This window comes from Gossypium hirsutum, chromosome A05 (assembly GCF_007990345.1).
Source record: "Gossypium hirsutum isolate 1008001.06 chromosome A05, Gossypium_hirsutum_v2.1, whole genome shotgun sequence".
Taxonomy (NCBI): domain Eukaryota; kingdom Viridiplantae; phylum Streptophyta; class Magnoliopsida; order Malvales; family Malvaceae; genus Gossypium; species Gossypium hirsutum.
This window is the reverse complement of record NC_053428.1, coordinates 77,556,997-77,629,085: the sequence shown is the minus strand read 5'-3', so window position 1 is coordinate 77,629,085 and position 72,089 is coordinate 77,556,997. Positions and strand designations below refer to the sequence as shown.

General features: G+C 35.8%; 1 protein-coding gene across 1 annotated transcript; it reads left to right on the top strand.

Moving 5' to 3' along the window:
- Positions 1-26,790: 26,790 nt before the first annotated feature.
- LOC107957322 (UPF0613 protein PB24D3.06c) lies at positions 26,791-31,588 on the top strand. Its single transcript, XM_016892826.2, has 9 exons — positions 26,791-27,235; positions 28,285-28,361; positions 28,898-29,003; positions 29,752-29,844; positions 29,961-30,026; positions 30,286-30,428; positions 30,733-30,841; positions 30,986-31,050; positions 31,324-31,588. The coding sequence occupies exons 1-9, from the start codon at positions 27,014-27,016 to the stop codon at positions 31,469-31,471; spliced, it is 1,029 nt and encodes a 342-aa protein (XP_016748315.2). The 5' UTR covers positions 26,791-27,013; the 3' UTR covers positions 31,472-31,588.
- Positions 31,589-72,089: the final 40,501 nt, after the last annotated feature.

The following is a 72,089-nucleotide window of genomic DNA, read 5'->3' as shown; positions in this document are numbered from 1 at the left end:
AAGGGGTGAAAAGAACAAAGTTTTGTCCATCTTTGTTCATCATAGCCGAAAGTTAGAGAAAAGAAAGGAGGGGAGAAAGCTCTTGAATGTTTGGTCACTTGGGGAAGAAAATTGAAGGTAAGTTCATGGTAGTTTGCTTCTATCTTGATGTTCATGAGTTCTTCTTGATTCTACCTTAACTCTTGAAGCATATTTTGGTTTTTAGTTGTGTTGTGAGCATTTAGTCATGAATTAAAATGAAGGAAATGGTTGTTGTTTCATGTTCTTTTGATGAAAAATGGAAGATAGGTGAAGTTGAGCCAAACAAATGAGCATGCATGTGCCTTAGATGCTAAGGGGAAAAATCAGCTAACATGTTGTGCTTTAAAATGATGAAATAGAGATTCTTCTTAAGTAAAATCATAGATATGTGATGATTGATTGGTGATATACATGTTTAAATAACAAGCATGCAAGTTAGGTGTGAAAGATTGATTTGGTAATAAATCTGCTTGAGACAGCAGCAGTAATGTGACTTTGGAAAATCACCATAAATTGTGGGAGATGAGTTAGAAGCTGCATAAATTATGTAATTAAAGCTTAATGAGTCTAGTTTCTAATGGAATAAACGAGAACATATTTTGAATTCTGTACAATGAGAAATTTGATTCGTAATGAAGAGTGGTCAGATTAGTCAAACAGTGAAACATGGGAAACTTTAAGAAAAATCTGGTATTGATTGGCCATACCAAAAATTCTGAAAATTTTATGGATAGAAGATATATGAGTCTATTTTCAGGAAAAATTAACAGCACTTGATTTGGAGTTTCGTAGCTCCAGTTATAAATAACTTAGTGACTGTTGCTCAGGAAGACAGCTTGCAGTGAAATTATGATTATATGGTAAACATTGACAAAAATTTGTTAATGAGTTGCTTATTGTTTTCTTATAAGCTTACTATGATCTGTAGGTGTGGTTGGCCGAATATTGTAAGGGGTTAATACGTAGTTTGTATTTGAATATTTATATTAACGTGTTAGTAATCCAATTGTAGGCGGTTCGTGTGTGGATCTCGTCAGCATATCGTCGCAAACAGATGTGTAACTAACACCCTCTTATAGACTAGATCGGCACAAGCCGAAAAGCTGAAATGCCAAAAAGTTGGTATTTTGAGATCTTGCGAGTGTGTGAATGCTCATGAGATTAATAGTTTGATGTATATGGTAAATTAAAGTGATAAGACTGCAAATTGCGCGATTCTGTGCATTTCGATATTTTTGGGCTTAATGGGCCAAAAACGGGATAATGGGCCAACAGGCCCAAATTGGTAAGAAAACGCAGTAAGTGTTTCTGATCATGCGTAAATGGCTATGTTATGTATGAAAACCTTAAGAATAGTTAAATTACTTGAATACCCCTATGTATGCAAAATTACCATTATACCCCTAGGGTTACTTTTGACTGAAAAGCATGACGATCTGATTCTATATGATGTATGCCATGATTATATATCTGTTGCATGGGGACATGGGTTATATTATGGAGGGAGCGTCCTGGTGGCTATGCCACAATTATCTGATCTGGTGGCTCTGCCACATATATCTGTTCTGGTAGCTATGCCACGATTATCTGATCTGGTGGCTCTGTCACATATATCTGTTCTGGTGGCTCTGCCACAATATCTGTATCTGGTGACTTCGTCACAATATCTGGCAGCCTCGCTGCGGTTTCTGTGGTGTGTAGCGGTTGGGTGGGTCGAGTAGTCTCCCCACATGCTGTAAGGCTGGTACGGGGGTGTTATGGATGAATCTGGGTTGGGTTTCTGCATAAACATGTAATATGTGTTCTGTTCTGTTATGGGCCTATGGGCTTTATTCTGAATTCCTGTTCTGGGCTAAGGCCAACTTATTCTGTTTCTGTGGGTTGAGCTGATTTAGACTATGGTTGGGTTATTTTACACACTGAGTTTCCCCAAACTCACCCCTTTTATTTTCATCCACGCAGGTAATCCCGAACCATAGTGGGCTTGGAGCTGTAAGGGAATTCGGAGTGGCCACCCGTTCTGAAAGTTTGATTTCTTTTGGTGAACTGGACATCCTTTTAATTACGTTTGAGGTTTTGGGCTTTTAAATGTAATAAGGCTGCTTATTTATTTTTGATGGTTTTTATATGTTTTATTAAGATAGGTAATATTTATATTTAACTGTTGAAATTGGATAGCTTTAGGGCGCGTTTTCAAAAACAGTAATTGATTTCAAAATAATACGAAAACAAGCAAAGCTTCCTCAATGAAGATATTTTCCAAAATTAATCACTTTTCCTAAAAAGGACTTAATCAAATCGGTTTTCTAGAAATATACATGACGTTAAGGTATGGCAATGGCAGTTTGCATGTCTAGGATTGGATCCGAAGGGAGTTTGGTACTTAAGCAGTCCGATGGACTCACCTCCTCTTTTCCGGTTTCCTACCTGGTGCACAGCTTCCATTCACTTTAACCTATAATGAAATCATCTTTTAAAGCACTCAGTAAGTTTTCTTTCTGGATCGGAAATGTTTTGAATGCTTCGATGTGGCATGTCAGATCCGGCCATAACGTCTGGGCTGGGTAAGGGGTGTTACAACAATTATAATTTTAATCATATAAACACATATAAAATTAAGCCTATCAATCATACAAACTTACCTATATTCACAAAAATGATGAAATAGGTCGATTAGTTGAGTACTTTGTTTTTCCCTCGATCTAGATCCGAATTTCACTTTTCTTGATCTATATGTAATAAAATTTAGCTTATTTAATAATATTTCTATTCAATTTAGTCCAAAACACTCATTAAAGTATATTTACACTTTTACCCCAAGATTTCACAACTTTTATAATTTAGTCCTTATTTCATAAAATCACAAATTCATGCAATTTAATACCAACCCATGCTAGCCGAATTTTCCTAGTACACATATCAGCCCATATTTTTCATTTATTCCACAATTTACCCATAAACTTTTCATATTTCTCAATTAAATCCTTAATTTGCATTTTCACTAAAAATCACTTAACAGAACTTGTATAACTATCATCAAACATTCACAATCTATTATCAATCATTAAAATACATGCTTATTCATCAATGGAAACATCCTAAATCTTTAAAATTTTGCAAAATAGTCCTTGGGCTAGCTAGAGTAAGCTGCAACGATCTCAAAAACATAGAAAACATTAAAAACCGAGTCAAAATCACTTCCAATTGAGCTACTAAGTGACTGAACCCTAAAGAGGTTCCATGGCTTATTCTTTTTTTTTTTGTGGTGGAAATGAAGAAAAGATGGTGTTACATTATGTTTTCCATTATTTTACTTAAGTTATTTACAAATTACTATATTAACCTTGTTTAAATAAACATTAAAATCACTTAATATATGGCCATAATAGTCCACTCAAAATTGAAATGGTCTAATTACCACTTAAGGACTCTTACTTTAAGGTTATATAGCTATTTAATACCTTTAGCTATTAGAACATCACTTTTGCACTTTACGCGATTTAGTCCTTTTTACCGAATTGAGAATTCAAACGATAAAATTTCTAAACGAAACTTTCACATAATTTTACTATCATGCTGTAAACATTAAAATAATAATAAAATAATTAATTTGAATTTGAATTTGTGGTTCAAAAACTACTATTCTGATTTGATTAAAAAAGGGCTGTTACAACTCTCTCCATTTAGGAATTTTCGTCCTAAAAAATCTTACCAGAAAAGTGGTTAGCGTACTATTTTCTCATAGCTTCCTCATGTTCCCACGTAGCCTCTTCGACCCCGTGACATTTCCACAACACTTTCACTAAAGCTATGTGTTTATTTCTCAATTCCTTAACCTCTCGAGCTAAAATTCTAATCGGTTCTTCGTTGTAGTCATATAGGGTTGAATTTCAATCTCTGACAGGAAAATTACAGGTGATGGATCGGATCTATACCGGCGTAATATTGACACATGAAACACGTTGTGAATCTTTTCTAATTCTGATCGTAAAGATAGCCGATATGCTACTGGCCCTATTCTTTCTATGATTTCATACGGCCCGATGAATCGCGGACTCAGCTTGCCTTTGCGACCAAATCAAAGAATTTTCTTCCACTGAGATACTTTCAAGAATACTTTCTCGCCGATCTAAAATTCAATGTCTTTTCATTTCAAATCTGCGTACGATTTCTGTCGATCTGAAGCTACTTTCAAACTGTCACGAATTACCTTCACTTTATCTTCAGTCTCTCGGATTAAATCAGCCCCATAATTCTTTTTCTGACTCAGTTCAGTCCAATACAACGGGGTTTGGCATTTGTGACCATACAAAGCTTCATACGGTGCCATCTTTATGCTCAATTGAAAGCTGTTATTATATGCGAATTTGACCAACGACAAATATTTCTCCCAGTTACCTTCAAATTCTAAAACACAACAACGAAGCATATCTTCGAGAATTTGTATCACTCTCTCAGACTTACCGTCGGTTTGCGGATGAAATGCGGTACTAAAGTTCAACTTCGTACCCAGAGCTTCTTGCAATTTCTTCCAAAATCGCGACGTAAACCTCGAATCTCTATCCGATATAATCGAAGTTGGCACCCCGTGCAATCTAACTATCTCGAAAATATACAACTCAGCCAATTTATCAAGTGAATAATCTGTACGTACTAGAATGAAATGTGTTGATTTCGTCAATCATTCAAAGACAACCCAAATAGCATTTTTCTTTTTAGGAGACAGGGGCGAACTCGATATGAAATCCATCGTAACTTTATTCCATTTCCATTTTAGTATCATCACCAGTTGTAGTAATCTCTAAGGCACCTGATGCTCGGCTTTTACTTGTTGACAAACTAAACATCTCGACACAAACTCTGAAATGTCTTGTTTCATGCCCGACCACCAATACAATTGTTTCAAATCATTTTACATTTTAGTACTCCTTGGGTGAACAGATAGACAACCACTGTGTGCTTCGTGTAAAATTTTTTGAATGAGCTTAGAATTCTTTGCTACACAAATTCTATCTTGGAACATTAAACAACCGTCAGATCCGATCTGATAGTCTGAACCACTAATCGACTCACATTGCACTCTTTTAGCTTACAATTCGTTGTCACACATTTGAGCTTCACAAATTTGCTGAAGAAAAACCGGTTTAGCTTTCAACTTTACTAGTATCGAACCATTATCAGACAAGGTTAACTGAGTATTCATCACTCTCAAAGCAAATAATGATTTTCTACTCAAAGCATCTACGACTTTATTCGTTTTCCCGGGATGATAATCAATCACTAACTCATAGTCTTTCAGCAACTCTAGCCATTTTCGTTGTCGCAAATTCAAATCTTTCTGAGTCATTATTTATTTCAAGCTCTTGTGATCAGTAAAGATATGGCACTTCTCGCCATCCAAATGATGTCGCCAAATTTTCAATGCAAATACAATAGTAGCCAACTTTAAATCATGCATCAAATAATTCTTTTCATGATGCTTTAACTGTCTGAAGGCATAAGCTATCACTTTTCCTTCTTGCATCAAAATGCAACCCAAACTGTTCAATGACGCATCGCTAAAAACCACAAACTCTTTACCCGACTCAGGTTGAATCAACACTGGTGCCTCAGTTAAAAATGTTTTCAACTGATAAAACTCTGTTGACATTTTTCAGACCACTCGAACTTCACATCTATTTGTAACAATCTAGTCATCGGTGTAGCAGTCATCGAAAATCCTTTAACAAAACATCGATAGTAGCCAGGTAGTCCTAGCAAACCTCTTATTTTAGATACATTTCTCGGTGGCTTCCAATCAGAAACTGTAGAAATCTTGCTTGGATCAACTCGTATGCCTTCAGTTGAAACAATATGTCCTAAAAATCTGACCTCTCGAAGTCAAAACTCACATTTACTGAATTTGGCGAACATTTGCTTATCTCACAAGGTTTGTAGCACAATTATCAAATGCTCGGAATGCTCAGACTCATCTCGTAAATAGATCAGAATGTCGTCAATGAACACAATAACAAATCTGTCTAAATATGGTCTAAAAATTTGGTTCATCAAATCCATAAAAATGGCAGGAGCATTAGTTAATCCAAAAAGCATAACAAGAAATTCATAATGCCCGTACCTTGTTCTGAATGCAACTTTCAGCACATCTGAATCCTTAACTCGCAACTGATAGTAGCCAGTTCCCAAATCAAGCTTCGAAAATACTGTTGCCTCTTTCAACTGATCAAATAAATTATCTATTCTCGGCAACGGATACTTTTTCTTTATCGTAACCTTATTAAGCTAATGATAATCAATACGCATTCTCATTGATCCCTCTTTCTTTTTTACGAACAATACTGGCGCACCCCAGGGCGAAAAACTAGGTCGTGCAAAACCATTATCCATTAATTCTTGCAACTGAGCTTTCAACTCTTTCAACTCTGTTAGAGCCATTCTAAACGGAGCTATAGATATCAGTGATGTTCCTAGTACTAACTCAATAGCAAACTCAACCTCTCTGATCGGTGGCAACCTAGGTAACTCTTCTAGAAATACATTCGGATACTCACAGACTATTGGTACTGATTCAATTTTCGATTCAGACATTTTTGTATCTAGTACATAAGTAAGATAAGCTTCATAACCTTTTCTCACACAGTTTTGAGCTGACATAGATGAAATCACAACAGGCAGTCCACTCGACTCATCTGATTCCATTCGAAGAATTTCACTATTCTGGCATTTCAATTCAATATCTTTTCATCTACAATTTACAACAGCATCATGCAGCATCAACCAATCCATACCCAAAATTACATCGAACTCATCAAATGGTAGTAGCATCAAATTTGCAGGAAAACAGTAACATTGAATCATCAAAGGACAGTTCCTGCAAACTTTATCAACTAGGACATATTTGCCTAAAGGGTTTGATACTTTAATCACAAACTCAGTTGACTTAACAAGAAAATTCTTACTAAACACCTGTAACACCCCTAACCCGTATCCTTCACCGAGATGGGGTTACGAGGTATTACCAGACGAAACACAAATTTTTGAACAATCATATGCATACACTTGCACAACTTTTAAATCAATCAAATTATTACCAACATTCAAGGACTAATCTATATACCACTATTCATTTTTAAATCAAGTAGAACATTTATACATCACATAAAACTCATATAATCTTCATGATTTACTAATGCACAAATCACTATTCATTTGGTCATTTTTCAATGCATCAGCCGAATACAAATATGTTTAACATTTGTCCACTTTTAGCTTTATTCAATCACTATACATGTCTATGTATTTCAAAAAGCCAAACCAATATATCAAACATAATTTGTCTAATATTTTAACATAACATAACCAAATATATATAAACATGCTAATATTACCAATCAAGCATTATAACAAAGATCGTATTTAACTAATTCAAAGATCAGATATTTGGCTAAGTACATAAATATACATATTACTAAAATTTGTGTCATATCAAACTATTTACCAATATAACTCAACTAATGTATAAATATTAAATCTTTACATCATATACTTATATATATAAATATATGCCAAATCTTATTAATTACATATATTTTACATCATAACAAAATACAATGCAAACCTACTTATTTCTTGTCAATTCGGTAGTAATAATAACCATTAAAATCATATAAGTTCTAAATACTTTAAAATAAGCCAAAACATCTCTTGTAAAGCCAATATTCATATAAACATCATTGTCATTTTACTTCATTAATAAACCAAATCAATAATCTCTTCATAAAGACAATTCATACCATATAACATGCACATCGAAATATACTCCAAGCATATTTGGATATAACTGAATATTCTTTATTACTAAATCACATAATAACGCTTTAACTAAACATATCAACCAAATTCACATACATGTTTATCTATGCATGAACTAAAGCCAAATGATTTTAACCACGAATAACATAACAAGCTTAAAACATACTTATGGATATACCATAGCCGATTTAATCAAATCACATCCAAAACCACCAACCATTTTCAATATACAAAATGCACATAAACTTGACTAAAGTTTCACATATTCACATAGCATATTAGCCATTTTCGCATGGCTTAATATATATACATGCTTCAAACTTGACCAAAAACAACCTAGCTTATACATGCCATAAGTTCAAGTGTAAACTTATCAAATACCAACAACGGTCAATAGTGTGATGGACTTTGCTGACGATCCTTAAGCTCGTAACTAATCTCCAAAATCTATAAAATAGAGGCAAATATAAACACACACAGTAAGCTATCATAGCTTAGTAAGTCATAAGCAAATAATCAACTCAATAACATTATCAACTTATTTTAACCAAACCAAGTTATACTATCATAGTTACATATAATATCAAGCTCAACATTCCATATTTAACATATGCTTTCATAAATAATTTTATCTTAACTGATTGTACATATTCATATATACACATTCAAAGTATTATTCAATTTCAATGATATAACATCATTATATGACCGAATGTGTTCACACACATATACATGTACTTATGAACCAAAATACAACGTCACATACATATACATAACCTATAGCCGAATATACTTTGCAAGTGCACATATGTTCACATTAATAACTTATATAATTTATATCACATATCAAATGGCCAACTTACCTTATTTTTGATTAGGTAATCAACTAACTCATACCTGATCGTTTTAGCTCGTTTTACACCTTTGATCACAACTTATCATTGCCCGTTGAACCATTCGGAATTAAATAGGATTCTCGGATAATCACATATATCATACAATGCCAACGTCCCAGACATGGTCTCAAAAGCTATTTCATATCGATGCCACTATCCCAAATAGGGTCTTACACGAATCAAATACGTTGCTGATGTCCCAAACATGGTCTTACTCGTAACCACATATCGATGCCAACGTCCCAGACGTGGTCTTACACGAGAACACATATTAGGAATCCTATGTCATGACATATGTATCCTAGCTATTCTTAAGGTTCTTACAGGGCTTTCGGACATCGTAACTCGATCGAGACAATTTTGTAAACATAATTCCCAAACTTATTTGCATGCGGCCAACATATATATAAGATAACATATTTCATTTCAGCATATAAATCTCATATTTATTCAAAATTAACAACATGTATTTTCTTATAAGTAACACCTTTTACCCGTACTCGAGACCGAGACAAGGTACAAGGCGTTACCAAACACATACTCGGATACCTTTGGAAAATACAGGTTATAAAATTTCATATTAATTTAAAACCGACCAAACAAAATCATAGTGTCCCGATTATGGACCTACAAAGTCCAAAACATACTTTAAAAGTGATTCGGGACTAAACCGAGAACTATAGAAAATTTTAGAAAAATTACTAGGGTTATGCCTCACACGTCCGTGTGGACGCAAAGCACACGCCTGTGTGCTTAGGGACATGCCCGTGTGTCCCACCCGTGTTGAATTATTTAGATTTATTTTTCATTTCGAACCTACAAGGATTTTCACACGGCCAAGTACACGCTCGTGTCCCTGTCCCGTGTCCCTCACACGGCCTAGACACGCCCGTTTCATCGTCCGTGTTCAAAAACCCAGACATTTTGTTTATGACGTCATCATTCATTTTGAGGCACACGGCCAAGGCACACGCCCGTGTGCTAGGTCGTGTCTTCCACACGATTGAGACACACGGCTGTGTCTCTGCTCGTATGTTTACTACCATGAAAACTGACCTAAAATTTTAAGTGTATGGGACGCACGGCCAGGCATCATGCCCATGGGGGCTGACCGTGTGCCACACAGGGCCTAGACACATGCCCCTGTGTCTACCCGCGTGGACTATTTTAAGGCTATTTTCCAAGCCTTTGGTCACCCTCTAACATCCATACTCACTTAGAGACTTCAATGGTATTTAACATGGCCTAATTATACTCTTAAACAACCTTGACATAACTTATTGCATGTTAACATCATCTCATCGGTTTAGTACATGCTCAATTATCCTTTTCATATTTGGGTTTAACATAGCACATTTTACATTTTACACTTACGCCATATTATAACCATATACCATTATATGCTATGTGCACTCTCAAATTATTAGGTTCCATTTCAATCATCCATTCATGATAAGCCTTATCATCGTATCTCATGAAACATTTAAACATAGACATGCTTCACTAGTAGGTTTACAACCTATATCAATATGAGCCATATTTTATGGCCATATACAAAAGAATAAGTATACCATTTAGGCCATACATTGGCTAGCCAAATGACAAATATAACAAAATAACCAAAAATCCTATACATGCCATTAAATGAAATAAAAGTATCTATATACCAAAGCAGAACAAAACGATAATGTGTTGATTCTCCAATTTTCTTCCAATCTTCACGAGTCCACGAGCTCTGTAAGACAGGGAAAAGAGAAGGGGGTAAGCATTTATATGCTTAGTAAGTCCGGATAACTGGAAAGTAAACTTACCAGTTAATTAGCATACAACCATATTTAGGAAATAATTCTATCAAGCATGAAATAGTTTCCCAATCACATGCACTCAATCATCAAGTTAGTCTCATAACAATACATTATGTCATTAATCTTAGATGAGCTCATCAATTCATTATTTCCATTTCTATTTCTCATGTTAATCCCGTTGAATTTCTCAAAAATCTCAATGGATAGCCCAATTACCATCAAGTCATACAAGTGATCTTCTCAAGTTCGCACTCCCATGAACCTTATATCTTACGGCAGGATTACCAGTCCAGTCTAAATCCCCGATAGTATTAACTCATATAGCAATATCCAGATTACCAGTCTAGGCTAAATCCCTTTCAATGACAATTTCTCTCATAAGCTCGAATCTGAATTGCCAATTCCAAGTTAAATTCAGTCCTGAATCAGATTACCCATCCATGCTAAATCCTTAATGCACCCATATTACTCAGGAGGCTCGATCACTCAAAGAACACCCGTCCGGGCTGGATCCTTTCTATTTTGATATCAACAAATTACCCGTCCGAGCTAAATCCTTTTCTGCAACACATGCAGGATCTCATGTCATGTAAGCCATAATTTATCCAGCGGATTTCCCTTTCTATTTCAATCGGGACATTCATCATCTTTCATTTACACAAGTACATTTCATAAATTATCATGCAATAAATATCTAAATTTTTATACATTCAAGAACATGCATGCATATGTATATTAAGAGTTTACTTCAGGTTATACGAACTTACCTGGTAATTGCTTCGGTTTCGTATTTTAGTTATTCCGAAACCTTTTGTTTTGTACAGTTGACCTTCGGAATTGGTTCCTCAAGGTCTATATCAATAAAATTTGACTATTAATACATCACATTTTTTATTTTAGGGTTTAAAACTCACCCCCGGGCAAAATGATCAATTTGCCCCTAACCTTTCATACTTTTACAATTTAGTCCTAAGGCTCATATAATGAAATGCATGAAATTTCTAAGTTACCCAAACCTAGTCGAATAGTTTTCTTGCCGATAGCAGCCCATGTTTTCTTTCATTTCACATTTTTCTACCCATTTTAACAACTTTTACAAAATGGTCCCTTAAGCCATTTTCATGAAAAACTACTTAGTAAAAGTTGTTTACTATCCTTTAAACTCTCATATTCCTTCATAAATCATCAAAACAAAAACATATCATGCATGGGTAAATTTTTGAACATGAACCCTAGCGTGAAATATGGGTAGAAATAGAAAGAGCATGTTACAAGAATCTCAAAAATACAAAGAGCGTTAAAAACGGGGCTAGGGAGCACTTACTGTTAAGCTTGACATGTTGAAAACCCTAGCTATGGAGAGCATGCAAATTTCGGCAGCATGGAGAAGATTAATGACATGATTTTGGCTTATTTTCCCTTTTTTATTCTTTAATTAACCAAATGACCAAAATGCCCTTCATTACTAAACTTCCAAAATTTTCCATGCATGCCCACTTTTGTCCAAAAACTTAGAAATTGGGCAAATTAATCTTTAAGGACCTGTAATTAATAATCCATAGTAATTTCATACAAATTTCTTCTAGAACCCAAGTTTTCTAATTTATTCAATTTGGTCCTTAATTTCCAATTGGACACCTTACACATAGAATTTCTTCATGAAACTTTAACACATGCTTATTTTCATATCCTAGAACTCATAATGATCATAAAATAATTATTTTAACATCAAATTTGTGGTCCCAAAACCACTATTCTGACTAGGCCTTATATTGGGATGTTACATTTCTCCCTCTTAGGGACTTTCGTCCTCGAAATTCTTACCAGTAAACAGGTTCGTATATTGACTTCTCATGGTTTCTCTAGGTTCCAATGTGGCCTCTTCTACTCCGTGTCTATCCCATAAAACTTTCACCAAGGCTATATTTTTGTTCCTCAACTATTTGACTTCCCAAGCCAAAATCTTATTCGGTTCTTCACCATAAGTCATGTCCGGTCCAATTTCAACCTCCGTTGGTGAAATCACATAAGAGGGGTCTGATCTACATCTGTGTAACATAGGCACATGGAAAACATCGTGAATCTTTTCTAATTCAGATGGCAATGCTAAGGGGTAGGCTAACGGTCCAACTTTCTCAGTAATCTTGTAGGGTCCAATAAACCTTGGACTCAATTTGCCTTTTTAAACAAATCTCAAGACCTTTTTCCATGGAGATACCTTCAAGAACACTTTGTCTCCAACTTGAAATTCAATTTCTTTTCTTTTTAAATTAGCATATGAATTTTGCCTATCCGATGTCATTTTCAAACAATCACGTATTACTTTAACCTTTACTTTAGTTTCCTTGATCAAATCAACTCCATGAATCTGGTCTTCTTTAAGTTCTGTCTAATACAATGGTGTCCGGCACTTCCGGCCATACAATGCCTCATAAGGTGCCATTTTTAAACTTGTTTGGAAACTATAGGAAAATTCCACCAATGGTAAATATTTTTTCCCAACTTTCTTAAAGTTCAAGGACGGAACACCTTAGCATGTCCTCGAGAGTCTGAATCGTCCGCTCAGATTGACCATCAGTCTGCGGGTGAAAAGCCGTGCTAAAACTCAACTTTGTATCTAAGGCTTCTTACAGCTTCTTCCAAAATCTCGAAGTGAATCTCGAGTCCCTATTCGAAATAATTGATAATGGTGCCCTGTGTAATATCACAATCTCAGATATGTACAAGTCGGCCAATTTGTCAAAAGAGAAATCTATTCGTACAGGAATAAAATGAGTCGACTTTATTAGTCTATCAACTATAACCCAAATGACATCTTTCTTCTTCAGTGTTAACAGCAATCCTGTCACAAAATCCATAGTAATCCTGTCCCATTTCCATTCGAGAACCATCACGGGCAATAATAAACTTGAAGGTACTGGGTGTTTAGCCTTGACTTGTTGACATATCAAGCATTTCGATACAAATTCGGATATGCCTCTTTTCATGACATTCCACCAGTATATTCTTTTTAAATTATTATACATCTTGGTACTTCCCGAATGAATAGATAAACGGATATCATGCACCTCTTACAAAATTTTCTGAATAAGCTCGTCGTCTTTCGACACACAGATCCTGTCTCTGAGCATCAAGCAATTGTCAGGGCCAATTCGAAAATCTGATTCAGTGCTTGACTCGCATTGAACTCTCTTAACTTACAAGTCATTATCATTGATCTATGCATTGCAAATTTCTTGTAGAAACATTAATCTAGCTCTTAACTTTGCCAAAACTGAACCATCATCTAACAAGGCCAACTGCGTGTTCAAGGCTCTCAAAGCAAACAAGAATTTTTTGCTTAGTGCATCTGCAACCACATTCACCTTTCCTAGGTGGTAGTCAATGATTAGTTCATAATCTTTAATCAGCTCTAACCATCTCTGTTGTCTCAGATTCAATTCTTTTTGAGACATCAAATATTTCAAACTCTTGTGATCTGTGAATATACGGCAAGTTTCACCATCTAAATGGTGTCTTCAAATCTTCAAGGCAAATACAATGGCAGCTAGCTCCAAGTCGTGTGTTGGATAATTTTTCTCGTGTGGCTTTAGTTGCCTCGAAGCATATGCTATTACTTTTCCCTCTTACATAAGCACGCAACCCAGTCCATTTAAGGATGCGTCATTATAGACCACGAATTCCTTTCTTGGCTCAGATTGCACTAAGACTGGAGCTTCGGTCAGTAATGTCTTCAATTTCTCAAAACTCTGCTGACACTTCTCTCACCACTCAAACTTAACATCCTTTTGTAGCAATCTCATCAAAGGAGTCGCAATCATCAAAAACCCTTTTACGAAGTGTCGATAGTAACCGGCTAAGACCAAAAAGCTTCTAACCTTGGTTACGTTCTTCAATGGCTTCTACTCGACAATAGCAGATATCTTCTTCGGATCAACTCGGATGCCATCACCCGAAACAATGTGACCCAAAAATCCTACCTCTCGAAGCCAAAACTCGCTTTTGCTAAACTTAGCATACAATTTCTTGTCTCACAAAGTCTATAAAACAGTCCTCAGATGTTCAGCATGCTCAGACTCATTACGGGAATAGATCAAAACATCGTAAATGAATACCACAATAAACTTGTCCAAGTATGGTCAGAAAAAATGATTCATTAAATCCAAAAACACGGATAGGGCATTCGTTAGACCAAAAGGCATGACCAGAAACTCGAAATGACCATACCTCATCCGGAAAACGATCTTAGGCATGTCCGACTCTTTAACTCACAACTGGTAGTAGCCAGATCTCAGGTCTATCTTAGAAAACATAATGGCTCCCCTCAATTGATCAAAAAGATCATCAATCCTTGGCAACAGATACTTGTTCTTGATAGTTACCTTGTTGAGTTGTTGGTAGTCTATACATAGCCTCATAAAACCATCTTTCTTCTTTACAAATAATACCGAAGCACTCTAAGGCAAAAAACTCGATCTTGTAAAACCTTTATTTGTCAATTCTTGTAGCTGTGCTTTTAACTCTTTCAGTTCAGTTGGTACCATTCTATACGGAGTAATAGAAATAGGAGTAGTTCTAGGCACCAGCTCAATACCAAACTCTACTTCTCTAACGGGAGGTAATCCGGGTAGCTCTTCCGGAAACACATCCGAATACTCGCATACTATCAGTACTGATTCCAATTTCAACTCAGATTCTTTAGTATTCAACACAAAAGCAAGGTAGATTTCATATACTTTTCTTATATACCTTTGAGCCATTATTGAGGTAATCACAACCGGTAGAGTATCCGTCTCGCTTGAATCAATACGGAGAATCTTACCATCTGTGCATTTCAATTCAATATACTTGCTACCATAATTTACAATCACAACATGCACAACTAACCAATCCATGCCAAGTATTACATCAAACTCATCGAATGACAATAACATAAGGTTGGCCAGAAAACAATGACTTCGAATCATCAAGGGACAATTCTTACAAACTTTATCAACTAAGACTGACCTGTCTAGAGGGTTTGACACCTTAATCACAAATTCTATAGGTTCTACAGGCATATTCATACTAGAGATCAATTTCATGCAAATGTATGAATGGGTTGACCCTGGGTCAATTAAGGCAATCACACGAGTATTATAAATAGAAAATGTACCCGTGATGACATAGGAATAGATGCTTCCTCTCAAACGCATATTGCATAAGTTCTTGTCGGGGCTTGAGCCTTTGATTCTGCAGTAGCATCCTTGGAAATAGTTTGATTGCCACTTGCACTTCTGGGATGCCTCGGAGGTCTACCTCGAGAAATAGGAGCATTCGGTTGTGGAGCTAATTCAACCTCTTTATTAGCTCGTTTCGGGCAGTCTCTAAGAAAATGGTCAAGAGACCCACATCTAAAACATGCACCACTCTTCATTCAACGCTCTCCGAAGTGAAATTTGTTACAGCTTTTACACTTCGACTTTTGATCATTTACGCTTCCCACACTAGTTACCATAGGGGAAGAAGACTTTGGGTTATGTTGCTTGGAGCTTTTTGCTCTACTCGAATATCCTACTGATGAAATGGAACGTTCTTAGTGACTTCTCAATTTCTTTGTGGGGAAGGAGTGTGCTCTGCCGCTAGACCTCTTACTCGAAACTCAAGCTTCTCTCTTATCTTGCTTTCTTTCATTATTTAGCTCTTCGGCCTTCTTGGCCCGGTCAGCTAATGCTGTAAATTCTCGTATTTCAAGGATCTCGATCAGTAATTTAATTTCCTCATTCAAGCATTCCTTGAAGCGTTTACACATTTCTGTCTCTGATTGGACCCACTCCGTTGCATACTGTCTTAACTTTACGAATTCCCTTTCGTACTCTGACACAGTCTTATTTCCTTATTTGAGTTCCAGGAACTCCTTTCACTTCGAGTCCAAAAACCTTTGACTGATGTATTTCTTTTTAAACTCAGCTTGGAAGAACTCCCATGTAATGTATTTCTTCGGTACCACTGAGGATACCATCTTCCACCAATGATATGTTGTATCTTTCAGAAGAGATACAGCACACTTCAAGCATTCCTTGGGTGTACATGACAATTCATCGAAAACTTGCATAGTATTCTCAAGCCAGAACTCATCTCGTTTAGCATCATCATCAACCTTAGCTCTAAACTCTTCAACCCCATATTTTCTAAGTTTGTCCACTGGCGCTTTACCAATTCTTGCGGGTGCCATACCCTGTGGCACTTCTCCCTCAGGCCGAGTAGGGGGTGGAGGAGGTCGTGGTATATTGAGACGGTTTTTCAATTAATCCCCAAACCATTCATCCATCATCTCGAAGAAGGCAGCTCTTGCCTCTTCCCAGCCTTCAGACATGGGCCTTCTCTACTATTAGAAACAACTCGTTGTATGGAAGCTGGAGCATGACTCTCGGCTCCCTTGGACTCATCTTGAGCTTGATTGGAAGACATTTGCTATATTCAAATATAATTAAAAATGGTTAGTAGATGTCACACTATCATAACTTATGTAATGGCATGTATAGATACTCAATACATGCTACGTTAGTCCTAGAATCGACTAAACCGTAGCTCTGATATCACTAAATGTAACACCTCTTACCCATACCCGAGACCGGGACAAGGTACGAGGCTTTACCAGACACATATTTGGATACTTTTAGAAAATACAGGTTATAAAATTTCATTCTAATTTAAAACCGACCAAACAACATCATAGTGCCCCGATTATGGATCTACAAGGTCCAAAACATACTTTAAAAGTTATTTGGGACTAAACCGAGAACTATAGAAAATTTTAGAAAAATTACTAGGGTTATGCCTCACACGCCCGTGTGGAGGCAAAGCACACGCCTGTGTGCTTAGGGACACGTCCGTGTGTCCCACCCATGTTGAATTATTTAGATTTATTTTTCATTTCGAACCTACAGGGATTTTCACACGACCAAGCACACACCCGTGCCCCTCACACGGCCTAGACACACTCGTGTTTAAAAACCTGGACATTCTGTTTATGATGTCATCATTCATTTTGAGGCACAAGGCCAAGGCACACGCCCATGTGCTAGGTCGTGTCTGCCACACGGTTGAGACACATGGTTCTGTCTCTACCCGTGTGTTTACTACCATGCAAACTAACCTAAAATTTTAAGTGCAGGGGATACACGGCCAGGCAACACGCCCATAGGGGCTGACCGTGTATCACATACGGCCTAGACACATGCCCATGTGTCTACTTATGTGGACCTTTTTAGGGCTATTTTCCAAGCTTTTGGTCACCCTCTAACATCCATACACACTTAGAGACTTCAACGGTATTTAACATGGCCTAATTATACTCTTAAACAACCTTGACATAACTCATTGCATGTTAACCTCATCTCATCAGTTTAGTACATGCTAAAACATCTTTTTCGTATTAGGGATTAACATAGCACATTTTACATTTTACGCTTATGCCATATTATAACAATATACCATTATATGCTATGTCCACTCTCAAATTATTAGGTTCCATTTCAATCATCCATTCATGATATGCCTCATCATCATATCTCATGAAACATTTAAACATAGACATGCATCACTAGTAGGTTTACAAGCTGCATATTATGAGCCATATCTCATGGCCATATTCAAAAGAATAAGTATACCATTTAGGCAATAAGTATACCATTTAGGCCCTTACATTAGCTAGCCAAATGAAACATATAACAAAATAACCAAAAATCCTATACATACCATTAAACAAAATAAAAGAATTATATACCAAAGCAGAACAAATCGATAGTGTGTTGATTCTCCAACCGTCTTCCAATCTTCATGAGTCCACGAGCTCTGTAAGACAGGAAAAAGAGAAGGGGGGTAAGCATTTATATGCTTAGTAAGTCCGGATAACTGGAAAGTAAATTTATTGGTTAATTAACATACAACCATATTTAGGCAATAATTCCATCAAGCATGAAATAGTTTCCCTATCACATGCACTCAATCATCAAGTTAGTTTCATAACAATACATCATGTCATTAGTCTTAGATGAGCTCATCAATTCATTATTTCCATTTCTATTTCTCATGCTAATCCTGTTGAATTTCTCAAAAATCTCGATGGATAGCCCAATTACCGTCAAGTCATACAAGTGATCTTCTCAAGTTCGTACTCTAGTGAACCTTATATCTTACTGCTAGATTACCAGTCCAGGCTATATCCCCCATAGTATTAACGCATAGAGCAATGTCTAGATTACCATTCCAGGCTAAATCCCTTTCAATGACAATTGCTCTCATAAGCTCGAATCTAAATTGCCAGTCTAGGCTAAATTCAGTCCTCAATCGGATTACCCGTCTGAGCTAAATCCTTAATGCACCCATATTATTCGGGAGGCTCGATCACTCAAGGACCACCAGTCCAGGCTAGATCATTTCTATTTTGTGATCAACAGATTACCCGTCCAGGCTAAATCCTTTTCTACAACACATAGGATCTCATGTCATGTAAGCCATAATTTATCCATCGAATTTCCCTTTCTATTTCAATCGGAACATTCATCATCTTTCATTTACACAAGCACATTTCATGAATTATCATGCAATAAATATTTAAATTTTCATACATTCAAGAACATGCATGTTTAAGGATATTAAGAGTTTACTTCGGGTTCGAACTTATCTGGTAATTGCTTCGGTTTTATATTTCAGCTATTCCGAAACCTTTCGTTTTCTAGGGTCGACCGCTGGAATTAGTTCCTCGGGGTATATATCAATAAAATTTGACTATTAATACATCGTACTTTTCATTTTAGGGTTTAAAACTCACCCCCAGGAAAAATGACCAATTTGCCCCTAACTTTTCACACTTTTACAATTTAGTCCTAAGGCTCATATAATGAAATGCATGAAATTTCTAAGTTACTTAAGCCTAGCCGAATATTTTTCTTGCCTATAGAAGCCCACATTTTTTTTTCATTTCACATTTTTCTACCCATTTACAAAATGGTCCCTTAAGTCATTTCCATGAAAAACTACTTAGTAAAAGTTGTTTACTATCCTTTAATCATCAAAACACAAACATCTCGTGCGTGGGTAAATTTTTGAACATGAACCCTAGCTTACAATATGGGTAGAAATAGAGAGAGCATGTTAAGAGGATCTCAAAAATACGAAGAGCATTAAAACCGGGGCTAGGGAGCACTTACTATTGAGCTTGAAATGTTGAAAAACCTAGCTATGGAGAGCATGCAAATTTTGGTAGCATGGAGAAGTGAATGACATGATTTTTGGCTTATTTTTTCTTTTTATTCTTTAATTAACCAAATGACCAAAATGCCCTTCATTACTAAACTTCCAAAATTTTTCATGCACGTCCATTTTTGTCCAAAAACTTAGAAATTGGGCAAATTACACTTTAAGGATCTCTAATTAATAATCCAACTCAATTTCATACAAATTTCTTCTAAAACCCAAGTTTTGCAATGTATTCAATTTGGTCCTTAATTTCCAATTGGACACCTTACACATAGAATTTCTTCATGAAACTTTAATACATGCTTACTTTCATATCCTATACCTCATAATGATCATAAAATAATTATTTTAACGTTGGATTTGTGGCCCCGAAACCACTATTCCAACTAGGCCCTATATCGGGATGTTACATTATAAACTCACCTCAGACAATGAAAATCGAAATGGGATGAGTAGTCGACAACTTTAGTTTTCCCTCGATCCAAATCTAATTTCTTTGGTTCTTGATCTTGATTGAGCTTGCTAATGGCCGAACCTTTAAACCTTTTGTTTTCTTTTCTTATTTTATTATTTCAGCAAGAACAAGAATATATGAAAGCTTATTTTAATTATGTTTTATTATATCATGTATTATTTACCATTTTACATTAATGTCCTTTATAATTTAATAACCAAAACATATATATCAAGGATACAACCGTCCATCACTAACTCCAATGGTATTGTTGCAACATAAGTATTTCATGAAATAAAGGCAACATCAATTCGGCCCTTTTTAAAATAACCATCTAATTTTCATTTTACGCGATTAAGCCCTTTTATTAAATCGGGCATTCAAACGATAAAATTAAAGCACAAAAATTTCACGGATATAAATTCACACATAATAAAAACAGAAAATAATTTTAAAATAATTTTAAAATATTTTTCTGACTCAGATTCGTGGTCCCATAACCACCGTTCTGATTAGGGTCTAAATCGGGCTGTTGCAACACCAGATTCATACAAATATATGAATGAGTCGATCCAAGATCAATCAATGCAAAAACATTAGTATCATAAAGGGAAAATGTATCGGTGATAACATCGAGTGATGACGCATCTTCATGAGCGCGAATCACATAGGCTCTAGCAGGTGTTCTAGCCTCTGTTCTCACTATAGAATCTCTCGTAGTACCGCGATTACCACTCATACTTCTAGTGTTTCGGGTTGGTCTCCCTCTAGCAGTTGTATTACTTGATCTTGCATTCTGAGATGTATCTTTCTCATTTAACTCAGGACAATTCTAGATAAGGTGATCTTGCAAGCCACATCTGAAACAAGCCTAGTCATTCATCTTACATTCACTAGGATGTCGTCTTCCTTATTGCTGATATTCAGGTCTACTGAACCTATCATTACCAATGCTCACCATTGACGTAGCTTGGGCTTTAGAACTTGAGTGTTTCTTCCCACGACCTCTATTGGAATATCCCACCGAAGCAGTCGAACGGTTATACGAATCTCGTGATTTCTTTGACGATGATTGATATGGTTTGCTCATCAATCTCTTTCTCAAATTTCTAGCCTCGAAATCATTCTTTCTCTTTTCTTTGCCAAGTTCTTAGGCTTTATAGGCTCTATCAACTAGCACCACAAATTCTTTCAACTTTAGAATCCTGACTAGCAATTTGATATCCTCGTTCAACCCATATTTGGATCTCTTGCACATAATGGCCTCAGTTGAAACACATTCCCAAGTATATTTACTGAGTCTCACGAATTCTTGCTCATACTCTGTTACAGACATACAGCCCTATTTCAGCTCCAAAAACTCTTTGCGTTTTTTATCAATGAACCGTTGACTGATATATTTCTTCTTGAACTCAGCTTGAAAAAATTCCCAAGTAACTCTTTCTCTCGGTACCATAGACACCAAAGCATTCCACCATTGATACACAGTGTCCCTCAGAAGCGATATGGCACATTTTAAACACTCTGCCGGCATGCACGAAAGTTTATCAAACACTTGAATTGTATTTTCAAGCCAAAACTCAGCTCTCTTAGGATCATCGTCAACATTAGCTCTAAACTCTTCAGCTCCATGTTTTCGAATCTTATCCACTGGTGGCTTATTCATTTGTAAAAACTCTACACCTTGAGGGGCTACGAGAACCGGTTGGGGATTAGGTGGGGTGGAGGTTGTTGAGCAATCGGATTTGTTCGAACATATTTTGTAAACCACTCACTCATCATCTTGAAGAAAGCTTCTTTAGCCGCTCCTTCCATGCTACTCGATACTGGTCTAGCCTAAGATTCCGCTACCTCATGAACAAAGGTAGGCACATTACTTTTAACATCATCAGCTACAGCTCGACTGTGATCCATTTACTATACGAAAACACATTTTAAACTGTTAGGAGTTATTACACTATCATAGGTTATATATTGCATGTCTAGCTAGACTCTCACATACGCTATCTTAGTCCTAGAATCGACTAAACCATAGCTCTGATACCAATAAATGTAACACCCCTACTAGTATTCAACGTCAAAATAGAGTTACGGAGCATTACTGAACATATTATAAAATTACACATACATTTCACGTACATTATCAAATTTCATATAATCATCAATCAATAACATTCATATCGTCCCTAATACGAGCCTATGAGGCCTAAATTATGCATTCAGAGTGGTTCGGGACTAAACTAGTAACTTTAGAAACTTCTCAAACACTTAGAATTTTTTTTCAAAAAAACAGGGGAAACACGCCCATATGGCCCTACCGTGTGTCTCACACGGCCAAAGACACGCCCGTGTCATAGGCCGTGTGGACATTTGAAATGGAATCACATGGCCATGTCCCAGCCCGTGCTCGACCTAGTGTAACTCTCTGACTTGGGTCACACGACCAACACACACGCCCGTATGGCTAGCCCGTGTGGAGTATATTGACTTGATTTTTAATTCAACACCAGAAGACACATGGCCATGTAACATAACCGTATGTCACACACGGCTGAAACGTGCGCCCGTTCTCTGCCCATGTGGACAAAAATAGGCTATTTACCAAGACATTTCGCCACCCAAATTGCATAAACCTACATCAATCCAAATTTGCACCAAAACATAACATATACAGGAATTCAAACCAACTAAATCAAGGCTAAATCATGCCAACTCAATTCCATTATCCACAATATACACAAGTCACAAAATGGGTCATTACATTATACCAAATTCACATATACAATTAACTAAGTAAACATTTCCAAACATGCATCATAATGCTCAAATTCGCAAGCATATATCTTCTTTAATATCAAACATTTGACATCACCACACCTATAATCCACAAGCATTATATAACCATTAATAGAACTCATAACATAAACCATACATACATATATATATACACAACCAAGCCAACAATTTAAGCCAACATTCATGGCTATACACAAGACTAAACTTTAAACATTTACAAGCCAATTCTAATGGCTAAATTCATCATCAACTTATATACCAAAGTGACCAAAGTTCCTATACATGCCATATATTCCAAAACATAGATTCAAAAGTACCAAAATGATAGCTTGAAAGTGTGATCAAGTCTCCGATGATCCCTGAATTCGAGCTAGCTTTTACATCACTATAAAACACGGTAAAATATATAGAGTAAGCTTTATAGTTTAGTAAGTTCATATGATTAATAAGTATAATTTGCCAATTCATTTACAATTTAAAGAACATAAATATAAGTAATACATTCAACTCAACAATTTGTACATTTCCATAATTCTATGTATCATGTATAAATTCATCAACTTTCACTTACTTTTCATATGAACTTATCAATTATCACTTACTTGCCAAACTTTTCACGTGTACATGAAATGATCCGTATCATTGCTTACGTCCTTATACTATCATTTTTTCCTATTGAACCATTCAGAATAATATTGGATACTTGGGAATCTCGCACCGAAGTGCCACTTAAATAGCCAATGCTATCTCAATCTCATATCACATATATGCTCACTCTCGAGCTATCAACAGGCCTGCTCACACAAGCTGTTAGTCAAGACGTAGATACATGGTGCTACTCACACAAGCTATCAAGTAACTGCAACACATCCTACTATACTCAGCCATTGATAGGACATACAGGACTAGCACCCGGATCACATGATCACAAGAACCCCTAATGACATGTTACTAGTATCCTATCTATTCCTAATGTTCAAACCGGGATTCTCACTGTGTCAATGCTTTGTTGATAGATTCCGCAATGTCGTAATATCACAATTATAATGTTTAAGCATATAAACACATATAACATTAAGCTTATTAATCATACAAACTTACCTCAATTCACAAAAATGATGAAATAGGTCGATTAGTCAAGTACTTTGTTTTTCCCCTGATCTAGATCCGAATTTCTCTTTTCTTGATCTATATGTAACCAAATTTAGCTTATTTAATAATCTTTCTATTCAATTTAATCCAAAACACTCATTAAAGCACATTTACACTTTTGCCCCAAGTATTTCACAACTTTTACAATTTAGTTCTTATTTCATAAAATCACAAATTCATGCAATTTTATACCAACCCATGCTAACTGAACTTTCCTAATACACATATCAGCCCATATTTTTCATTTGTTCCATAATTTACCCACAAGCTTTTCATATTTCTCAATTAAATCCCTAATTTGCATTTTCACTAAAAATCACTTAACAAAACTTGTATAACTATCATCAAACATTCATAATCTATCATCAATCATTAAAATACATGCTTATTCATCAATGGAAACATTCTAAATCTTTAACAGTTATGCAAAATAGTCCTTGGGCTAGCTAGAGTAAGCTGTAACGATCTGAAAAACATAGAAATCATTAAAAACCGAGTTAAAATCACTTACCAATTGAGCTACTAAGTGACCGAACCCTAAAAATCTTCCATGGCTTCTTATTTCTTTGTATTTTCAGTGGAAATGAAGAAAAGATGATGATACATTATGTTTTCCATTATTTTACTTAAGTTATTTACAAATTACTATATTAACCTTGTTTAAATAAACATTAAAATCACTTAATATATATGCCCATAACAGTCTACTGACAATTGAAATGGTTTAATTACCACTTAAGGATAGCTATTTAATACCTTTAGCTATTAGAACATCACTTTTGCACTTTACGTGATTTAATCCTTTTTACTGAATTGAGCATTCAAACGATAAAATTTCTGAACAAAACTTTCACACAATTATACTATCATGCTGTAAATATTAAAATAATATTAAAATAATTAATTCGACTTCGAATTTATGATTCTAAAACCACTATTCTGATTTGACTAAAAACGGGTTGTTACACCCCAATATAACTTTTACTTCCATTAAAATTCTCTATCTATTTCATTTTCCAAAATTTTCTTGAAATTTTTCAGTATTCAATCCTGAAACATTGCCATATGTTATACCAAAATTTTTTGGGAGTTACATCAAGGTAGCAACTAGTAAGTGGGATGCTCATGAGTGCTAAGTCGAAAGGTGTATCCGAGAAGTTCACTAAGCTCATTGCTCGATCTTAGAGGTTAATGTATAACAATTTCCTTTTGAGATTTTTTTATTTTTTATTTTTAGGGTTCCAAGACTTATTTAGCATGCATTTTGTTACTTATTAGCCTATTAAAAATTAACACATGCAACGCTAAGAATTTGACTAATTGAATTAATTTTCAAAATGATTAAGTGTTTACCAATTAAAGTAATTAGAATAATTTTTAATTGGGATAAATATTGAATTTATACATGAACTTTGGTGTAATGTGTAATTTGATACATGAAATTTGATTTGGTATAATTATACACATCAACTTGAATTGTGGTTTATATGTATGTATATATGAAACTTTTATTTTGATTCAGTTTTACACATTCAAATAAATGAATATATTTATTTATTTTTATATTAGATTAATATAATTGTTTATGTATGTAATATATCAACGTAAAATGGTGCTAATTCTGTAACGTTGTTAGTGATCTATGAAATTTAATCAAATTAAGATGTCATGTATGAAATCATACAAAACCAAAATTCATACATGACATTCCACATTATAATAAAGTTCATGTATAATTTTTGATATTTATCTTTTTTTTAATTTGATAAAAATAATTATATATATTTATAATAGGCAAGGATAAAAGTTGTGGGAATGAGATAAAAAAGGTGTTAATTCAATATCTTAATACAAAATCTTTTTATCACTTTAATTATTATTTTTCTTAACATGAAAGCGCCTGCGAAGTTCTATTATAAAAATTAAATTAAATTAATTTTTATACTATTAAATAGATTAATTTTATTATTCTACTATTAAAAAATATTTTAAGATCATTGGAATAGAATTAACATTTTTTATTTAGAATCCGAGCAATACCCATTGACTAAAGTGAGTTCAATCATTTTCGAAATCAAAATTTGATTTACATATTAACTTATGTTGTGAAATAGTATGTGCGTTTGTGTGAATTTTAACTTGATAAAAAAAATTATTTTGATTTGCTTTTTTGATTTTTCAACTTTACAAAAAAATTATTTTAATCCTCAATTTAATTTTTTATCTTTTTAACTGTTGAATTTGTATGGTTTATTAAATCACTTAAAATGGATAAACAAAATTAATGTTTGTTAACTTTATTAACTTAATATATACATTGATTGTCATGTGCATATCATGTAAAAAATTAATTAATTTTTAAAATTAAAAATATTTAAAAAATAACTTTCATAATTTTTAATTTTAAAATTTTAAAAAATTAATTAATTATTAACATGTTATCCACCTAACAATGGACATAAATATTATATTAGCAAAGTTAAACAAGTTAACCTTTTCGTTATTTTGGGAGGATTTAATAAGCAATGTAAATTAAAAAAAAAATTTAAATGTAAAGTTTAAATTTTGTTATACAGTATAAAAAGCTTACAGGTCGAATTACTTGCTGATTAAAGAGTGACGTACTATTAAAATTTAAAAACTTTTATTTATAAAACATGGATTAAATTGTCGAGTTTAAGACTAATTTGCTGTAGTTGATGTTGTAAACAGATCCCATGTATTTTACCTGAAGGAAAAACAGAAAACAGAGATCTTCCTTTTTCTCGTCTTCAGAATCTATAACGAAAATCTTGATGTTGTGCAATTTTAATTTGATTGTTTTCTGAAAAGAAATGAATTCTCTCTCTACATCTGCTTCGTCTAACTCTTCCGCATCTTCTTCCACTTCTTGGTTTTCCGGCATTGTTAGGGGCCGCGTAGACAAGTCCTCTTCCCTAAAGATGGCTGGCAGCTCCTCCTCAGGTGGCGGCCTTGCCTCCAATAACGAAGGACCCATCAAGGGTAAGAACCAGTTCCGTGGTGTGCTCTTCAAGTATGGGCCTAAGTCCATCCAGGTTTGTCCAATTCAACATTTTAATTCCTTTTTCTGGCTTGAATTTGATTTAAAGGTCAGGTTTTCTATTGAAATTGGTGGGATCTTGGTGCTGGGTAGCTTTCAATTGATTCACTCGTATCTAGGGTGAGCTTGAAGATGCTTTTTATTGTTTAATTGTGTTAGTAAGTGATTTTGGATGTTGATTTGTAGGATTATATTATTATCTTTTTTATTATATGCTGATGGTCAATCCTAAGTTTGAGCATAATTTTGTTGTTTTAAAATGATAATTTTAGCTCTAGTGATAAGAGCTACTTGTTTCTTAACATTGAGAAGATTCATAAAGATTTAGAGGTTTGATTTCCCTATATTCATTTTGAGAAAGCATATTCTTATCTATTCTGGTTACTAGTTGCCGTTTATTGAAGCATACCATGTTGCCAATCTCAATGAACTACTATTGAATACATTTAAGATAAATCTTTTGGTCTGGCATTTTTATCCTGTGAATACAGGGCCAATTTGGCCGTCCTGGACTACACTTCAGCACGTTGGTGGTACTTAAAGTGGCTGCAATTTGTTCCATTCATCTTTTAATGGTTAAATTGACTATTGAGCAGCCGTTTTAGATTGCTGCTCATATTTGCAGTCTATAATGGGGAATTAGTTTTATGCCTTCTGAGAACAGTTGTCATTTCTTTGATAGTTTTACTTATCACTTATCTGAACTGTGCATTCAACATGGTTTTTTATGAATTAGATTTTAGTAAAATGTCAAATTGTCTAGATGATGATACTATTTAGCTGGATTTAGCAACTGAATTGAAAGCATCTTATTTGTTTGGCTTCTTGGTAATGTGATAATGTTGGAACAGTACTGACAAGCAGGTATGTTTTGCATGCGTGGTTTGGTTTTCAGATTGTAAGATGAAATTGTACACTGTTGGTTAGTATTGTTGTCTATGGCTCAGATGCCAAGATGATGCCCTCTTATTGGAACTGATGCTTCTGATGGCCTAATTATATTTTGAAATTAGATATTTCTTATATCATCTTTTACCTTTTTAGGTTGCATTCAAAACCGGTGACTATAAGCAACAAGTTATTTTCATTGGTGGGCTGACTGATGGATTTCTAGCAACTGAGTATGTTTTCTGTCCCATTACCTTCATGAAAGAAATGACATATCTGTTTATAGGAATGAAATCAACCATAATGGTGGAGATCACTGCTGTGCACTTTCTTTAGTTACACATTCCATGTTATCAGGGGTTTATATTTCTTTAAAGATGAGCATTTTTATGGTTTCGGTTGCACTGTAGACTAATCTCCATAATGTTAAAAGCCTTAAAATTGTAACTAAATATTTTGTCTTGGCAATTTGAGAAGTGAGATATCCAAGGAATGGTTTTTTTCTTTTTGTAAAGTTCTTTTGTCCATAATCTCTATAAATGTTAAAATCCTTAAAACAAAGTCGTAACTAAATATTTTGTCTTGGCAATTTGAGAAGTGGGATATCCAAAGAATGACTTTTGAGAAGGCACAAACCTTTCTTGCCTGTCTAAAGTATATAAGAGAGATTGAATATGTAAGAAAAATGTTTTTCTATTGCATGGTTGAATACCCAGTGAGTATTTCAATCTTTTGATTCATAAATGTAACCCTTCGTTTTGGTTTTCAGTTACTTGGAACCTCTTGCAATTGCTTTAGATAATGAAAAATGGTCACTTGTTCAACTACTTATGTCATCCTCATACTCTGGATATGGAACCTCCAGCTTGGAACAAGTAAGATGTATTTTCCACGTAGACATTGATGATTCTGCATGAATCTAGGTTTTTTCCTCTTTTTCATTTTGGTTGCATTCATCATAACATGAGTTGGGTAAATCCCTGATCTTGCCATGTTAAATATGTAATTTGCAATGATGCCACTCTGAAAAGAGAGTGTGGGATCTAACTTCTGGTAAACTTCTTGTCTTCCATGGAGATAAGGGCGTAGCTTAGAATGTTTTTCCCTTCAAATCAGTGAAGTGCTTAGCTTTGTTCATTCAAGCTTCTGTAGTATTTCTTAGTAAATTTCACAGGGTCAGTGAGGAAAAATATCCTGTTTTGAGGATCATGCCTTCTTATTGAAGTTATCTAAAATATTGCTCATAGAATTTATCAAGCTATTTCACCTATTTGATTGGACCATCTAAGAATTACTTTAAAAAATGTGGGAAGAATAGTGAGCTAACTAAGTTTGTTGCTTGCTCTCTTGCTTCTTCCCTTCCTTTTGGTTGGTGTTGGAGATAAATATTTTTTTTTGTGTTTCAGAAGTTGGCTATTTGCTACCTGCCAATATTTTCAATAACTTTACCTTCTGTCCAAAATTTTATGGTTTTTTAGCTATTAATATTTTCTTGATTTTACATCTTTTTAGCCATTGAACTTGAAACAAGTATATGTACCCTTGAGTGTTCTTCTATGTTTGTCAAACTTCATGTTATTCTGCTCTCCTTTTTAAGATGTTCTTTCACCATTTTTCTTGAAGGATGCCATGGAGATCGATCAGCTTATTAGTTACTTAATCAACAAAGAAAATTCTGAGGGTGTGGTCCTTCTTGGTCATAGCACTGGCTGTCAGGTAGTCGCTGATTTTGTGTTAAATTTGTTCTGTATCCAAAGTTTGTATGGCTGCTCATCTATGCATTTTTCTGAGGTAATAAGGGTGATTGTTTACTTGTTTGTCCATGAAACTAGGATATTGTGCATTACATGCGCACAAATGCAGCTTGTTCCCGAGCAGTCCGTGCTGCCATTTTGCAGGTAGCTTCTATTCCTTTGATCAACTTGTTTTCTTTATGTATGCTTTATCTGCTGTTCATGTACTTGACTATACAGGAGTGAGAAAGGGAGTTTTTCTAGTCTGTTACCATGATAATTTAAGCAGAAATCCTGCTCTACTTGAAGTGGAGGAACATCTTATTACTGTTTGGAATTTATTTATTTTTTTGTTTGTTGTTCAATTGCGTATGCATTGGTTCTACTTGCTGCTTTAGTCATATTGCCTAATTTGAATTTTTAGGCTCCAGTTAGTGATCGAGAATACAGGGCAACCCTTCCTGAAACAGCTGCCATGATTGACTTGGCTACAAGCATGATAAAGGAAGGTCGGGGTTCAGACTTAATGCCTAAGGAAGCAGATCCATCCCCTATAACTGCCTATAGGTAGGTACACTATCATTGTCTTTCATCTTGAAATGACTGTATGCCTTTATCATTCCTCAATTTATAAAAGCGTCCTCCTTTGTCCAATGAAGTCAATACCTGTCTAGATGTTTATGCTATGTGCAAATATAACAGTAGTGGCATAATAATATATCCAATGATATCAAGAAACTTTTGGATATTTTTACAGGAAACTTGAGGTCACATTAGTCTTCTTGTGATTGATGTCACTCTATGATCCTCCGTTTTAATGCTCTTATGCGACTGCTTTTTCTTCTTTATTGAGAATTCCAATGTCTTGCAGATATAACTCCCTTTGTGCCTACATGGGGGATGATGACATGTTCAGTTCAGACCTTAATGAGCACCAGCTTAGAATGAGACTTGGACACATGTCTAGCACTCCTTGCCAGGTACCATACACCTTTCATATTCGCAGCCTTGGGAGCCAACAACTTTTTATGTCAGTTTGTAGTATATATCTTAGTGTTTTGCTTAATGAGTACGATTCTCAGTGGTATTTCATAGAAAACTTGCATGTGGTTGTTTTCTTCTAGGTTATCTTTTCCATGGATGATGAATATGTGCCAGAGTATGTTGATAAGAAAGCCTTGGTTGAAAGGTGAGACCAGAAACTCTTCCCATTGAAGTTTTCCTGGCAACATTGTGCATTTCCTTAAGCATTGTATTAGATCAGCTCTTTATTGCATCCAACAGTGTGCATTACCTGATCATATGGTCTAGTTGGTTTCTCCGGGAAACAAATGTACATTCAATTCAGCATCCCGTGTTCGTACCCATAATGTCCTTATCGCTTGCATGTCTATGCTATGTGGTCCTAAGAGAGTACATGTGTTTCCTTATCCCCATTGTGCTGATTCGTTAACTCCTACAGATTGTGCAGAGCTATGGGCGGTGCAGAAAAAGTTCAAATAGAGTACGGTAATCACTCCCTCTCTAACCGAGTCCAAGAAGCTGTGCAGGCCGTTATTGATTTTGTTAAAAGAGAAGGACCCAAAGGCTGGGATGACCCATGGAGCTAATGCTCTGATATTCTCTTTGTCCTTTGTTTTTATTTTTTCCCTCTTATTCTCTCCTTCCTGTATCATGCTCAGTGATTTTGATTATTCATAATATATTTAACAAAAGTGTTGGGTGAATTTCATCTGAAAGAAGTTTTATATTTGTATGGATAACGTTGTATTATTTAGAGGCTGGCTTTTATTTAGTCTTAAGTTTCTTACTCCATTCATTGTTGTAATATTTTGAGGCTGATCAACTGAACATACCCAAGAAAAACTACAAGTTTCAAGAAAAAACTTGCTGGAGATCACATGAAGAAATTCTTCTTGCATTTTAGAGACCCGTGTGAACCTTTGGAAAGAGTCACATTTTCTTACTAACTCACTTCTCTCCAAGATGAGTTGGCTAGTAGTATCCTTGTATTACAATTTTTTTGAGATAGCACTTTTCAGCCCATTTAAGTCCACAAATACCTTCATTTATTTATTGGGGAACATGTTTCACCTCCTTAGATTCTAGGCATCATATATAAAGCTCAAATAAACTCTTCCAAAGATATTATGTATTTTTTAACCTTATACTCAATTATTTAATTTATTTATCCAATTAAATAATAGTCCAAAGAAATTAAATTAATTCTAAGTCATTTTTTTCTTCTTCAGAAAATGCATATACTACGAATAGTATTTCATGTAATCTAGTTCTTACACGTCTTTTTCATTCATATGTTCAATTAGTTTTTATTATGCAACTCATTCATTATTTGATGGGCTACTAGATTGACCGATCAGATATATAATTGAGACTTAAATAATTTGTTATTAAGTTTTGACTCTTTGTCTATTAATTACAAAGTTATTTAGTCACGAAGTTAATCCACAAAAACTATCATGATTTATCTCCCCATCATATACAATTATGAAAGCTACTTATATTAAGCTTTTGTCCAATGACCTTGCCATATGTGTGTTTCCCTTATAAGATACCATCCTTTTAGGTTAAATCTATTAACTTAATTTGATCTATTTTATCTCATGGTGACCATTGTATCTTTGTGATGAAAATTATTATTACTTGTAAATAATAATAATTATTCATTCATCTTAAGGAAATGATCCATGACCATGTTCCATTTTCATAATCCATATAATGTTAGTGAGAAGATATTATTTTGTAACGACCCGATTTCCAATTGTGCCGAAAAATGCAATTTTGGAACTCTATTTTCGTAAACTGAGTCCATAAATATAAAATAATAATATTTACGAAGTTAATACAAAAATATATTGAAGTTCAATCAAGTAATTTAGCCGAAAAAGTAGTTAATTAAAGCTTAGAGACTAAATTGAAAAAGTCCAAACACTATTGAGTTTTAATTAAGAAAAGGCTTGGGGACCTAGATAACTATTATTCAATGGATTAAAATGATAAATAACTAATAGTAAGTAATAGATAGTGGATGATGATCTTAGAAACCACTAAGTTTGATCAATATATGATTAAGGTATAATAAACCTTACTTTAGTTAATTAAGATTAATTAATGGCTAAACATGGTATAAATACCAAAGTGTGTGGAGAAAGATGATAATTCATCATCTTTTTCACCATCCACCATTGTTTAGAAGCAAAGAAACCTTCAAATTCCATTGAACATTTGACCATCAATTGTTTAAGGTAATTTAGACCTTTTTCTTGTAATTTTTATAGACTTATGATCATAGAAGCTTGATTTAGCTAGACCATGTGTTAATTTGTTCAATTTTTGAATTTCTAGCAAGTTTTCATTGTTGAGAAGAAATTAAACTTAGATCATGATAAGGACTAAATTGTAAAGCTAAATAAACTTGATAGTTAACTTTGTAACATTAGGGAATAAATTGAATGAATTAAAAACCTTTCATAAAATTATGCAATGAATAGAAAGTATAGAGTCATTAACAAAAGAATGTAAATTAAATTTTGATCCAATGTTAAATAGCAAAAGATATGCATATCTCGAGTACATATGCGTGACTTTGTATTTGAATGTCAATCGAATGAAATTTAATATCGTGTCTTTGTTGAATTATCCTACGTAGCTAAAGATGACGTTGAGTCGTCAAGATTGAAAGGAAAAGTGAGAGTCATTGATGAGAGACGCGAGGATTCGATTTGTACTTTTATTATTCAAGATCAATAAATATAATTGTATGCATATTCATGTTAATTTGCATGATTGAGTATCGAGGTGAGTATATAATTATCATATGAATTGGTTCATTGCAATTGATACTAATATCGAGAAATTGGACTGAATTGAACAAAATAAAAAGTAGCATGATTTAATTGACACATGACATATGATAGGAAAATGGATTGGACTATGCTATGTGGTATTAGTTATATATATGTGAATTGATAATGATGATATGTGAATTGGTTATATAATGTAATCGGAACATTGGTTACCCTATTAGCTGTGGTATTGACATGCCATAGGGTCAAGTATAATGATTTGAAGCCATTGTTTCCCGACAATCGGGGGTGGTAGAATGTACAAATGTTAATAGTCATCGTTGTCGAGCAACTCGGGATGACAGAATATGTGACACCCCTAATTTGACCCTAGTCGGAAAGTGGTTTCGGGACCACAAAACCGAGTCACAAAAATAATTAATTGTTATATTTTATGCTTATTATTTATGAATAAGTATGTGTGAAAATTTCATGCTTTAAATTTTATCATTTGGATGTGAAATAAATAAAAAGGGGCTTATGTGAAAAATCTTGAAAATGTCATAGGTTAATTGGAAGTGGCTAAAAATTGCATGGTTTGAAGCATGAGGGACTTGCATGTCAAACATTCCTTTTTCTTGGTAGTGGACGGCAAGGATGGGCATGAATGACACATTTTGGCATTTTGTGCTTTGTATGTTAGTAAATAATGTTAATAATATATTTGTTTATATTAAAGAAAGTGGTTTCATAAAATAGAAATAATAAAAGTTAATGAAATAAATGAATAAAACATGTTTGAGGTGAAAATAACAAGGCCATTTCTTCTTCTTCTTGCCGTGAGTTGAGAAACAAAATAGAAACCTTTGAGCTTAGGGCATTCGACAAAAGAAGACTTCAAATAAGGTAAGGTTCATGTTATTTTCTTTGAAAAGTTGTGAATTTTGGTTGGTTTTGAAGCTTGCAACAAGACCCATGTGAAAATTTTTGTGTTCATGAAGCATGTAGCAATCGGTCATGAGCTTAATGGGGTATATTTTGTATGTTTGATGATTTTGGGAGGATAATTGATTCTAGTTGAGTATGAACAAACTAAATGTGCTTGATGGCTCAAATGAGTTATGAAAGTTTTTATAAATGTATGAAAGTCTTCATGCTATGAAAAATTCGGTTGAAATATGGAGAATGAGAGCTGTCATTTAAGTTAAGACCAAAGGAATGATCAATAGGCATTAAAGGGTTAAATGTGTGAATTTAAGGTATAAGAACCTATAGGTATTTACATGGGTAATGTTAAAAATTAATGTGGTATATTCGGCTAAATGGGTGATAATGGTTTATAATGTTGAATTGAATTATGATTATGTACATTATAATTAGATATAACAAAAAAAAAACTATGTGAATTTGGATGCAATGTTACATTCGGCCTAGAGGCATTAGATGAACATTTGTGGAAATCTCAAAGTCTTGAATAATGGTGATTGTAAGATGATGTAAAAATCATTGAATTATATGCATAAGTAGTTAGCAAAGTGATTAAGCTACCGAATTTAATTATTAAATGAGTTCTAAGCTGGCTGAATTTTGAGATGTGATTGGGAGTAAATTTGACATGAGCATATTTTGTTAATGATATATTGATAAATGTTGAGTTATGATACCATGATATGAACTTAATTATCAAATTGCCGAATGCGTTTATAATTAAGTAAGGTTAATAATAGGGCAATGAGTGGCTAGTAGAATCCAGTAGTCTTCTTGTTATATTCGGCCATGAGTTTGTATAATTGGTTTGTAATAGATTAAATTTGTTTATTCAAGCTCAAGAGCTTAGGGAGTCTAATTCGGAAAAGAGAAAAAGCTACCTAACCGAATAGTCGATCTGTAATCGTTCGGCAATTTCCGAGGTAAGTTCTTAAGTATTTGAGTTTGATTCCTTTGTAAGTTTTAAGTGATTAAACGTTGAGTAAATTCAATTATAATAGGACATGATGAGTTGATTTAATAAGATATGATGTGGCCATGATATGTTCTAAGCTCAAATGGTAAGTTCTTAAGTGTTTGAGCTTGGGAATTTAAGGGTAATTTGAAATAGTCTGCTTAGGACAGCAGCAGTAACGTGACTTTAGAAAATCACCATAAATTTATGGATTTGAATTAGAGGCTTAATGAGACATGAAATTAAATATTAATGAGTCTATTTTCTTATAAAAGAAACCGTGTAAGCAAAGGAATTTCCGATAATGAGATACTTGAAGTTGTGTGAGACAGCGCAGAATGACACTGTAATCCTCTGTTCTGTTTTTAGAAAATCATTATAAATTGTACAAAAATGGTTATAAGATAAAATTTATATGCTTAGACTCCTTAATGAGTCTAGTTTCAAATGAAATCAAATACAACACATTTTGAATTCTGTAAAATGAGAAATTTTATTCGTAGTGAAGAGTGGTCAGATTAGTCAAACAATGAAACAGGGGAAAATCTAAGAAAATTCTGGTATTGATTGGCCAAACCTAAAATTCTGGAAATTTTATGGATGGAAGATATACGAGTCTATATTCAGAAAAAATTAACGGAAAGTGATTTGGAGTTTTGTAGCTCCAGTTATAAATAATTTAGTGACTATTGCTCAGGAAAAACAGCTTGTGCTGAATTTGAGATTGTGTTGTAAACCTTGATAAACTTGTTTTAGTTGCTCATAAGCTATTGATTAAACCCATACGTGAATTCTAAATTGTGATATTGGAAAATGATAGATGTAGATTCAGCCAAGACAGTGTGTATACGTGAAAGTATATGTGGTATGTGAAGTATATTTGGATAATTGTGATGTGAATACTTGAAAATCTATATTTTGATTTAGGATTTTATGTGATGGATGTGAACATGCATATATGAGATAAGGCCTAATGGCCGATGTGATGAATGTGAAAGTGTATATATATGTGATAAGGCCTAATGGACGATGTGATGAATGTGAAAGTGTATATATGTGATAAGGCCTAATGGTCGATGTGATGAATGTGAAAGTGTATATATGTGATAAGGCCTAATGGCCGATGTGAAGAATGTGAAAGTGTATATATGTGATAAGGCCTAATAGCCGATGTGATGAATGTGAAAGTGTATATATGTGATAAGGCCTAATGGCCGATGTGATGAATGTGAAATTGTATATATGTGACAGGGCCGAGTGGCCAACGTGATGGATGTGAAAGTGTATAAATGTGATAAGTCCCGAAGGGCATTTGTGTCAGTACTATATCCGGGTTAAAACCTCGCAGGCTTTATGCAAGAATATTATCACTGATTAGTGTCCATAAGCTTCATGCTCGTACTATATCCGAGCTCTAAAGACTCGATGACTACGTGTGGAGATTATGTCCGGGTAAGACCCGATGACTACGTGTGGAGATTATGTCCGGGTAAGACCCGATGACTACGTGTGGAGATTTTGTCCGGGTAAGACCCGATAACTTCGTGTGGAGATTACGTCCGAGCTAAAGGTCTCGCCGATAATCCGAGTAGAGGTTAAAGCTATAAGACTTCGTAATAAGAATTGCTTATAAATATATTCAATGCGAAAGGTTAAACAGGTATGTACTCCAAGTTTATATGTGAGCTTGATTTGCACTAAATCATAAGGTAGTTATGTGATGCATACGAGAGCAATCTATGAGACTATTCCTATGATTATGTGACATCGGATCAGTGTGAGAGGTTATGTGAAATCATACGATATATCTATGTCACATGAGCTCACTTTTATGTGAAAGTTTATCTGCCTATTGTATATGATGAGATGTGCATATTCGGTAAAGGGATGGTATGCCCGAAGGAAGAGTGAAATAAAAATACGAACAACTATGTTATAATTTGATTGTTATCTATTGACACTGCTTAAAACTTACTAAGCATTGTAATGCTTACTCCGTTTACTCTGTTTCCTCTGTTTTATAGATCTCATTGCGAAGCTACAGGCTCGGGGATCGTCAGCAACTAGTCACACTATCACTATCCACTGCTTGTTACTGTTATGTTTAGAACTATTTTATGGCATGTATAGAATAGACTAGTGGCGGAAGAATATTTTTGGTTAATGTATATAAGCCATGCGAAAATGGCATCTTTTGAATGTTTACTTAGTGAAGTTTAAATTTTATCTCTGGCTGTGCTTAGTACTTATTTAAATGAATGATCTTTATTTCAAGAAAAAGTTTAAAATTTTACTGTTCTGACATGAGTTACAAGTCCGGTAATGCCCCTTACCTATTCTGGCGATGGTTACGGGATAGGGGTGTTACAGAATAATTAGATTGTAAACCATCGTTGTCGAGCAACCTGGGGTGGTAGTATGTACATATTTTAATAGTCATTATTCTTGGACAACCTGTGATGATAGAGTAATAGATTCATGCATTAGTCCTAAGTTTGTGTCTGGTGAATAGGGTTATAAAAATATGAATTGGTGATATGATAATTGAGATGAATGTGATTGAATTAGTATACTTGCATATATGTGATATGTGGAAAGACGAAAGCGTGTGAAAGATCATGCGAACAAGTTAAAATAAGCCCTAGGGGCTAAGTCGAATTTGAACAAGTCAATAAACTAAAAAAGAGAATTGAATAACAAAATGAATGATTAAATAACATGGGATGAATATGGGACTGTCTGTTATGTTTGACATGCACGGTGTTTTAAATGCATAGTTATAACCCAATAACCTATTTGAAAAGGTTGTAAATTTTATAAAGACAACCTGCGTGTCGTGCCTTATTACTTTTCTCTTGTATTTCTCTTCTCATCTTACTCCCTCGTATGTAAAACGAGTTTCTACAAATTGTAAATTGTTTGAGTTACTGTGGACCAAAAGAGAAGAAATATGGGCCCTTGTGAAGCAGCTTACACCTTTAGGTTTCCTTTTGGTTCTCCTATTGGCTTGGGAGGAACCACATTAGTTTATGGGCAATAACTATTACATTTATCTACTACTTTACTTATTTATGTATGAGGTACTATGGATGTCTAATGCCAAATTTGAAATATGTTAAAATTTGATAAAAAAAAACAACATTAATTGATGAGATCAATAAGAGGACTAAATGGACTAAAGTAGACTATAATTTGTGAGATGCAACCTTAATAAAATTTCCTCAATCAAAATATTAAGCCGACGTTGTCTACCAATCATTGCCCTCATTAAGGCCTTGATTGATACTATGTAGGTTTTTGCTAAAGCAAAGTATTAGTATCTATCTTGGTTAAACGTGAAGAATAAAAAAGTGATATTCGTTGGTTAAAACATTGGTTTGTGACTTAACTAGGTTACTCTGATAGGATTAGAAACCTAGAGGCAAGTAATTTGGATAAATTATAAGATGATTAGAATAAGAGTTGTTCACCAAATATTTAGGAGTTACATATGATGTAATTAAAACTGTTTCTTACCTAAATAACCATAATCTTGAGAGTAAAGCCAAAGCTGACTTAAGAGAAGGTGAAATATGGATCCTTGCCCACTAGAAAAAATTTCGAGAAAGTTTTTCTGAAATTAAAATATGACGATTATTAATTTTGAATAAAATAGTGGGAGCATCATTTAATAAAGTCCTTTTAATGATTAATATAAACTTGGTAAATTTACTCACTCGCATATTTCATTGTTGTAGATATATTATGGCTGTAAACACAAATTCACTTTCATTGCAATCGGTCTTTGAGAAGGACAAATTGAATGGTTTGAATTTCCTTGATTGGTTCTATAACTTGAGGATTGTCCTCAAATAAGAACAAAAATTATGTGTCATTGAACAACCCCTTCCTAATAAACCACCTAGTAATGCCTTAAGGGCTGATAGAGATTTTTACAAGAAGCATCTCGATGACATGGTAGACGTTGGATGTCTTATGCTTGGCACTATGAATCCTGAGCTTTAGAAGCAACACAAGGACATGATTGCTTATGATATGATCAAGAACCTGAAAGAACTTTTTTAGGGGTAAGCACGAAAAGAGAGGTTCGATACCTCTAAGGCCATTTTTTAATGTAAGCTAGTAGAAGGAAGCCTAGTAGGACCTCATATTCTTAAGATGATAGGCTATATAGATAGCCTGTCTAAACTTGGATTTCCACTGAGCCAAGAGTTGGCCACTGATGTTATTCTACAATCGTTGCCTGATAGCTATCGCCAGTTTGTCCTCAATTTAAATATGAATGAAATTGATTAGACTCTACCATAGGTACTCAACATTTTTGCGAACTGTTAAAGGTAACATGAAAAACGCTGGACCCAAGCCCATTCTAATGGTTCGTAATAACAAGGGCAAGGGTAAAGCTAAATCTAAGCAAAGCCCAAGGGCAAAGGCAGGCCTAAATCTGAAAATGGAAAGGTTACACTGAAGCCCAAAGGAGGTGTGGCTAAGGAAGGAAACTGCTTCCATTGTGGTGTGACTGGACATTTGAAAGGGAACTGCCCTGTCTATCTTGAGGAAGTCAAGAAAGCCAAAGCAAGCGAAGCGTCTGCTTTAGGTATTTATGTTATTGATATTAATTTATCAACTACTACTTATTGGGTATTAGATACTGGTTGTGGTTCTCATATTTGTACTTCTGTACAGGGACTGCAAAGGAGTAGGACTCTGGCTAGAGGAGATGTGGACCTACGAGTTGGAAATGGAGTAAGAGTTGCTGCATTAGTTGTAGGAACACATACTTTGTCTTTTCCTAGTGGACTTGTTTTATGTTTAGAGGATTGTTATTTTGTGCCCAGTTTGACTAAGAACATTATTTCAATTTCTTGTTTAGACAATTGGTTTTGAGATACTTATTAAGAATAATTGTTTTTCTTTTTATCTCAATAATGTTTTCTATGGTTCGACACAATTGGTGAATGACCTTTATATTTTAGATCAAGTTAATCTCATTTATAATAAAAAAAACTAAAATATCTAAAATAAATGACTCAAATCAAACTTATATTTGACATTTTCATTTGGGCCACATAAGTGAGAAACGCATATCCAAACCCCATAAAGATGGTTTCTTGGATTCATTCATTTTCGAAAAAATTAAAGTATGTGAATCTTGCTCACTGGGAAAATGACTAAAGCTCATTTTACTGGTAAAAGTGAGCGAGCTAGTGATTTATTGGGCCTAATACATACTGATGTATGTGGTGGACTAATGAATACATAGGCCAGAGGTTGATTTCAGTACTTCATTACTTTCACTGATGATTTCAGTAGATATGGGTATGTTTATCTCATGCTCCATAAGTTTGAAGCCCTTGAAAAGTTCAAAGATTTAAAAAATGAAGTACAAAATCTACTAGAAAAACTATCACTGATTGAGGTGGAGAATTTTTTAGCCTAGAGTTTGATGAACTTTTTGAAGGAATGTAGGATAGTCATACAACGTACTCCTCTTAGTACTCCTCAATGGAATGGAGTTTTTGAGAGAAGAAATTAAACTTTGTTAGACATGGTTTGATCAATGTCGAGTCATGCTGATCTAATGACTTCCTTTTGGGGACATGCACTTGAGACAACTACTTTCACATTGAATCATGTTCCATCTAAATCGGTTCAAAATACGCCATATGATATGTTGACTTGGAAACTTCCCAGTATGTATTTTATGATGATTTGGGGTTGTGAAGCTATGTTAAATTTCAGACATCTACTAAGCTTGAACCCAAATATGAAAAGTGTATATTTGTGGGATATCTGAAAGAAATCAAAGGATATTATTTTTTTAATCCCACTGAGAACAAAGTATTTGTTGCTCAGACTTGTGTCTTCCTAGAAAGAGAATTTTTCTTTAGAAAAGGAAGTGAGGGAAAGATTGAACTTGAAGAAATTTAAGAACCACAAAATACCACTGAACCAAAGATAGAACAATAGCATATTCCACAAGAAATTAGGGAGCAAGTAACCATTGTAGAAACACAACCACCACCTAGATCTTTAAGAGAATTCCATGCACTTGAGAGATATGGATTTCTCATTACAACACATGGTAATGTTTTTATTATGGATCAAGATAAGCCTAGGACTTATCAAGAAGTGATGGTGAGCCCAGACTCTAAGAAATGGCTTGAAGTCATAAGGTCTGAGAGGGATTCCATGTTAGAAAACCTAGTATGGACCTTGGTTGACCCACTTGAAGGGTTTAAACTCTAGGGTGCAAGTGGGTTTTCAAAAAGAAAACCGGCATGGATGGTAACGTACAAGCATACAAAGCGCGATTAGTCGCTAAAGGTTTTCGCCAAGTTCATGGTATAGACTATGACGAAACCTTTTCTCTTGTTGCTATGTTTAAATCCATTCGGATCTTACTTGCAATTGTTGGATTTCATGATTATGAAATTTAGCAGATGGATGTCAAAATTGCTTTCCTTAATGGAAAACTTGAAACGAATGTGTACATGACACAACCTGAAGGTTTTGTAGATCCAAAAGATGTTGAAAAAATATGCAAGCTACAAAGATCCATTTATGGATTAAAGAAAGCTTCTCGAAGTTGGAATCTCTATTTTAATGATGCAATCAAAGAGTTTGGTTTTATAAAAAATGAAGATAAGGCTTGTGTTTACAAGAAAGTTAGTAGGAGCATTATCACATTCTTATTATTGTATGTGGATGACATACTTATCATAGGAATTGACATACCTACCTTACAACATATTAAGATTTGGTTAGAAAATTGTTTTTCTATGAAAGATTTGGGTGAAGCTACTTACATATTAGGAGTCAAGATTTATAGAGATAGATTAAGAAGAATCCTAGGTCAAAACCAAAGTACATACATAGATAAAGTACAAAAAAGGTTTAGTATAGAAGAATGTAACATCCCAAAAATCGGGGGTTAATAGAATTGGGTTTGTGAATCGAGAGAGAGTGATCATGCCTTAATTTTTTAAAATAAATATTTCAAATTATATCAAGAATGAGTTATTGGTTTTATGGTTTAACATTAGTGAATTTATCCTTAAGGTCCTAACTTCAATTCCCTTCCCATGCAAATAATTTCATTTTTTTTGACAAAAACCTCTTGTTTTAATGTGTGGGCCATCCAAGCCTAGTTAACCTAGGTATAAACATTAATTTTTTTACTAATAATCAGCCTTTAATACTTCTCCTCATTGCCCTAGCCATTCCTCTCCTCTTCTCATTCTCTTTGATTTTAATTTTTTTTCCTCTCCTCTATTGTTGTCGTCGCCTGCACCTAATTTTACCATCTTTTTCTTTTTGCCAAAAGATTTTTTAACATATTATCCACCATATTTTTTAATTTTGCATCATTAAAATCAGCCCAAATCTGAAATCTTAAACTCCAAGATCGATCTTGAACATTGCCAAGAAAGTGCCATTTCCGTTTTTCTCGACTAGCTTGGGTAAGGTCTCTTCTCTGTTCAATTTCTTAATTAATATTTTCCATTAAAAACCTAATTTCCAGATCTGTAATTTGGGGGATTTTAAATGATTTTAAAGGTATTTTTCTATAATTTAATGAGATCTCAAACCGTTTAAAAATTCAGGCCCAATTTTGGCCACCATGGGTGGTGGTGCGTGCGCCTATGTGTAAGAAAGGGGGTTGTTTTGTTTCTTGGTTCTTGACTATATTTTTCCAGAATTAATTTTAGTTCTTGAAGCCTCCTAATCAGATTTTAAACCAATTTTAAATAGGGAAAAGTTTTCTTGATCGATTGGCTATTCGAATCCTACAAATCGTGAAGCGTAAGTGCCATTAAGGGTAACTAGTTTGTTATTTTGAAATAGTTGTTGGGTAAAGGTTATGAATTGATTAAATGAAGGAATGTAATAATTAATTAGCTACTTATTTTTCAGTATATTATTGAATTAGGTGCTGACCCAAATGCCTCAAATCATTCGTAAAGGTGAAGAACAATTGTATGTACGGTTTGCATTGATACAGTGTAAGGAATCTAACTAGTTTGGATTCATAAAATAGTTATAATTTCAATGATTGGTTTGAACTCATAAGTGGGTGTTTTGGGGATAGTTTAATGGTAAATTGATTGAATTTATACTGAATTTTGGTTTAGGTTTTTTTAATGAATTATTAAGGAAAATTGGAAGATTCATTAGTGTGTTGCGAGGAAGCAAAAAATAAGGTGTGGGTCCTAAACTCATAAAATTGTTTGAAAATGTTAAATATAATGTTATATTTGATAATTACCTTACTGATTGGATTGAATTAATAGCCAAATTATTGATTTTGTGAATGGTCGAACTAGGTTTGTTTCGAGCTTTAAAAGATTGACCTGTTGACAAAATTGCTAGTTTGATAGTATGAATGCTTGATTGAGTTTCTAATTGCATATTTGAGTTATGGGATATGAGACTGTTTGACTGAATGATATCATGTATTGAGATATTAAGCTTATGTATGATTTAGACGCATGAGATATTTGTTATATTGTGTACTGAAAAGGGTGCTATTTATGCACAATGAAAATTTGTAAAGTATGTGAAATTGAATGATATTGATTGATACCGACACAATGGTAATTTGAAAGATTGAAACATTGTTTCCATTTACTGAAAGCATGTGATTATGGAGGACATGCTAAGCATGTCAAATGAATGTGAAAAGTATTGAGATATGATTATGTATGAGATTGTGTGACATATTGCATATGCGTTGGGTTGGGATTTTGTGGTTGACGGAAGAGTTCCGTGGAGTACCAGTGGCATATTAAGTCTGCATTATTCATAGCCAGTACACTACACCTGAAGTACCAAGGGGATTGATGATTTTATTGCATATTATATGTTATTGGCGATTGTATCGCACTATTTGATATCCGACAAATTTTATGCATTATTAATTATTTGGTGGTGTTACCACATCGAGCTATGCTCATAATGTTTTGGAGTTTGGAAGATGGGTTCTGGGGAACTCGTGGTGTATAGCGGATGGTATTGGTAGGAAACTTTTTGCGTTACATCATGTGCATGACATTTCGAATGTTATTGATTTATTCTACGCATTGTATTTTGTTGTATTGAATGTTATTGAAATTAAAGATTGCTACTCGAATGAATGATGACCTATGCTCATACACCATTTGACATCAATTTGATAATGGCTATGTAATGACATGAAATTCCTATGATGCTTCTATTTTCTTCTGTTAATGCTAATATGTTTCATTGTATTTGATGTTTTTGCCTGTTTATATAATTATTCGACTCACACTGAGCTTTCATAAGCTCACCCCTAATAGTGTTTAAATTTTTAGGTAAACCTAAAAATTAGGACTGGACTTGACATTCGAAGAATCAACTTGGACCTTGAATTATTATTATTTAATTAAGTATTATTAAGTCTTTATTTGTTTTAGTTTGTAATTTTTAATTATTTCTGGTTTGTGGCTTGGTAACTTTTCTTTTGGGGATATTTGCATGCATGGATTACTCAAGCATAATAACTGGATAATGCATGATATCAGGCTTAAGGAAAATTTGATACTGTTCCCTAGTTTCCACTACATTGCAAAGGAACTGTTTTTGAAAAACAAATCGATAAGGCAACTAATTTTCCAAAATGACTTGAAAAATGGTTTTTCTGCTGCATTAGTTTAACTTCGAGTTTTTTTTTAAAGAAGAGCGAAAAACAAATGGTTTTTCTAAAACAACACTATCAACAATAAAATGAATCCTAAGCATACACGACCTAATGAATGAATGCTTTTAAGCTAACTCTAAGTACAACTACAGTTTTCTTTAAAATGAGTTTATTTAAAGTCTTAAAAAGTAACATAAGTTAGCTTAGCCATTTTGATGGCTAATGTAGCCTTCTAAATCTAGACAGAACGTCTAGGCTGGGTTTGAGAGGTTACAAAGAATCTAAGAGAGGATTCCTACCTATGAGACATGGTATTTCTGTAACAATCAGTTTTCAGTCAAATATGAATAGTGGTTTCAGGACCACAAATCCGAGTTTGTAAAATTATTTTAATATTATTGTAAGTGTTTACAGAATGATAGTATGTATGTGTGAAAGTTTTGTGAAGAAATTTTATCGTTTGAATAGTTAATTTGATAAAAAAGACTAAATCGCGTAAAGCGTAAAACTTGAGTTCTAATAGCTAAAGTTATCTAATAGCTATGGTTTATTAAATTAAAGGTCCTTATGTTGTAATTAGACCATAAATATTATGAAAGGATATATATGGACATGTATTAAATGAATTTTAATGGTTTATATTAAAGGTTGATATTGTAATTTAGTTGTTTAAGTTAATTTAATTAAAAAAAAACCAAAATACTTGGTTTCATTCATCTTTCTTGGCCAAATGAAGCATGGGGAAAAGCCATTTTAGAGCTTGAAAGTTTCAGTCACTTTGATCTTCAATTATAAGTCCATTTTTACTCGGTTTTTGATGATTTCTATGTTTTTGTGATCGTTGCATCTAGTACTAGCTAGCCCAGAGACTATTTTGCAAAACTGTTAAAGATTTTGAATGATGCCATTGATGAATATGTATGAATTTTGAAGTTTGATGATAGATTTTGAATAACTATTGATAGTTAAACAAGTTTTATAAAGTGATTTTTAGTGAAAATGCAAAATAGGGATTAAATTCAGAAATATGCAAAGTTAGTGGGTAAAATGTGAAAAGATTAAAATTATGGGCTACTAGGGGTATTATGGTAATTCGACTAGCATGGGTATAATTGGAATTGTAACGCCCCAAAATATAGGTACTTATTTTTATATATTGTGTTGCACAAAATGCATGCTTGCTTCAGTGGTTATGTGTAATGAGAAATGTTGAAGAAGTCTTGGGTTCAAGCCTTGGGTTGTACAAAATTTTGTTTTTACTTGAATAAACCCTGTCTCTGATCAGTAGACTTCTTAAATAAATGTGGATAAAACATGACCAAAAAGGGCCTATTGGTCTAGGGGTAAGTGGCATGTAGAGTGTTCCTTGGGGTTTGATGTTCAAGGCTTGACAAGGAAAAATGAGCATTTTATTTTACTGCTTGGCCATAGAAGAGTTGTGGTTGACCGGAATTCTGAGTGAGGGAGAAGTGTTGGGTGTGTGGCCGAATATTTGGGAGGATTTTAGGGGGATTTTCGATTGAGGAAAAATTTGGAGAGAAGAGGTTGAGTGGAGTTCAAACTAGTTAGTGGAGAGATGTGAGTAGATTTTTGTGGAGTGGATCAAGGGAAGGAAGTAATGGTGTCGAAATTAAACTCTTTCTCAAGAGAATTCAATTACCATCTGTCATTTCGGCATTTTTCCTGCTAGTTTTGATGTTTTAGGTTTTGGAATTTTCTCTCTACTTCATCTTTCGACATTTCTGCTTTGGTGCCTTACCGTCTTTTGTTTTCCACTTTTGTTTTCTTCGCTTACTCCCTCTTTCAATCGGTTCTGATCAGTTACCTTTTCCTTTTGCCATTTGTCAAATACCCCTTTCTCTTTTTTCTCTATTCCTTTGGCTTTTATCGAGTTCTCCTCTTGATTGTAAAGCCGAATATCTTCTTCTCTTCTCCTCTTCCTTCGATTCTTCTATGATTAATGGATCTCCCCTTTTTTTCATGCTGTTACTTTGACCGAATATTACTCATTCTTTCACCCTCTCTGTTCCATTTTTCCTGTGCTCTCTATCATTTTTAGTGGTAATACAACTATTCAGTTATGATCTGTCTCTTCCCTTTTCTCTCTACTGTAATAATTTTCCATCTAACAACTCTTTTCTCTGCCGATTACTGTTAAGGGGTACGACTGTTGCATATTGTACGGGTAGGCCGAATACTACTGTCTTCTACTCTTAGTCTGCTCCTTCGGTAAGTTTCTATACACTTGGTTCATCTATTTACATGTACGGTATTAGTTAACAAGTTACGATTGGGATGCAGGTAGTCTTTAAGGATTCTAAGCGATCCCTTGCAACGGTTTAGTGTGATTGATCAAGGTGAGTGATAGGTAATCTCTTGAGCAAGTGGTTTGGGATTAGGGTTCTTTTCAATTGATTAGTAAGCGACTAACCGAAGTTTCTGATTGTGTTAGGTTGGGGTTCTCCTAGGTTAGTCGCGCACTTTCACAAACAGGTGTGTAAAACAGTACCCCTATTCATAAATCGACAAAAGCCAAAAAATGTGACCATTGACGCTACATAAGTGTACGCTTGCTCGTGTGGTAACCTGAACGTATAAACGTGGGCATTTGATCATTGAGGCCACCATGAGCGATTTCATGGGCTTAGGCCGTTTCATGGGCTCACATTATAGGCCTTGGGCCCATTTCCATTGTTTGACTGTTAAGGTTGCACAGGTCACCCGAGACGACTGTGGACCTACGGTTTGGTCGATAAGTATACCTAGACCCCAAATTGATAAATGATTGTTATGCCCTTATGTTTGTATGACTGTAATCGAGCATGCCATTATATATGTTGCATGATATTATGATATGTTGCATGGGGATAGGTTTATTATTGATTGGAGGAAGTGTACTGTACTGGCAGCTTTGCTACAACCACTGTTTAGTGCACAGCCGATGCTATTTTGGAGTGTAGGGATGGGTGGGTTGATTTTATCCCCACATGGAGTGTAGGGCTGGACAGAGTGGAGTGTAGAGTCTGGTTGGGTAGGATTTTTGTTTGCATTCTATACTGTTACGGATACTGTAATGGGCTAAGGCCCACACTGATACTGATATTGTAATTGGGTAAAGCCCTAACTGAAATTGAATTGTTACTGAAACGGGCTTAAGCCCAGTCTGTAATTGCCTACTGTATGACTGATTGTTGTTAAGGGATTACACACTGAGTTTCATAAACTCACCCTTTTGCTTTTCTGCGTAGGTAAATCTTTGGCGAATCGGTGCTGTAAGGGACTCGAAGGTGGCCACACAACTACATTTGCTTCCATTTTTAACTTTTAATTTATAAGTAATTTAATTTGGGTATTTGTTTTGTAATAAGGCTCTTTAAGTTTTTTTTTAATTTGGGATTTATTTATTTTGAATAATATCTATTAGTAGTAGGCTGCAGATTTTCAAAAAGATAAATGCTTTTCAAAACAGCACTTTACGTTACTTATTTTAAAAGCTTCCACAACAAACATTGTTTTAAAGTGTAATAACAATCTAATATGATTAACATTTTGCTAAAACGACTTGAGTTTTAACAATGAACAAGACATCCTAAATTTTCATTAAGATCACAAAGAGGTTTTAATATGAAACTGATTTTTCAACGAAATTGTATTTTTTGAAAAACACGTCAATGTGACATTACAGAATCGGCCATAACGTCTAGGCCGGGTTTAGAGTGTTACATTTAGTGGTATCAGAGCCAGGTTACAAAACTCGACTGTGGATTTGGGTTTCTTGTAAAATTTGGAATTTCGAAAAAAATGGTTCCAAATGATTTGAAATGCTTGGAAATATTTTTCAGAATATGTGGTACATCGAGTCTCTGGCGCCGATTCTGTAAGTCCTCTAAAACTACTATTTGTTTAATTTGAAATATTGAGACTACTATAGGTAGTAGACTGTACTGAAATACACTATTTAGGGTAAACTAAAACTGTAGTAAGACTGCGATCTACGAAAACAAAACTCTAAATTACTGATAATATTTTCCATAAAATATCCGTTAATAAACGCTGGAGCTATAAAAATGATACATAAAATTTTTAATACAGATAATACGCAAATTGATATGAGCACTAAGGTACTCGTGGAAGGGGTACAAGAGGTCGCGATGGAGGCCGCAGGGGTGCTCAGGTTGGGTCTTCATCATCGGGCCACATGGCTAATGTTGAAGTTAAGGAGGCACTGACTTCAATTGTGACTGAGACTAGGTCTCGTGATCGAGCGGCTGGAGACGATGCATAGTCCCAAGCTATGTTAAGAATTTTGGAGAGGGTCACTGGGCCCAATACTGGTACTGTGTGCCGTGGGTCGGCTACGGAACGAATTCGGTCTAATAGGGCTGAGATTTTTAGGGGTATTGCTGGAGTTGCCCCTAATGTGCCTGAATATTGGATTGAGGCCATAGAGAGGATCATGGACGACCTTGATTGTACCCCCGAGCAGAAACTAAAAGGTGTAGTGTCATTGTTATGAGATAAAGCCTATAAGTGGTGGTTTACAGTTAAAGAGGGTACTCAGCCCGACCAGTTGACCTGGAAATTTTTCAAGACTGCATTCCAAGAAAAGTATGTGGGCGCTAGTTATGTGGATGCCCAGAGGAGAGAGTTTCTGTATTTGACTCAAGTGGATAAATCTGTGGCTGAATATGAGACTGAATTTTTACGACTTAGCCGTTATGCGCGTGGGATGGTGGCAATTGAATATGAGCATTATGTTTGATTCGAGACAACCTCAGGGATGGTTTAAGGGTTTTGATAACTCCACAGAGGGAGTGAGATTTTGCTACATTAGTGGATAAGGTGAAGATCGTTGAGGATGTGAAGCGCTCTGAGTGCCATTACAGTAAAAAGGAAAGAAGTAGGAACAAGAGGGATTCAGAGCCTTCAAGTTTATTTGTGAGGCCTAAGAAAAAGGCCAGAGTCGCTGGGCTGGTTAGAGTGGGGCCCCTATTGTTGATACTGGACCGCAGCCTTGTGCAGATTGTGGGAAATGTCATCAGGGCAAATGCTAGAAAAGAATTGGGGCATGTTTGAGGTGTTGATCATTAGAGCACCGTATTAGAGATTGTCCATGGAGGCCCAATCAGATGCAAGCTATTGGTATGGGTACTGTTCAGCTGTCGAGAGGTGTTTAGTAGCCACCGAAAGGCTGTGGTCAGGTCAAAGGTGGAAATGGTATGGGCCGTGGTCGTGGAGCACTGGGCAGAGGTGTTGGTCATACTGAAGCGAGACAGCCAGCTCTGGTTTATGCTACATATCACCGAGAGGATGGAAACACCCCGGATGTTATTACGGGTACATTCTTTATCCACAATGTACCTTATACTGCACTGATTGATGCTTGGTCTACGCATTCTTATATAGCATGCACTGTGTCTGAGACTTTAGGTATAATGGTTGAAACCACTATGAGTGAGGTTACTGTGTTGAGTCCATTAGGGCAGTCAGTGAAGGTAAATAAATTGTTCAGAGATGTACCTTTGGAGGTTCAAGGAACCATTTTTTTGGCAGATTTAATGGAACTTCCTTTTGGAGAATTTGACTTAATACTGGACATTGACTGGCTGCTTAAGCATCAAGTGAATTTAGATTGTGCTATTAAATGGGTGGTACTGAAAACTGTGGAGGGTGATGAGGTAGTTGTAATTGGGGAGCGTCGGAATTATTCGTCAAATGTGATTTCTGCACTAAGGGCTGAGAAGTTGGTTTGTTAGGGTTGTAAGGTGTATCTAGCCTACATTGGTGTTTCAGATTTTGAAGTTTCCTTAGTTAAAGATATCAGAATAGTCAAAGAATTTCTGGATGTTTTTCCTGATGAACTACCTGGGATACCTCCAAACCGTGAAGTTGAATTTGGGATAGAGCTCCTGCCCAGTATAGCTCCGGTGTCCATCACCCCTTATAGAATAGCACCAAAGGAGCTTGTGGAGCTAAAACCTCAGATTTAAGAGTTACTGGATTGAGGGTTTATCTGCCCTAGTGTGTCTCCATGGGGAGTGCTGATTTTATTTGTAAAAAAGAAAGATGGATCCATGTGTATGTGCATTGACTACCGGTAACTGAATAAATTGACTATTAAGAATAAGTCCCCGTACCGAGGATTGATGATCTAATATTGATCTCTGATCGGGGTACTATCAACTGAGAGTCTAAGAGGCTGATGTTTATAAGACAACGTTTAGGACTCGTTATGGTAATTACGAGTTCCTAGTGATGCCATTTGGACTGACGAATGTACCAGTAGCTTTTATGGATCTGATGAACCGAATGTTCTAGCCCTATCTGGATCTGTTCGTAATGGTTTTTATAGATGACATATTGGTGTATTCGAGAACTGATAAATTATAATTTATACATATTTTTACCCAATGCTTAACATATTTTATGGATGATTTTTCCTTAGAATTGGTGAATTCGATGCTCCTAATGCCTTAATTTCATGTTTTATACTTAGTTGAGCATAGGAGAGCGAAAGAAACGAGAAACGGGCCAAAACGGAGAAAATGGGCCAATGTATGAAATCAACACGGCCTGGATTTCCTTACACGGGCAGACCACACGGCAGTGTCAATTTGGCAGAATAAAAGCATGACTTACACGGGTAGAACACATGCCCGAGCCATTCTAACAGGCTCGAGCACGACCTTAAGTAATTGCACAAGGGCGTGTCCCTACCAAGTTGAGTCCAATTCAGAAAAGGCTAATTTTGAAGGCTTTTAGGCATTCTAAAGCCTATAAATACACGCTAAAGGAAGAGGAAACAGGGAGGAAGGAAGGAATTACTCGAAGAAAGCCGATTGATCCATCTCAGAAGACGGATTCATCATCAAGACTGAAGATCCCCCTCAATTGCCCTTTAGGAGTTTCGGGTTTTCTTTATGTTTTGTATTCATTATTCTTCTGAGATGTTTTCCTTTTCAGTTATGAACTAAATCCCCTAAATACCTAAGAGGAATGAAACCTAAGATGAATCTTGTTATTATTTTCTGAATTGTATGGTAAATAGTTGACTTGTTCTTAATTATGTGTTCTTAATACTTGTTTTGATATTCCAGGATATTGATTCAAGTTAAGCTCTTATTCAGAGGAGGAATAGGCCCTATCTAAGAGTACAATTGTCATGATTAAGCGGAGTTGATTGCGTGCCTAGAGATGGGGTGACAAGATTTTTCTGGATTAGGGTGAAACCTAATAAGGGGATCCATAGATCGAGTTAATGCAACCCTAGGGTGTTAATTAGAGAAAAGTCTCAATTATTCAATCTAGGGATTAGACGTTATTATTCTTGAATAAGGATAATAACATAACTGAGGGATCTCTATGGAACAAGTTAAATGAATAAATCGTCCGATTCAGAGTCAGAATAACAAGTGAAGTCTAGGTGGATTCTTTCTTAGGTATTGTCTTAATTCAATCGCTTTCCAGAAGTAATCCCCTAATTCTATTTTTTGTGAATTCTTAGTTTAGTTAATTAGGTAGTTAAAACAAAAACCTCTTTATTCTTAGGCTAGATAATAAAAAGACAGTCATTACTAGTACTTTTAGTTCCTTTGGGTTCGACAATCCGGTCTTGCTAAAACTATACTATTGTTCGATAGGTACACTTACCTACTTCGTAATAATAGTTAGTTTCAAGAATGATTAATTATAAATTTATAAAACTTATCACCTAAAATCACGTATCAAGAACTGAGGATGAACATGATGCACATCTCCGAGTTGTTCTGTAGATTCTGAGGGAGAAACAACTATTTTCCAATTTCAGTAAATGCGAGTTCTGGTTGCGAGAGGTAACATTTCTAGGCAATGTGGTATCTACTGAAGGGATTAGGGTTGATCCTTGGAAAATTGAAGCTGTTCTGGATTGGAAGCCGCCTAAGATAGTATTGAGATTCAAAGTTTTCTAGGTCTGGCAAGGTATTATAGACGATTTGTTAAGGGGTTTTCATTGATTGCTGCACCTCGAACTAAGTTGTTGTGTAAGGGTGTGCTGTTTAACTAGACTGATGCTCAGCAATAAAGTTTTGAGAAACTTAAGAAAGTTCTGACTGAGGCCCCTGTCTTGATACAGCCAGAGCTTGGGAAAGAGTTTACTGTCTACAGTGATGCATCACACGTTGGTTTGGGTTGTGTGTTGATGTAAGAGGTAAGGTGGTGGCATATGCGTTTGGCTAGCTTAAGACTCATGAGGTGAATTATCCGACGTATGACTTAGAGTTGGCCGCGGTGGTATTCGCACTGAAAATTTGGAGGCAATACCTATACGGTGAGAAGTATATCATTTACACAGATCACAAGAGCCTCAAGTATCTCCTCACTTAGAAGGAGCTAAATCTTAGGCAACGTAAATGGATTGAGCTGCTTAAAGACTATGATTGTTTAATTGAATACCACCCTAGTAAGGCCAATGTGGTGGCCGACACACTGAGCCATAGGGTTATGACTGATCTAAGAGCGATGTTTGCTCACCTCAGATTGTTCGATAATGGTAGCTTATTGGCTGAGCTCCAAGTTAAAACGATGTGGGTTAAGCAGATTAAGGGTAAATAGTTGGAAGATAAGTCACTGGGTCCTCGATCCCGACAGTTAGAGAGTGGTAAAACATCTGATTTTGGACTGAATAGCGAAGGGGTACTCTGTTTTTGTTGGAGAGTCCGTGTACCGAAGGATACTGGTTTAAGGTAGTCTATACTGTGAGAGGTGCATAGTAGTCCTTATGCTATGAAGCCCGGTGGGAATAAGATGTATTGAGACCTTCGAGGGTTATATTGGTGGTCAGGTCTTAAGCGTGAAGTTACCGACTCTGTGAGTAAATGTCTTACTTGCCAGCCGGTTAAGGCTGAACATCAGTTACCTTCAGGGTTGCTTCAACTAGTTAAGATTCCACTTTGGAAGTGGGAGAGAGTGACTATGGACTTCATTAGTGGGCTGCCCTTAACGCCCACTAAGAAGGATTCAGTGTGGGTCATCGTGGATTGATTAACCAAATCTTTTTATTTCATACCAGTCCGTACTGATTACGCGTTACAAAAGCTGGCTAAACTATATGTGGTTGAGATAGTGAGACTGCATGGGGTACCGATTTCCATAATATCTGATAGAGATCCCCGCTTCACGTCTTAGTTTTGGTAGAATTTACACGAGGCTTTAGGTACAAGGTTGGACTTTAGTACTGTGTTCCATCTTCAGACAGATGGTTAGTCAGAAAGGGTGATTCAGATATTGGAGAACATATTAAGGAGTTATGTGATAGATTTCAGAGGCAGTTGGGAGGATTATTTACCGCTAGCTGAGTTTGCCTATAACAATAGCTATCAGGTTAGCATACAGATGGCACCATACGAGGCATTAAATGGTCGTAGGTGTCGTACTCCTTCAGGTTGAACTGCGGCGTGTTCTAGACCCTAAATTAGTTTTTGTTACTGAGGACAAAGTTAGACGAATTCAGGATCAACTGAAGGCAGCATCAGATAGATAGAAGTCGTATACAGATTTGAAATGTAAGGAGATTGAGTATTCTATGGGGGACTTGGTATTTCTCAAGGTCTCACCATAGAAGAAGGTGTTGAGGTTTGCACAGAAGGGCAAGCTGAGCCCTAGGTTCATTGGGCCTTACCGCATGCTGAGGCGCGTAGGACCGGTTGCCTATCAGTTAGAGTTACCTCCAGAGTTGGTCCAAATTCACGATGTGTTCCACGTCTCTATGTTGAGGTGCTACCGCTCTGATCCCACGTATGTTATCTCGGCTGAGGAGATTGAGATTAGGCCGACTCTAACTTTCGAGGATGAGCCGGTTCAAATTCTAGAGTGTGATGTAAAAGTGTTAAGGAAGAATTTTATCCCACTAGTTAAGGTACTTTGGCGTAATCACAGCTCAAAGGAAGCCACGTGGGAGCTCGAGGAGGCGATGCGACAACAATACCCTCATCTATTTTGACCAGGTAAATTTCAAGGCCAAAATTTTCTTTTAGGGTAGAGTTGTAACGCCCCAAAATATAGGTACTTATTTTTGTATGTTGTGTTGCACAAAATGCATGCTTGTTTCAGTGGTTAAGTATCCTGAGAAGTGCTGAAGAAGTCTTAGTTTCAAACCTTGGCTTGTACAAAATTTTGTTTTTACTTGAATAAACCCTGTCTTTGGTTAGTAGACTTCTTAAATAAATGTGGATAAAACATGGCCAGAAAGGGCCTGTTGGTCTAGAGGTAAGTGGCGTGTGGAGTGTTCCTTGAGGTTTTAGGTTTGAGGCTTGGTGAGGAAAAAAGAGCATTTAATTTTACTACTTGGCCATAGAAGAGTTGTGGTTGACTGAAATTCTGAGTGGGGGAGAAATATAGGGTGTGTGGCCGAATATTTGGGAGAATTTTAGGGGGGAGTTTCGGTTGAGGAAAAATTTGGAGAGAAGAGGTTGAGTGGAGTTCAAACTAGTTGGTGGAGAGATGTGAGGAGATTCTCGTGAAGTATATCAAGGGAAGAAAGTAGTGGTGTCGAAATTGAACTCTTTCTCAAGAGAATTTAGTTACCATCTGTCATTTCGGCATTTTCTTGCTAGTTTTGACATTATCCATTTTGAAATTTTCTCTCAACTTCATCTTTCGATATTTCTACTTTGGTGCCTTACCGTTTTTGTTTTCCACTTCTGTTCACTTACTCCCTCTGTCAATCGGTTCTGATCAGTTACCTTTTCCTTTTGTCATTTTTCAAATACCTCTTTCTCTTTTCTCTCTATTTCTTCGGTTTTTACCGAGTTCTCCTCTTGCATTGTAAAATTGAATATCCTCTTCTTTTCTCCTCCTCCTTCGATTCTTCTGTGATTAACGAATCTCCCCTCTTTTTCATACTGTTACTTTGACTGAATATTACTCATTCTTTCACTCTCTCTATGCCGTTTTGCCTATGCTTTCTGTCATTTTTGGTGGTAATACAACTATTCAGTTATGCTCTGTCTCTTCCAGTTTCTCTCTACTGTAATAATTTTCCATCTAACAACTCTTTTCTCTGCCAATTACTGTTAGGGGGTGCGACTGTTGCATCTTGTGCGAGTAGGCCAAATACTACTGTTTTCTACTCTTAGTCTGCTCCTTCAGTAAGTTTCTATACACTTGGTTCATCTATTTGTGTGTATGGTATTAGTTAACAAGTTACGATTGGGATACAGGTAGTCTTTAAGGATTCTAAGCGATCCCTTGTAACGGTTTAGTGTGATTGATCAAGGTGAGTGATAGGTAATCTCCTGAGCAAGTGTTTTGGGATTAAGGTTCTTTTCAATTGATTGGTAGGTGACTAACTGAAGTTTCTGATTGTGTTAGGTTGGGGTTCTCTTGGGTTAGTCACACGCTTTCACAAACAGGTGTGTAAAACACTACCCCTATTCGTAAATCGACAAAAGCCAAAAAATGTGACCATTGATGTTACATGGATGTGCGCTCGCTCGTGTGGTAACCTGAACGCATAAACATGGGTGTTTAATCGTTGAGGCCACCATTAGTGATTTCATAGGCTTAGGCCGTTTTGGGCCACGTTGGGTCGAATGGGCTTGTGGGCCCATATGGGCCTACATTATGGCCTTGGGCCCATTTCCACTAGCTGATCGTTAAGGTTGCACAGGTCACTCGAGACGACTGTGGACCTACGGTTGGGTCGATAAGTATACTTAGACCCCAAATTGATAAATGACTGTTATGCCCTTATGTATGTATGACTGTAATCGAGCATGCCATTATACATATTGCATACATGCATGATATTATGATATGTTGCATGGGGATAGGTTTATTATTGATAGGAGGAAGTGTACTGTACTAGCAGCTTTGCTGTAACCACTGTTTAGTGCAGCAAAAGGTACTGTTTTGGAGTGTAGAGATGCGTGGGTTGATTTTATCCCCACATGGAGTGTAGGGCTGGACGGAGTGAAGTTTAGAGGCTGGTTGGGTAGGATTTCTGTTTGCATTCTGTACTGTTATGGATACTGTAATGGGCTAAGGCCCAGACTGATACTGATATTGTAATTGGCTAAGGCCCTAACTAAAATTGAACTGTTACTGAAACGGGCTTAGGCCCAGACTGTAATTGCATACTGTATGACTGACTCTTGTTAGGCGGATCGGTGCTGCAAGGGATTCGAAGGTGGGCACACAATATCATTTGCTTCCATTTTTAACTTTTAATTTATAAGTAATTTAATTTGGGCATTTGTTTTGTAATAAGGCCTCTTTAAGTTTTTATTTTAATTTGGGATTTATTTACTTTGAATCATATCTGTTAGTAGTAGGCTGCAGATTTTCAAAAAGATAAATGCTTTTTAAAACACCACGTTTACGCTACTTATTTTAAAAGCTTCAGTAACAAAGATTGTTTTAAAGTGTAATAACAATCTAATATGATTAACATTTTTCTAAAACGACTTGAATTTTAACAATGAACAAGATATCCTAAATTTTCGTTAAGATCACAAAGAGGTTTTAATATAGAACGGATTTTTCAAAGAAATTGTGTTTTTCGAAAAACACTTCAATGTGACATCACAGATTTGGCAATAACGTCTAGGCTAGGTTTGGGGTGTTACAGGAATTTCATTAACTTGTGATTTTATGAAATAATGACTAAATTGTGAAAAATGTTAAAGTTTCGGGGCAAAATTGTAAAATAGCCCTAATGTGTATTTTGGACTAAATTGAATCAATAGATGATTAAATAAGTTATTTTTTATTATATTTAGATCAAGATAGGAGAAATACAGACTTGGATCGGGGAAAAGATAAAGTTATCGACTAATTGACTCAATTCGTCGTTTTAACATTCGAGGTAAGTTTGCATGTGATAAGCATTGCTACAATTATTCTTTAAATGCTTTGATATTGCATAAATTGTATATATGAGATTATAGTCATGTTTGACGAAGATTCGAATATATATATTGCACTTAATGTGCAATTCGAGACAGCTTTGGCTATATATGGCACTTAGTGTGTGAGACCGAGATAGCTTTGACTATGTAAGGCACTTAGTGTGCGAGATTATAATAGCTTCGGCTATGTAAGGCACTTAGTGTGCGAGATTATAATAGCTTCAGTTATGTATTGGCACTTAGTGTGTGAGATATCGAGTATTCAATAGTATTCCGAAAAGGTACAAGTTCTTTACGAAATTGTACAGGTTTGTACATGTAAAGTATGAGATTCAAATAGAAGAAGTTATGAATTTGTATATAAGCATATGATTAAGCATATGGAAGGTTGGTTGTTATCATGATTTATATGTTATATAGTTCAAATTGATGATTTGTGTGTTATGATTTGTTGAATATATTTCGTATGAGCTTACTAAGCTTTATAGCTTACTTTGTTTATTTCTCCCATGTTTATAGTGATTTCAAAGCTAGCTTGGATTCGAGGATCGTCAGAGACTATGTCACACTATCCAACCATCACTTTGGTACTTTTGATCTCATGGTTTGGTCATATGGCATGTATAGGATTATGGTTGTTTTTTATATGTATTTTGATAGTGAGTTTTGACATTTGAAATGGCTTGTGATTGGTCATGTTTCGGTTTGTATATTTAGCCATGAGACTTGGCTTAATTTGGTTCTGTGCACATATGTGCTTATATGGTTGATAGTTGAGTTCATGAATGGATGTGTGAATGACTTGTATTATAAGGCTTGTGGAATTGGTATCATGCTTGTGAATTGGTGCAAAATGATGCATGTTAAGTAAAGGTCTAACTAGTTTATTTGTATATGTATTTTGGTATGTTTTGATAGAGTAAGATTTGAAGTTATAATCATGTTGGAATATTGGTATTGGATATGGTATGAATTAGTTTTGATTGTGGCTAAATTGGATGTTTATTTAGGCTTTGAATTGGTGTCATTTTGGTTGTATAGGTATATACAAATTTGAGTGGCAAATTGGCTTGGTAAATAGTCTATTTTTGTCCACACGGGCGTGTATCATAGCCCTGTGTAACATACGGTCATATTTTACGGACGTGTGACCCCTAGTGTTGAAATTAAAAATGAAGTCAGTATGCTCCACACGGCCTCACACACGGGTGTGTTTGGTGGCCGTGTGAGACACACGGCTTGGCCACACGAGCGTGTGTCCTCTGTTTTGAGAAAAATTTTCCAAGTTCGCGAAAGTTTCTTAAGTTTTTGGTTTAGTCCCAAACCACTCCCAAAGTATATTTAGGGCCTCGTAGGCTCATATTAGGGACAATTTGATTGAGTTTGGATGATTAATATATGAAAGGATGTTATGTATGCTACATGTTGTTTAATTGTTTCATAAGTTCGGCAATGCTCCGTAATCCTATTCTGACATTGAATACGGGTGAAGGGTGTTACAATTTCACTTTCAAAGGAAATGTGTCCTTGTAACACCCCAAACCCGGCCCAGACGTTACAGTCGAATCTGGCAATGTCACATTGAAGTGTTTTTCGAAAAAAGGTGATAACTTCGAAAAACCTTTTACTTATTTACCTTTGTTGTGGATTCTTAATGATAATTTTAAAATATTTCATTTAGTTTCCCAAAAATGAGTCGTTTGTCAAAATTTTCATCTTATTAAATTGTTATTAATTTTGAAATAATATCTATTGCGGAAGCTTTTAAAATATGTTGCGTAAACGTGATGTTTTGAAAAGCATTTATCTTTTGAAAATCCGTGTCCTACTGCTAACAGATATAAGTCAATATAAATAAAACCCCAAATTAAAGATTTAAAAAAAATTAAAGAGGCCTTATTACAAAAAAATACCCAAATTAAACTATTTATAATTTAAAAGTCAAATATGGAAGCATAAGCTGTTGTGTGGCAACCTTCGAGTCCCTCGCAGCACCGATCCGCCTAAGGATTACCTGCGTAGAAAAGTAAAAGGGTGAGTTTATAAAAACTCAGTGTGTAATCCCTTAATAAACAAAAAGTCAATTACACAGTGAACAAATGCAGTCTAGGCCTAAGCCCGTATCAGTAACAGATCAGTTCCAGTTAGGGCCTTAGCCCATTACAGTAACAGTATTAGTGTGGGCCTTAGCCCACTTTAGTGACAGTAACAGTACAACTATGCAATGAGAAATCCTACCCAACCAACCTCTACACTCCACTCCGTCCAGCCCTACACTCCACGTGGGGATAAAATCAACCCACCCATCCCTACACTCCAAATAGCACCAGTCGTAGTACTAAACAGTATTTGCAGCAGAGCTGCCAGTAGAGTACACTTCATCCAATCACAATAAAACCATCCCCATGAAACATATCATGCCTCATGTCATAATGTCATTTGTGTATGCAATGTGTATAAAATGGCATGCTCGATTACAGTCATACATATCATAAGGGCATATAGTCAATTTACCTCATAAGGGCATACCAGTCATTTTTTTAATTTGGGGGTCTAGGTATACTTACCGATCCAACAATAGGTCTACAGTCTTCTCGGACGACCCGTGCAACCTTATCAGTCAAACAGTGAAAATGGGCCCAAAGCCCATAATGCAGGCCTATGTAAGCCTACCCACATAGCCCAAAAATGGCCTTGGCCGTGTGAACTACACAGCCTGGCCCAATATTCTCTGCACGTCCGTATGGTTTATCCGTGTAGAGCCCATAGGCCTGTGGGACCCACACGGCTCAATTTGGCCTAAAAAGGCCCAATACGGCCTCAGCATATGAAATCGCTCATGGCTAGCCTCAACGGTCATACGCCTATGTTTCGACATATGGACTACCAAACGAGCGAGCGCACACCCGTGTAGTCTCGTCATCACTTATTCCGGCTTTTGCTGATTTCAACAGTCAAGTTGCATTGTAAACACCTGTTAGGATACTAGGTGCGCAACCACCCCCTTATGAAGAACTGCACCTACAACAAAGGATAATTCCATGACCAACATTACTCATGCCTAGAACCAACAGTATCAAAAACAATCCCCCAAATGACAACATTCAATGTTACTTACTTTCACCGCTACAACCGATGTAGCCTACCACTCCTCAGGTAAACTGAGTTCAACACGATTAGATGCTGTCAAAATAATATTTGGCACAACAAGGGATTAGAACCCTAACATAACTTAATAAGATGAAAACTTCCCTAAATCAATTGGGACATACATCTTCCCCCTTACCAAAGACTTGCCTAACCCACGAGAAACTATAGTTGAGCGTAAGAGCAATAATAGATTTGAAAAAAGAAGCAAAAGGGAGAAAGAGATTCGATAACCAGAGAAGAAGATATTCGGCTCTAGCAGTGTAGGAGGTGAACTTGATAAAAATCGAAAGAGTAGAGAGAGATGAGAAAAGGGTATTCGGCCAAATGCACAAACAAAAATAGTGACTGATCAGAGCCGATTGAGAGAGAGTGTGCTAGCAAGGATTCGACAAGGGTTATGTAAGGAAAAGAGAGGCTGTAACAAGTAGCTTGGAAAAAGAAAAGGAATCAATGGGGACAGGAATTAGCAAAACGACAGCACAAGGGGAATTTTAGAGAAACACACTTCGGCAGACGAAAAGAAAAGGAAAGGAAAGAAGAGCAATAAAGACAAGTAAGGGACTAGAAGAGAAGTGCAATTTCAAAAAAAACCACAAAACGAGTAGATACCCAAAAATGCTATATTCGGCCTCATAGTGAGAAAAGAACCCAAAAGAGCAGACAAAATAAAAAATTTGAGAGAATAGCCAAACTCCGCCGAAAATTCCTATGTACCTACTATTCAATTTCGGCACAACTCTACCACACTTCAACTTCCACACTCTCCTCCCTTAATTCTCTCTTAAAATCCCTCCTCAAATCCCTCCAACCTATCACACCTCCCCTCAACTACACAGTTTGAATTCCCCTCAACCACTTCAGTGTTTCAGTTAACCCACAACTCTCTCACGACACAGCAGCAAAATAAAACACCCACTGCGCCTACCAGGATTCGAACCTCAGTCTTTGGCATAGGTAGAATGCCACTTACCCCTTAGACTAGCAGGCCCTTTATGTCATGTTTCACCCATTCTTATTTAAAAGCCTACTAACTAGAGAGAAGGGTTTAAGCAATTAAAACAAAATTTTTACATAAGCCAAGGCTTGAACCCAAGACTTCTCAGACACTTCCCAAAACACTTAACCATAGAAATAGATACACAATTGTGTAACAAACATACAAAAATAGATACTTAGATTTTGGGGCGTTACAACTCTACCCCTTAAAAGAAAATTTCGGCCTCAAAATTTACCTGATCAAAATAGATGAGGGTATTGTTGTCACATCGCCTCCTCCGGTTCCCACGTGGCCTCCTCAGAAATGTGACTATGCCAAAGTACTTTAACCAATAAGATAGAATTTTTCTTCAAAACTTTCACATCACAATCTAAAATCTGAACCGACTCCTCCTCGAATGTCAGATCCAGTCTAACCTTAACCTCCTCAGTCGAAATAACATGCGCAAGATCAGAGCGGTAGCGCCTCAACATAGAGACGTGTAACATATCATGAATTTGGTCCAACTCTGGAGGTAACTCTAACTGGTAGGCAACCGGTCCTACACGTTTCAGTATGCAATAGGGCCCAATGATCCTAGAGCTCAATTTGCCCTTCCGTCCAAGTCTTAGTACCTTTTTTTAAGGCAAGACCTTGAGAAAAATAAAGTCCCCCACACAGAAAACTCAATCTCCTTACGCTTCAAATTCACATATGACTTTTGTCTGTCTGATGCCGCCTTCAGTCAATCTCGAATTAGTCTAACTTTATCCTCAGTATTAGAAACTAACTCAGGGCCCAGAACACACTGCTTACCTAACTCAGTCCAACACGAAGGAGTATGACACCTATGACCATATAATGCCTCGTAAGGTGCCATTTGTATGCTATACTGATAGCTATTGTTATATGCCAACTCTACTAAAGGCAAATAGTCCTCCCAACTGCCTCGGAAATCTATCACACAACTCCTTAACTTGTCCTCCAGTATCTGAACCACCCTCTCTGACTGACCATCTGTCTGAGGATGGAACGCAATACTGAAGTCCAACCTTGTACCCAGTGCTTCATGCAGCTTCTTCTAGAACCGATACGTGAAGCGAGGATCCCTGTCAGTTATTATGGAAATCGGTGCCCCATGCAGTCTCACTATCTCAGACACATACAGTTTAGCCAACTTCTGCAAAAAGTAGTCAGTACGAACTGGTATGAAATGGGAAGATTTGGTCAACCAATCCACGATGACCCATACTGAATCCTTCTTAGTAGGTGTTAGGGGCAGCCCACTAACGAAGTCCATAGTTCCTTTCTCCAACTTACAAAGTGAAATCTTAACTAGCTGAAGCAATCTTGAAGGCAACATATGTTCAGCCTTCACCTGTTGGCAAGTCAGGCATTTACCCACGAAGGTTGTAACTTCACGCTTAAGACCTGGCCACCAATATAACTCACGAAAGTCTCGGTACATCTTATTTCCATCAGAATGGATAGCATAAGGACTACTATGTGCCTCTCGCAGTATAGACTGCCTCAAATAAGCATCCTTCGGTACACAGGCTCTCCCACGGAAATAGAGTACCCCTTCGCTATTCAATCCAAAATCTGATGTGTTACCACTCTCAATCTGTCGGAATCGAGGACCTAGTGACTATCCTCCAGCTGTTACCCTTAATCTACTCAATCCATGTCAGTTTAACCTGAAGTCCGGCTAACAGACTACCATCATCAAATAAGCTGAGACGAGAAAACATCGCCCTCAGATTAGTCATAGCCCTACGGCTTAGTGCGTCGGCCACTACATTGGGCTTCCCAGGATGGTATTCAATTGAGCAATCATAGTCTTTAAGTAGCTCAATTTGTCTATGTTTCCTAAGATTTAGCCCCTTCTAAGTGAGGAGATACTTGAAGCTCTTGTCATCAGTGTAAATGATACACTTCTCGCCGTACAGGTAATGCCTCCAAATTTTCAGTGCGAATACCATCGCAGTCAACTCCAAATCATGCGTCGAGTAATTTGCCTCATGAGTCTTAAGCTGACAGACGTATATGTAACCACCTTACCCTCTTGCATCAACATACATCCCAACCCCACATGTGATGCATCATTATAAACCGTAAATTTTGTCCCAAACTCTAGCTGTGTCAAAACAGGGGCCTCAGTTAGAACTTTCTTAAGCTTCTTAAAACTTTCTTGCTGTGCATCAGTCCAATTAAAAGGTACACCCTTATGCAATAACTTAGTCAGAGGTGCAGCAATCAATGAAAACCCCTCAACAAATCGTTTGTAATACCCTACCAGTCCCAGAAAACTACGAATCTCAGATACCATCTTAGGTGGCTTCCAATCCAGAACAGCTTCAATTTTCCGAGGATCAACCTTAATCCCTTTAGCAGATACCACATAGCCTAGAAATGTTACCTCTCGTAACCAAAACTCGTACTTACTGAACTTGGCGTACAGTTGTTTCTCCTTCGAAATTTGCAGAACAACACAGAGATATGCATTATCCTCATCTTTAGTTCTCGAGTACACCAGGATTACCACTACGAACCGATCTAGATAGGGCTGGAACACTTAGTTCATCATATTAATAAAAGATGCTGGTGCATTCATTAGTCCAAACGGCATAACTAGGAAGTCGTAATGACCATAACGAGTCCTAAACGCTGTCTTATAAGCATCAGTCTCTTTGACCCTCAATTGATTGTACCCCGATCGGAGATCAATCTTAGAGAAAATCGAAGCTCTTCAAAAATGGTTGAATAGATCGTCTATCCTCAGTAGGGGGTACTTGTTCTTAATAGTCAATCTATTCAATTGCCGGTAATCGATACACATACGCATGTATCCATCCTTCTTTTTCACAAATAAAATCGGTGCTCCCCACAGAGACACACTAGGGCGGATGAACCCTCGATCCAGTAATTCTTGAATATGAGCTTTAAGCTCTACAAGCTCTTTCGGTGCCATTTTGTAAGGGGCGATGGACACCGGAGCTGTACTAGGCAGGAGCTCAATCCCAAACTATACTTCACGGTTTGGAGGTAATCCAGGCAGCTCATCAGGGAAAACATTCAGAAAGTCTTTAACTGTTTCGATATCCTTAACAGAAAAACCCTCAGAATCTGAAACACCGATGTAGGCTAGATATGCCTCACAACCCTTACGAACCAATTTCTCGGCCCTCAGTGCAGAAATCACATTTGACAAATAATTTCGACGCTTTCCAATTACAACTACCTTGTCACCCTTCGCAGTTTTCAGTACCATCCGTTTAGTAGCACAGTCTAAGTTCACTTGATGTTTAACCAGCCAGTCCATACCCAGTATTAAGTCGAATTCTCAAAAAGGGAGTTCCATCAAATCCGCCAAAAAGATGGTTCCTTGAACCTCCAAATGTACATCTCTGAACAATTTATTTACCCTCACTGACTGCCCCAATGGACTCAACATAGTAACCTCATTTGTAGTGCTCTCAACTATTATACCCAAAGTCTCAGACATTGTACATGCTATATATGAATGCATATATCCAACATCAGTTAGTGCCGTATAAGGTACATTATGGATAAAGAACGTACCAATAATACCATTTGGGACGTCTCCATCATCTCGGCGACTTGCAGCATAAACCAGAGCTGGCTGCCTCGCCTCAATATGACCAGCACCTCTACCCGGTGCCCTTTGACCACGGCCCAATCCATTTCTACCACTGGCCTAACCACGGCCTCTCGGTGGCTGTTGACCACCCCTTGGCGGCTGTACATTACCCAAACCTGTAGCTTGCATCTGCTCGGGCCTTCGTGGACAATCTCTAATACGATGCTCCAAAGATCCGCACCTCAAACATGCCTCAATCTTTTTCCAGCATTCGCCCTGATGGCGTCTCCCATAATCAGCATAGTGCTGCGGTCTAGTAGCAGCAACAGGGGCCCCAACTCTGACTGGCCCATCAACTCTGGCCTTTTTCTTAGGCCTCAGAAATGAACTTGAGGGCTCTGAATCCCTCTTGTTCCTACCTCCATCCTTCTCACAGTTTTGTCGTTCTATACGCTTCACTTCTTCGGTGGTCTTCACCTTATCCACTAAAGCAGCAAAATCTCGCTCCATCTGTGGAGCTATCAAAACCCGTCGACTATCTTTGAGGCTGTCCTCGAAATGAACACAATGCTCATATTTAGTTTCTACCATCCTACGAGCACAGCGGCTCAATCATAAAAATTCAGCTTCATATTCAGCCACTGATTTATCCCCCTAAGTCAAATTTAGAAACTTTCTCCTCTGGCCATCCATATAACTAGCGCCTACATACTTTCCCTAGAGCATAGTCTTGAAAAATTCCCAAGTCAACCGATCGGGCTGAGTTCCCTCTTTAACTGTAAGCCACCACTGATAAGCCTCATCTCTCAACAGTGACACTGCACCTTTTAATTTTTGCTCAGAGGTGTAGTCGAGGTCATCCATGATCCTCTCTGTGGCCTCAATCCAATATTCTGCCACATTAGGGGCAACTCCAGTGATACCCCTAAAAATCTTAGCCCCATTAGACCGGAGTCGTTCTGTAATCGACCCATGGCCTATAGTACCAGAATTGGGCCCAGCGACCCTCTCCAGAATTCACAACATAGCTTGGGACAGTGCGTCGTCCCCAGCCGCACGATTGTGAGACCCAGTCTCAGTCACAGGTGAAGCCGGTGCCTCTCTAGCTTCAACGTTAGGCATGTGGCTAGATGACGAAGACCCAGCCCGAGCACCTCCACGGCCTCCGCTGCGGCCTCTTGTACCCCTTCCACAAGTACCTCTGGTGCTCATTATCGAATTATGCTTTATTTGTATTAGAAATTTTATGCATCAGATTACAGTTCCAGTGTTCATTAAAGAATATTTTATGAAAAGCAGTATCAGTATTTCAGAGTTCGTTTTCACAGATCGCAGTCTTACTACAGTTTTACTTTACCCTAAATAGAGTATTTCAGTACAGTTTACTACCTAAAGTAGTCTCAATATTTCATAATTTAATCAAGCAACAGTTTCAGAAGAGTTACAGAGTTGGCGCCGGAGACTCGGTGTACCACACATTCAGTAAAACATTTCAAAATACGTTAAATTCTTTTAAATGATTCTTTTAGAAATTCTAAGTTTTAAAGAAACCCAAATCCACAGTCAAGTTTTGTAACTTGGCTCTGATACCACTAAATGTAACACACCAAGCTCGGCCTAGACTTTATGGTCGAATCTGGCAATGTCACATTGAAGTATTTTTCGAAAAAAGGTGATAACATTGAAAAACTTTTTACTTATTTACCTTTGTCGTGGGTTCTTAATGATAATTTTAAAATATTTCATTTAGTTTCCCAAAAATGAGTCGTTTGTCGAAATGTTTATCTTGTTAAATTGTTATTAATTTTAAAATAATATCTCTTGCAGAAGCTTTTAAAACATGCTGCGTAAACGTGATGTTTTGAAAAGCATTTATCTTTTAAAAACCCGTGTCCTACTTGTAACACCCTCTAACCCTTATCCGTCTTCGAAACAGGATTATAGGGCATTACCGGTCTGTACAGTTCAATTATAATCTTTTATTAAAATAAATGTTTCTAACCCTGCAAATTAAAACTTCAACCAATACAATTTGCTAACATTCAAACAATCCAAATACACTTAAATATGCTCAAATCTTACCAATCTAAAACATTTTATAACCTATCCAATGAATCTTTTTAAATATATCACTTACTATATCAATTATGTCAACTTCATACTATATACCATTGGCAACCATAATTTACTTATTTCATCAAGACTTTCACGACCTAGATGACTCTCATAAGACGTCCTAGGTACATGCCATTACCAATACTCAACATGCTTTACCTCATTGAATTCAGGATCGGCCTGGGATGCTGATTCAACGGTCTAGCCTTAACCTGCGCACGAAAACAAGCCGTACGCTGAGTATACACTCAGTGGTATTTCTATAATCCGAACACTTAAACAATTATAAAACACATTACTTTATATATATTGAACATTTCAAACTCAATGAGTATTCAAACATTCACTTTCCAACCAATGTTTTGGTCTAATTTAAATTCAAAATCATTTATTATTTTTCAATAGCAATTAATCAATCAGTAATATTCATTAACGATCAGTCAATCAGAACAATTATTTATTTAGTAATAGTCAGTTATTCGGTAAAATTCAGTTATTCAATAATAATCAGTTATTTAGTATCAATCAACTGATCGGTTATCCAGTAACAATCAATTATTCAGTAAAAATCAAATATACAGTAACAATTAAATTATTCAGTAATAGTCGATCTTTCCAGTTCCTTTATTTATCCCTATTAACATGACTCGGACTTAGGCGGATACACGGATCCAACCAACACACCAGTACAGCACATAGTGCCTCATTGGCTGAAGCCGGAACAGTAACAGTAACAGTACGGTACGCAGAGTACCTCATCGGAACAAATCCAGAACAGTAACAGTAACAGTAACAGTAACAATATCCGACACACAAAGTGACGAATCAGTAACAGTAACGGTAACAGTAACAATAGTCGGCAGCCAACTATATCCGACTAGCTCGATTAGTTAATAGGGTATTTAATTCACTTTCCAGTTTTCAATTAATTCATATTTTAATTAATTGACTATATTTTTTTCAATTCAATATAATTCCATTCACTTTTCACTAATAAATATTCAATTTCACAATAATCACAATTTTCTATCAATTTCATCACACTTCCAACTACATATATTTTCCAATATAACAATTATTTATTATTCAATTTTCACAACAATATTCATTTCAATTCAAACATTCATATATATTCATAAATCAATTCAATATAATCAATATTCAATCCAATTCAAATAATCATCTCAAAACACCTACTACATATATATATTAAATAATAAATCCAACAATTTATGTATTAAGTTCGGATTATAGAAATACAAACCATATTTTCTCAAGCTAACTCCCGTTCTCTTTGCCATTTTTCCTTGCTTAGTCGAGATTTCCCGAGACAACGTTAGCTATGGGAATTAAAACAATTCATATTCGTTAATTCACTATTAATTTATATCTAATTAATACAATTTCTATTCAATTTCTACTTTAATTTCAATTTAATATTAACTAAATTCACTTACTTTTTCTATCTCAATTCATACTTCATTTCTATTCAAATTTTGTCCAAACTCATACTTAACTATTAAATTTCCAGCATATTTTCCTAATTTCGAAATTTCATCAATTTAGTCTCTACAACATAAAACTTATGAATTACTTTACAATTCAATCCTTATTTCATTTCTAACCTGAATTTCTATCAATTTAACCCTTATTTCATCATTTTACTCAACATGAACATTATCTAGAAATCTAGTAACTTTCAAAAAATCAACTTAATTTCATCAAAATGTTGTTCCAAAGTTTCTAAAACATCAAAATTAAGTAAAAAGGGCTAAATTGACATACCTATTTAAACTTCAAGCTTCAAACCTTCAATTTTCCCTTTCTTCTTTCTTTTCTCCTTTCTTTCTTTCTTTCCCTGCTTTTCATTTTGCCTATTCTGTTTCTATTTCTATTCTATTTCTTTATTTTTTTCATTAAACCATATATATATATAATATAATAACTTAATAATTATACATTATAAAAATCTATTTAATAACAAATATTCTTTTAACATTTGTATCCATTATAATATCACACTTGTCTTTCACTAATCTATTTATTATATAAATATCTTTTACTTAATAATAATATATAATTTAATAATATACTTATATAATAAGTAAATATACATGTATTTTACAAATATATGTATATTAGTATCACACATGTCACTATACATACCATACATTTGTCAACTTTTTATTTATTTATCATATAATATTAATTTAATAATAAATACATTAATATTTACTTAAATAATAAGTAAATACATATATGTATTAAAAATGTGTGTATTATATTTATTATACTTGTATTTTATTTTTGCCATACACTTGGCACTCTTTTTGGTTTATTACTTATTTCGTCCTTTTAATTTTCTTTATTCTATAATTAAAATTTCACATTTCATTCAATTTAATCCTTTTATCCAATTATTCTTAATTAAATTAAATTCACTTAATTAAACTCTAATTAACCACTCATTTTACTTCGTAAATATTTTTAAATAAATATTTACGAATCCACTTTTCAGAAATAAAAACCCGAAAATACACTTTTTCGACATCGGTAAAATTCAGGTAATTACACTGCTACTAGCAGATATAAATCAATATAAATAAAACCCCAAATTAAAGATTTAAAAAAAATTAAAGAGGCCTTATTAAAAAAAACCCAAATTAAACTATTTATAAATTAAAAGTCAAATATGGAAGCATAAGCTATTGTGTGGCCACCTTCGAGTCCCTCGCAGCACCGATCTGCCTAAGGATTATCCCTTAATAAACAAACAGTCAATCATACAGTGAGCAAATACAGTCTGGGCCTAAGCCCATATCAGTAATAGATCAGTTTCAGTTAGGGCCTTAGCCCATTACAGTAACAGTATCAGTGTGGGCCTTAGCCCATTTCAGTGACAGTAAAAGTACAGATATGCAATGAGAAATACTACCCAAGCAGCCTCTACACTCCACTCCATCCAGCCTTACATTGCATATGGAGATAAAATCAACCCACCCATCCCTACAGTCCAAATAGCACCGATTGCGGGACTAAACAGTATTTACAGCAGAGCTGCCAGTACAATACACTTCCTGCAATCACAATAAACCCATCCCCATGCAACATATCATGTGTCATGCCATAATATCATGTGTGTATGCAATATGTATAAAATGGCATGCTCGATTACAGTCATACATATCATAAGGGCATAATAGTTATTTTACCTCATAAGGGAAAAATAATCATTTTTTTTCAATTTGGGGTTCTAGGTATACTTACCGACCCAATAGTAAGTCCATAGTCATCTCGGACGACCCGTGCAACCTTATCAGTCAAACAGTGAAAATGGGCCCAAAGCCCATGCCTGTGTGGCCCACATAGCCCAGAAATGGCCTTGGCTGTGTGAACTACACAGCCTGGCCCAATATTCTCCACACATCCGTGTGGTTTACTTGTCTGGGGTCCACAAGCCCGTGGGGCCTACACGACTCAGTTTGGCCCAAAAAGGCCCAATACAACCTCGGCCCATGCAAGCACTCATGGCCAGCCTCAATGGTCATATGCCTATGTTTCGGTATACGGATTACCAAACGAGCGAGCGCACACCCGTGTAGTGTCATCGTCACTTATTTTGACTTTTTCCATTTCAACAGTCAAGTTGCGTTTGTACACACTTGTTAGGATATTAGGTGTGCAAACCCTCTTTGAGAAGAATCGCACCTGTAACAAAGGATAATTCCATGACCAACATTAGTCATGCCTAGAACCAACAGTATCAAAAGCAATCCCCCAAATGACAGCATTCAATGTTACTTGCTTTCACTACTACAACCGATGTAGCCTACCACTCCTCAGGTAAACCAAGTCTAACACGATTAGATGTTGTCAAAATAATATTTGGCACAACAAGGGATTAGAACCTTAACATAACTTAATAAGATGAAAATTTCCCTAAATCAATTGGGACATACATCTTCCCCCTTACCAAAGACTTATCGAACCTACGAGAAATAGGAGTTGAGCGCAAGAGCAAGAACAAATTCAGCAAAAGAAGCAAAAAGGAGAAAGAGATTTGAAAACCAGAGAAGAAGATACTCGGCTC

What these genes read in the sequence shown, in the direction of transcription:
- LOC107957322 (XM_016892826.2), top strand. Translation starts at nt 27,014, where the DNA reads ATGAATTCTCTCTCTACATCTGCTTCGTCTAACTCTTCCGCATCTTCT. An exon ending in ATGGGCCTAAGTCCATCCAG is followed by an intron (nt 27,236 to 28,284) that starts GTTTGTCCAATT and finishes TTACCTTTTTAG; the next exon opens with GTTGCATTCAAAACCGGTGA. An exon ending in TCCGTGCTGCCATTTTGCAG is followed by an intron (nt 30,027 to 30,285) that starts GTAGCTTCTATT and finishes TTGAATTTTTAG; the next exon opens with GCTCCAGTTAGTGATCGAGA.